The following is a 72,089-nucleotide window of genomic DNA, read 5'->3' as shown; positions in this document are numbered from 1 at the left end:
ACTTAGATTTGAGAAGGGCAGTTTGAGATAAAGCGACCTTCGATAGCTTTCACTATGATTGAGGAGGTTAATATTAGATTTGAGAAACGAACGATTCAAGATGAAGCAGTCTTTGATAGCTTTCGCTAAGATTATGGAAGTTATCACTAAGATTTGAGAAGATAGCACGAGATGGGCGGTCTTCGATAGCATTCGCTAAGATTGTGGAGGTTGTCATCAAGATTCGAGAAGATAGCACGAGATGGCGGTCTTCGACGGCATTTGCAAATATTGTGGAAGTTGTCACCAAGATTTGAGAAGATAGCACGAGATGGGCGGTCTTTGACGACATTCGCTGAGATTGTGGAGGTTGTCACCGAGAAGAGCGGTTCGTTATGAGGCGGTCTTCGACGACTTTTGCTATGATTGGGAAGGTTGTCACTATGGTTCAAGAAAAAGGCTCGAGATGCAGCAACAATGATTGATAGCATTCCCTAGCTTGTGGAAATATGTCACAAAAACAGCAACAAACCAGTTACCTACATAGACGTGTGCTCGACGGTGCAAGATACGCGTTTCTTAATTCTCTTATCTGTTTTAACTAATGCTAGTTTGCAAGTATTGATGTTACAAGAATGATTTAGGATCGCAAAACGTTCTGAATCATTCTCCGTCCCTATCGCTACTTTGACTTTTGTTTTCGAAACTCGTGTTTCTCCAAACTCATTCAAAGTGGGGGCTTCTGTATACACCCATTTGTGTCTCCCCTAAACCAAACCCGGTGATGAGTACCTTTCACGTCGAATCATAATCGAATGAAGTGAAAGTGTGGAAAGTCTAGTGTTGCGGTTAGTTTTTATTTTCTTTTCTTTCTCTCTGTTTTTTAAAACCTATTTTAAGAAAACAACCAATCTAGTTTGGTTTGGTCCATGGAAAGGGTCCAATAATAGTGTAGTTGGTTCGGGTTCGAAAAGAGCTTTCCAACGATATATTATAAGCCCAATTTCGATGAATAATGAGGAAGTTATGGCCAAATTACTAAACTGGGCCCGGTTTGATATTTATATGCGGCCCAATGATCTAGGGGAGGGCCTAATATGATTTATCATTCCTAATGAGATTAGGATTGATTAAGTCTTCTAGATTCTTCTAGAAGGTTCTTCTGAATCCTAATTTAATTAGCATTGATAAATTGACTTTAATTGACTTTTAAGAGTTTTAATCAGAATAAAAGAAGTGTTTTTAAGGAAAATACAATTTTACCCTCTCGTAAGGTTAAATTTTATCAAAATAAGAAAACACGTGGAAAATTATTTCTAGCGCCATACGACAGCTCTGTCGCCTAGCGACAGGTGCGTGTTTGGCGCTACGGTTGTGTTTTATTCTATTCGAAACTCTAATTTTATTTTTTTTATCATATCCGGCTGATTTTCTCTATAAATAGCCTCCTAAAACCTCCGTTTTCAATCATCAATTCTTGTGAATTCTCTCTAATTCTCTCTATCACCAACTCTCATCAAGAATCTCTTGATTTTTCTCTCTCTCTCTCTTATTCTAAACTAGCCTTTTGCACACAAAATTCCGCATTCACAAGATCTAGGCACACCTAGCCAAGTTCAATGTTGTCTTCGCCCTAGACGTAAAAGGTTTGATTTCTGAGGGTTTGATCCTAAATCCCTATTTCAATTATTTAATTTAATTGTTTAATTTTAATATTTCCCTTTGAAGTTACTAACGCGTGTATTTTGTTATTAGAAAGAGATACGAGGCATCCAAGTAAGTGCTTTAATTGCCTTATTGATCTTTTGATGTAGAAATCATGCTTAGATTGTTATTTTGATTCCTAGTATCATGTTAGGATGTTTTTTCTAGTATCATGTTTAAAGTAACAACTAAAAATTCCTAATATCAAGTATAATTTCTGTGATGCTTCCTATTTTCTTTCCTAATAGCATGTTAGTATCATGTTAGGGCTAAAGCTTTGATCTTTATATGCTTAGTGACATGCTATGTAACACCCCGTCTAAAACAGAAGGCGAGACGTTAGCGGAAATAACGTCGAGACGGTAATGTCACTCTTAAGGTTACTAAAAAAAATAAAAATAAAGGAAACAACTGAATAAATAAATTATTTAAGTGAAAGAAAACTCAATAAACATAGAAAACTTCAAACGAGGCAGAACAACCTCAAATCCAATTGTCCCAAAAAAGATGGTCTAAAGATAACATAGGGAAGTCCATATAACTGTTAAGAAACAACCTAAACACTTTGCTCTCAGCCCAGACTCAACAGAAGCTACTCTTCACCTGCCAATAACATTTAGGTTTCACAATCAGTGGGGAGTAACTAGCAGTTCTCCCAAAGACAAAGAGATCACATGACAAGAATCAAGACAAGGTAAGAACAAAGAAAAAGGAATATGAAAATAAAGTCACAAGACATTAACTTAAAGAAAATAAAGATATTAGAAAGAAACTATTCAATGAAAAATAGGGTTGCTTAGTAAATTAAACTTGAAACAGAATAAAATAATTGTTAAAGTTCATATAATATTTCAAACAAGCAAGACAGGTTAAATAGTGTAGTAATAATATTTATATCATAGAAAAACAATTTGACTAAAGTAGGATCGAACGCTAGTGGAAGCCCGCAGTCCACTTCCTAAGGTTTGTCAGGCGAACCTCCAGTCAACTCACAGGAGACTGTGTCTAAGAATGGCCAAACTCCCAGTGCCGGATAGAAGCCAAATATGGTCTTACACCTCCGAACCTCCCGGACGACAACAATTAACCCAGGTTATACTACTTGAATCCCGCAGCCAAGTAGTTGGCATGTTCTAACCATTGGAATCCCGCAGTCCAATGGCTCCTAACTTACAGTCAATATAAGATTCGATAAAATAATATAATATAATTTTAAATAAAAAAATTATCAATGATCAGCAGAGATGCCACATATGGTCTTATACTCAAATATTATCAAATCAAACACCGCAATATGCATACGTTAAATAGTGGGTTACCAACCCCATGAGAAGTCTTTTAATCAGAAATATGCACACTATACACATACATATACATGCTGTCCAATTTTTACAAATTGCAAATACATACTTCTAAAAAATCAGAAAAAATATCAAACTTGCACACATTGACACAAGTATTATAAAGTATAATAAGAGACATAACAAGATTTAATCATGATTATATACCCTAAATTAATCCCAACCAACAGCTTACATAAAAGTTCAGACCCCCCAATATTATCAAGCCAAAGTTCACCTACTTAGATTACTAGTCATTGTACCAATTAATAACTTGAAGATACATTACATAATATGATTACATGAACTCCTAGAATGATTTAAAAAGTGATAATCAGAGTACTATACTCACACTATTTTATAAGAATAGCATACAGTAGTTCGCTCCACCTCACTCCACAAAACTGAAGATACAACCTCTCAGAACAACAATTATATTAGCTACAATTATCACCCAACAAAACTAGAAATTCAAGTAATTAATTTGGTCACCATTAACCATGAAAGTCAACTCCACACTAAACATATCCCAATGTAACTTGAAGGTCCAAAAAGTACATGACACCAAAGAGAAATTTCGCAGCAGCAAGTGAACAGAAAAACTTGGTAATTAACTAACATGATCATGAGTTATTACATAAGTTTTAATCCTTGATATTTCGACATACATATACAAAGGTGGGAATATAGCAGTCCCATTAAACACGCATGTCACACAAAAATCAATTGGAAAATAGTTGACAATTCATCTAATTAAAAATCAGTTTCTATAACGATCGTACTAGTTTTCGTCATACGACTTTCTCAATTATTCTAGGCCTAAATCATGAATTCTAAACTAGGTGAAATCTAGTCTAAGGGATAGCACTAGTTACCTTGAAAGTAGAGTGCAAGAACGAGTACAAACGAGCCCAACAAACAAGGATCAAAGCTCCAAAAAGCCCTCCAATGGAAACCCGTTGATTAGTACATTTTTGTGAGATTTTTGTGTGTTTAGATATTAAAAACATACATATACAGTAGCAGCAAATTGAGAGAAGAGGGTTGAGAACGTGGGAGTAAGTAGAGGGGAAAGAGAGGAGTTTAAGAGTTAGGCAAAATTCAAGGGTTGGGAATTATAATCATCATTATGGCTAATTTAAGTGGGAGTTACTAGGATTAATGAGTAGGAAAAACTATTCACTCCCCCACTTAATAGACTTAATAGAATTGGTCAGCATATAGAGCATTAGCATCTGGTCGGTCCTGTTAAACTATTTCGCGCGCACAACTTAAAACTGCTATAGCGATTAATATTTAAAATAATATATACCTTTTACCAATAAAAAAATAATATTAAGACTAATTTAGAGAAATATATATTATTATTTTTTTAAATTAAAGAAAACATTTTATCGAAAAATAATCGGCAGGAGAATTACCCATGCAAAATATCAGCTCAAAAATATGGGGTGTTACATGCTAGGGTTTGTTATTAATCTAGTTAGTATCATGCCTAGGATCTTGCTATTATTATTATGCTTTAACATGATTATTTTTATTATGATTATTGTTATGATTAATGATTATTATTATGTTGCTTGATATATATTACTACCTCCGTTAATTGTTTTGTGCAACTTTGAGTGGGTTCACGGTTGCCAATGCAAAAAATGGAGGGCATTGATTAAGGGATAGTTAGATGGAATTAATTAAATGTGGAGGAGAGAGAATAAATGGTCCCCCCCATGTGCTTTAGTGGGGAAATCTGATTCCCTTGGTAGGAAATCAGATTCCCTCCCTTTTTTATCAAAATTTCAAACATTTTGAAAAATTGGGTGGGTTTAAAATTCCCTCCACCTTTTCAAAAAAAAAAAAAAAACTAGCATTCAATTCTTGACATGAACATAAATAGAGCAGCAATCAGCATTTAAGAGGCTTATAAAAGGAAGCCCCCATTGTCAACCAAGCTTTGATATTTCAAAGCATTAAATACAACCATCATCAATGTTTTAACATAACAACCAAATGTTTATCCCAAAAGTTAGACCCTAAATCCTGAAATTAGCCCCCATTAACCCAAAAAATTACAACCTAGGCTACATTAGTCCTGCACAGAGATATCCACCATCATCAAGAGTGTTGTTGCTCATTCTCTATGTACACAAAAGTGTAGGGCAGCTTCATCTTCACAAAAAACTTCATCTACCACCCCTACAGCATCATCAACAACCTGAAAAAGGAAGGGACCCCAAAAAAGGCAAATTTCGATGAACCCCAGCAGTTTGATATCGATGAATTACTGACAAAGGAACTAATGGCAGAAATTTATTTTGAAGAGGAAGAACAAATTCAAGATGAAGACATAGAGTTCTATGATTCTGATAATGAAAACATGCAACATGAAGAAGAGTCTACAGAAAGGACTCAAGAAACAAATGAGCCAGGTCAGCAAGAGACCATCCATCAACATCTAGATCAACAACAAGGACATAATCATGCAACAACTACAATCAACATAAAACAGCTTACCATGTATCAGAGAAGAGAGATTGTTGATGCAATGTTGGTGAAGATGCAAGATGGAGCTTTGCCAAGAAGATACAAAATGCAACTTTCCACACAATTCAGAGTGCATTAATCAACAATCACCAGAATATTCAAAGACATAAAAAAATAAATGGCAGAAGGGAATATGATTGATGTCAGGACAAAGAAGTATGGCAAGGCAGGTCCAAAGCCAAGGGAATTCACAGATGAATTCCTACAAGCAGTCCCTCTTTATTTAAGGCAGACAAATAGGTCATATGCAGCAGCACTCAACAGTTCACATGTCACTTTGCACTACTTGAAGAAAAAAGGAAGGTTGAGAACACACACAGCAATTTGCAAACAAGCACTTACAACAGATCACAAGATAGCTAGAATGAAGTGGGTTTTAAGTCATATAAACCCTGTTGAAGGAAATCAGGACCCCAGTTTTGAAGACATGAGTTATGCCATTCACATAGATGAGAAATGGTTCTACTTGAACCCTGACAAAAGGAGGTTTTATCTCCTTCCAAGTGAAGAGGATCCATACATTGCACAACAGTCAAGAAGATTCAAGTTAAAGGCAATGTTCATGGCCATTATTGGTAAGCCATTGTATATGGCATAAATGGTGAACTACTACATGATGGAAAGTATGGGATTTTCCCATTCACAGTCCAAGACAGAGCAAAGAAATCAAGCAAGAACAGAGAAGCAGGAACAATGGTGACAAGGGCCCTTCAGAATGTAAACACGGAGGTCATAAGGGACATGTTACTTAACAAAGTAATTCCAGCAATCAAGGATAAATGGCCTGAAAGTCTGCCTAAGAATGTTGTCATACAATGGGACAATGCAAGGCCACATCAAATACCAAGAGATGAAGAGTTTGTTGCAGCAACAACATCCAATGGGTTTAATATTCAATTTGTGTTCCAACCAGCTCAATCTCCTGATCTAAATGTGTTGGATTTAGGTCTTTTCAGGTCTATCCAGTCCTTACAGTATCAATCTTTTCCTAAGAATCTAGATGAGCTAGTTGAGAAGGTGATTGAGTCATACAACACATTCAAGCCAGAAGTCAATAAGTACATATGGGTCACTCTACAGAGATGCATGATCAAAATACTCAAGGCACAAGGTGGGAATAAATACAAAATTCCACACATGAACAAGAAAAAACTTGAAAATCTTGGCATTATGCCAAATCAAGTGTATGTTCAGAAAGAGATAGTGCTAGAGGTTGTAGAGTACTTGAACACAATGTTCAGACCAGCATCAGAAGAGACTCATGCAGCAGCAGAGGATATGGAGGTGGATGCAGATTAGACAAGGGTACACATCAACTCAGGACAACAGCATATACTGCCACACATAACCATCTGAAGTTTTTTTTTAATGTTTTGCAATCTAAATGAATAGGTGGTTAGGTGTATTTTGTGTGTTAGAGTGTCATATACCACTAAGGCAGTGATGTGAAAGTCCAAGTACTCATGTAATAGGATTTTTGTAGCCACATTTTGAATGGAATGAAAATGATTATAATGTGAACTCAAAAAATCCATCAGAAGTTCATAAGTTTGTTGAATATAACAACTCAAACAAGTTTACCTCAACATCACTCACAAAATTGTGATTGATGGAGCAACATACTTGTTCAAATTGAAATTCAATGGAGTCCCTTCATCATATGGATTACACAATAACAATATACTCACAATAATAAAGGGACTCTACACTGAGTACTACAGAGACAACAATGAGGGACTCACATTCAAGGTGTTCTCTTCCACAAAGGTCATTGAGAACATTATATGCAACACACAAGCCAAATTAGTCTCATCATTCATCAACCATATTCCCTTATAGGCCAAAACTAGTTCTAACATGGTGATCACATAAAAAAAACATACATTTAGGGCCATTAACACACATCAGACCCAACATTCTGTCCACAAGCCATCATACACCAACAATCAATCAACAAACAGATACCACAACAAGAATAAAGCCAACAATTGTACCCAAAAATTAGCCAAAAATACTTCAGCGACAATATTCAGTCACCCATCAACACCCACAACCAGATTCAAGGCCAAAAATAACCAGATCCAACAAATTATCCACAACCCATCAACAAACACAAACATCAACATTGAACACCAAAAATCAATCATTAAATTTGGAATTCATCAACCACAATATAACCAGCACACAATCAAACAGATCCATCAATAAATAAGGACTCAAATAAAGTAAAGAATAAATTAGGGTTAGGAATCGTTACGAGAGCAGTCACTCAGAGGGTTGAACCACAGGGTTCATCCGCCTCACATAGTAGTGCACAACAGGGACAGAGGAAGAGGCAACCTCTGGTTTCTTGGAGGGTGGTTCCTCATCAGCCTTCCTTATCAGATGACAAAACGATGTACTCGTTGTTAGGGAGCCCACGCATCCTATGCAACGCCACACGCGCCGCCTTCCTCGAAGTACGAACCTTTGGTAGTGGTCGTTCCCTCTTAGATCTGGGCTTAGTTGGGGCCACAGCACTCCTCTCTCCACTCTCATCCACCAGATCTAGAGGAGCCTCAGAGAAATCGAGTGACTTTCGACGGGACTCACCCTGTCCTTCCTCCCTCTTCTGTCTTTCTTCCTCATTTATGCTTTTAAGGACTTGACTGAGCTCTGTAGGTGTATAAGGTACAGTAGGAACCCGTTTCACTTGACTCATAGAACTGACGATGGAATGGAGATCTAGTCTTAAAGCAGTGGATGAGATTGGAGATCAGATTCTCCTCTCCTTTGTCGTTGGTTGCCATGCAAGCATCCTTCAAAGGATCCAAGTTAACCATTGTTGAGGAGGGAGTTGTGTTTGAGAAAGATCGAAGGAGAGAGGAAGTAGGAAATCGAAGAAAAGAGGAGAGAGGAAGTGCAGATCTGGAGAGAGGAAGTGGGAAATCGAAGAACACAGGAGAGAGAAAACCCCAATTGATGAACTAGGGTTCATCTGGAGAAATCTCCAGAAGAAATAGAGAAGATCAACAATCATCATTAATTGAAGGTGGTTGGGAATGTGAGTAAATGAGAGAGTTGGGGGGAATTGGGGGTAATAAATGGAGGGAGTCATTAGATTTAGGTGATGTGATTAGATTAGGTTAATATGATTATAATAGAGTAAGGGCAAAGATTAAAAAAAAAAGTTAGTTAAGGGTAAAACTGTCATTTCACACATTTTTCCTTACTAAAAATAGGAATAAATCTGAAAGTTGCACATAATACAAAACATCCCAAAATGGCAAAATTGCACATAAAATTTAACGGAGGTAGTATATATTTATTGCTATTGCTTGATCACACCTTTTATGCATGTTTAAAGGGAATTCGTACTTGTAATCACACTTAATAAGATAATTAATAATCTTGTTTAGGGTTAATATGATTATAATTCAAGTGATCGCCAATAATAGATTTATTTGTGCATTAATATTTGTAGGCGTCGCTCGAAGTGCGCCTACGTTAAAAGCATGTTGTGAATAAGATTGACACTCATAGGAAGTGGGAATCGACATACGATTAGGGACAACGAAAGTAGGGAGCCGCCAACAAGTTTTTAAGGAACTTGTAAACCGTTCACGGATCACAAAAGGCAACCACGAATAAGGGACAACAAAGGCAACAACGATTGACCCGTAAAGGTTACACCTCATTCATAATCCATGAGATTACTAACTCCATATGGTTCGGAACCACGAAAGGAGGATCGGGGATGATGGTACGAAGTGAGTCATGGAGTCACATTTGCCCGTATTGGCCTCTACTCGATTCTTATAGTGAAAAGTGATTCCTGCGATCTCAAAGGCATACAAACAAAAATATTCAATTCGCTCCAAACTATTATTATGCTAAATTGGTTGAATATTAATGCAACACATAATTCTAAAATATCGTGATCACTTGATTAAATAGCAAGATTAAAAAGGATCCTAAATCGGTTGTCCAAATTATCTTATTAGGCGTGATTTTCAATTACATATTCCCTTTAAACATGCAATATAGTGATCATAAAAATAATAGAATAAACATTAATATTGGAAGCAATTTAACAATAATTCCAACAATATAAAATCGTTAGAAAAATAATAGAAATAAAAGGAACATAATTCTTACTTTGATTTTGTTTGCTTGCAACTATAAAATAATAAACGAGTTAGTAACTTCAAGGAAATAATAATAAAACAATAATTAAATTAAATTAAATTAAATAGCATTGATTTGGGGCCAAACCCTCAAACAGTTCTACCTTTCACGCCTTGCCTTAAGGACAGAACCATGAGCAAAGTATGGACTCCTAGGAGTGCTTGAAGAAGGAATTTTGAAATAATAAGGGTAGGCTAGTGTTTAGGCTAGAGCATAGAAGAGAGAGAAAAAATAGAGAATTAATTGATGCCCCGTACATCATAAATGAGGGGGTATTTATAGAAAAAAATGTGCTGAGGGAACACACGGAACCCTAAAATGATAATAACCCTAAAAAAGTATACCGCGACACGACACTGTGTACCGTGACACGGAAATTCCCACCGTCAGAAGGGAAAAATTCCCGTGACGCGGTGAACAGTTGTGTGACGCGGGAAATATTTTAGGGTACGGGGAATAAAACGCATGAGGGGTTTACGCGGAACGGACACGGAAACTCCCGTGTCACAGCAGGTTTCCCGTGTCACGGGAAATCCCACCGTCAAACGGGACAGTTTCCCGTGACACGGTAGACTATTGCTGTGACGCGGGAATTTTTTGTCCTTTTTTCCGTCTAAATTCATTTTTAACCCTAATTTCGTTTAGGATTTTAAGTGTCGATTGATAATTTCGGCCCATTTCTGATTTATTATTATTTGGGCTAAAATAAGAAAATAAGTAAATAAAATAAATAAAAGGTTTGGGCCAAAATAAATAACAAAACAATAAAATAAAAAAGGTTTGGGCTGAAATTAAAAAAATCTATGCTTTGACCAAACATCAAGACTGATCCATGGACTATTCAAAAATTGAATTTAATTAAATACGATTTTTTAAGCACTCTCGGGATTAAATACTGAACCCGACCAATAGTGACGGTGAAAGGTTGTTCATCATCGGGTTTGGTTTTGGGGATACATTTTTAGGTGTCTACAGAAGCCCCCACTTTGACTAAGTTTGTAGAAGCGTCAGTTTCAAAAATGATAGTCAAAGTAGCCGATAGGGACGGAGAATGATTTAAGACGTTCTACGATCCTAAACCACTCTGTATACGCCGATACCTGCAGAAAAATGTTAATTCCACTGATAAAAGAGTAAAAGGATAGAATACGTATCTGGCACCAGTGTATCAGTGACAAATGAGTTTGGCAGCTTCCTATGCTTGAAGGAATCCACCGGATGACGTTTGTTAAAACGCTTTCCATGCCTGAGGAAAGCTGACTGATGAATTTGGTAACTTTCTAAGCCTGAAGAAATCTACCAGATGACACTTTCCATGCTTGAGGAAGGCCGACATATGAATTTGGCGGTTTTCTATGCTTGAAGAAATCCACCGGATAATACTTTCCATTCTTGAGGAAAGTCGACAGATGATGAGATTGCAAGTCTCTGTGTATCGAGAACCTTGCGCCGTGAAATGATGGTGGTTCTATTGTCCCCGAACGTGGGCTATAGTTGGTTTGCTTGTCCCCGAACGTGGGATGTAGATGGTCCGCTTGTCCCCGGACGTGGGCTGTAAATAGTCCGCTTGTCCCCGGACGTGGGCTGTAGACGGTCCGCTTGTCCCCGGACGTGGGCTTGTTGTAGATGGTCCGCTTGTCCCCGGACGTGGGCTGTAGATGGTCCGCTTGTCCCCGGACGTGGACTGTAGATGGTCCGCTTGTCCCCGGACGTGGGCTGTAGATGGTCCGCTTGTCCCCGGACGTGGGCTTATTGTAAATGGTCCGCTTGTCCTCGGACGTGGGCTGTAGATGGTCCGCTTGTCCCCGGACGTGGGCTATAGATGGTCTGCTTGTCCCCGGACGTGGGCTGTAGATGGTCAACTTGTCCCCGGACGTGGGCTTATTGTAAATGGTCCGCTTGTCCCCGGACGTGGGCTGTAGATGGTCCGCTTGTCCCCGGACGTGGGCTGTAGATGGTCCGCTTGTCCCCGGACGTGGGCTGTAATTGAGACCTGCAAAATAAAATTTGCCAGGGGACTCGTATAGACTATGATTGACTTGACCAACTGATTTGACCAAGTTTGACTTGACACGACATGACATGAGATGAGTATGACTTGTGATTGTGTGTGTATAGTTTGAGTGTGTGTGTGCAGACACAAGCAACCGAAAATGCAAAAGCAAAAATTTTCCATCATTTTTGTCATGAGACGAGTGGAGGGTACCGACTTTCTCCCGAAAAAGAAAGACGTGAAAAATGAAATTTTATTTTTGAACTTTCCTCGATGAGAAAATTGTGAAAAGTTTTTTAACTTCCCCAAAAGAAAAGACGCGAAAAAAGGAAAGAAGTTTTGAACTTCCTCGTTGAACAAGACAAAATGAATCGCATGGATTGAATTGCTTTTCTTGAAAGTAATGTATGCATGACGCATGTCCTTAGGCCAGGAGGCTAAGGACAATTACATCATGTGACAAGATGAATGAACTTAGGTCATGGAGCTAAGCATCATATATGGTGTAAAGAAACGATCTTGAACGTCACTTAGGTCTGGAAGCTAAGCACGTATACAGATGAAATGATTATTGCATAATGAACGTTGCTTAGGTCAAGGAGCTAAGCACGATATGCTTTGTATGATTAAAAATCATTGATATATCAATGTTTCTCAGCACATTATGCGATGCATGAAACAATGAATATTGCTCAGGTCAGGAAGCTAAGCAAGTATACAATGTTTCTTCTAATGAATGTTGTCTCGAAAGATGATAAAGCATGCGCGGTAGGGAAACAAGATTTCATGATAAAGGGTTCCTAAGGGAAAGATGATATGGATATGTATGTGTGAAAGAAGTGTGTGAAAGTGATACTAAGGTGAGGCTGCAAAGGTTATGGTGATGGAAATATATGCATGAAAAGTCAAAGATGATGACTTTTTAGGCTGGGTAAGCTAATGTGATGTGGATTCAAGCCCCCAAGTCTAACTCTAAATGGGTAGGGATATAGAGATAAGCATTGGATATTCTTTGACTCGATCATGCATAGATATGAATATGAATGTGGCCGCACCTCAATATGAGCACTACAAGAAAAATATTTATTTGCTGCTAATAATTTGCAGCGTTTTGTGCTATTCGCTGCAAATTAAAGTATATTTTCCCTTCTTTATAATTGAAATTATTAATTAGCAGGGCTGAAACATTAAATCCGCTGCAAATTAATCCTTGCCTATACCCCCTAAACCCTTATTCCTTGGTCATTTCATTACTCATTTTCTCACCCTTCACCGCCGCTCTCTTTCCTCTTTCTTCACCAACACGACTTCTTCTTTCTCAGTCACGTCACCGTCATCCTCTCCGACACTATTTCACCGTTATCTTCGCCGCTAATGCTTCACATTCTCTCCACCACTGTCTTCACTCTTCACCGTCACGTTCTCCTTTGATCCTTCTTCAATTTGCCCCTTGGTCTATCTCTTTTACATGGTTCCAATTCAAGTAATCTCTCTTTATCTCTCTATTTAAAGATTCTTTTTTATTTGAACCTGTTTGAAATTAAAATCTATGTTTAATTTGATGAATACAATTGTGCGATTATATTTAGATTTTATTATTGATTGTTCAACATAATTATTAGATTTGGTGTTGTATGTCATTTTATTTGATTTTTAAGCTTTTTGTAGTGATTTTGATCTCAGTGTTGTTTATTATCTTGAATCTGCGCTTTGCCTAACGTCGAAACAAGCAATCTAATGAAAGAAAGACGAGAACAACTTCTACGATTTCCAGCCAATTCATCGCCCTGCCTTAGCATCGATTCCTCCGCCTGTCGTCACCGCTACTGGCACTAACTCTTGGAATTTCCTCGTATCTAAGTCCAATTCTACTCTCATATTATAATTTCTCTATTTATTCTCTTTTTTAATTAATTGATTGAGATTTTTGTTTGTTTGAATTTTCTGGTAATTTTCTTATTTGATTGATGTTGGTTGATTGACATAATTTGTGTTGGTATATGAACTTTGGGATGAATGACGGAAACTATGTGATTTCTTTTGTTGTGGATGTTTTTTGTTCATTGGGGTTGGGAATTAGTGAATGCATATGAAGTTTGCTTTGTATAATCTCTAAGTTCTCTAATTTATGGCTAGGATATATAAAAAAAAATTTCTCCTTCTCGAATTTAATTTCCTTCTCTTATAAAATATTCAGTTCAATTCAACTCAGCTCAATCAGTTCAGTTCAGCTGAGTTCAGTCAATGAGAACAGGCCCTAAGTTTATCTCATTAGCACAAGTAAAAGTCTATATGAACAGATTCTGCCGGCCCTTTCATTAAAATGAAGCATGGTTTTACAGCTAACTTTTTTGATAATGAATGTAATTATAGTATAATACAGCTCAAAATTCAACTGTTTGAGTGAGCATAAGAAAGAATCATTGTAGTTTATTCAGCTTGGGCTATTTTCTTCATAGTATATCTCAATGTTTTATTAGCTGAGTTGATTATAATTACTCACTTGTAATTGTAACATTCAATTTTGACAAATTTTGATTTCTATGTGACAAGAAGGTAGTAGTTTCACAAAATTTTCAAACTTCCACGCCAATCTCGCTCATATTCGTAGAAGTCATCATCATACAAATATAAGCAAAATTTGAAAGATTTGAAACTCAAATTGAAAAATAGTAAAGACTTTTATGTATTCTACAGAACTTTTCCTGCCAAGTACCCTCTTTATTACTCAAGAACAACATAGAGAGGCAACTCAAACCCAGAAAATTCAAAATAAAAACCCAGATGCGAATGAATCCTGAAAAATTAAATTAAAAAACTAGTAAAAAATTCAAACTAACAAAACATTAGAAATTACCATAATAATTCAGAACTAAAGAATCCAGAAAATTAACCCCCCCCCAAAAAAAAAAAAAAAAAAAAAACAAGACAAATCACGAATTCGAAAAATGTATAACAAAAAAATAATCTTATCAAATGCAAATAATATGCAGAGAAAATTGAGCACAGGCAACGATATCCCAGGTTGAATGAAAATTAAAGAGATTTGATGAGAAATGAGGGTATAGCAGAGGAACTGGAATGACATATACAACAAATAGTTTAAGAGAGTACCTGAAATTTGTCAATATTTTTGCAAATTTGAGAGCAGTGGATGAATTGATTAGGTTAGGGTATAGTAGCGCTGCTCAAAACTGGTAGCTCATTCTCGTTTGACTCCATTGTAAATTTGTAACTTATAGCTTTTATACAATAAATCAATTACACACAAAATGACAATAATCAAATAATCAATCAAGAAATCAAATCAATTTTATATGAACCATGAAATAAAAAACCCCAACAACAAAAAATCTAACTCCACAGATTCAAAATCAATTATTCAATTATAATTCAAATAAGCAAAATAGCAATTATCATATATCAATTTAAAAATAAATTGAACTTACAATCTTATAATGTATCGAGTACTCGAGCAGACGGAAGCTCGGACTGCAGTCCTCCGGTCCGGTGTCGTGGCCGGTGGACGCTGCAGTTGCGTATCCGGAGTTGAGTTTGGGAATTTCGGAGAAAAAAATTAGAAAATGGAAGTGAAATGACTTTTTTTTTTTTTTTTTTTTTTTTTTTTTTTTTTGACAGCAGTAGAAAAGGGAAATTAACCCCTAAGATTGAGAAAATTCAAGTTTATGATGTTGATAAACTTAGAACGTTTATCAAATGGCATGGGATGTAATTAAATGCCTTGGGACTTGCAAAATCAGAATAAACAAATATTACTTTTGTTGGTGGTCCAGCTGGCTATTGTAAAGTAACTTGACAGTGTTACTTGTCAATCATTGACGGAGTTTGATAGTCATTATTGCAGTAACTCTTAAACTACTCCTTATTCTTCTTGTATCTTCTCGATCACAGTTTAAGGGAAGGACATCAATGGAGGACGATGATGAAAACCACCCTTTGGGTTAACAATGCCCTTTATTACTCTCTCTTTTCTTAGGTTTTTCATTAATTTCGGCGGCGAAGCCACCAGAAATAGTTGAATATGGCCATGGGAAGGAGGAGATAGAAAGAAATTGGTGGTTCGTTGGCACAATCATGCTGCCCATCTCCGTAAGTAGCAACCATCTCCTAGCACCACAATGAAAATAAGGCAGCAGCTCATTAATTTTTCCTTTTATCATCCCATCTCCTTGAATGCTGTTGTAATCAGGTTGCATCCATTTTAGGATATTTTGATCAGTGGACTTAATTTGCAGATGCCACAGCTTCAGCCAAGCTCCTTGCAGTCCATCTAAAACAGTTTGGAGAATGTCAGCCTCTCTATTCTGCCTGGCCTGCTGTAACTCCCCTTGCTCAAGAGTAGACCCAACCTGTTTCACAACCCAATGCCATTTAAATTCTCTTCCTTTGCTCCTGGTGTGATAGATCCCTAAGGTTGCAGTGTTGCAGACTCCATTCCCCGTCACTAATTCTAAGTTCCTAAGGTGGTGTTTGTCCTGCCTTGTATCAGTCCCCTTTTGTCTTTCAAAACCAGGTGGTTCGAATTGCCTATCATCAGAGTTTTGCAGCATCTTCCTTTCTGTGTCTTCCATCTTCTTGTGTGTGTTGCTCACTCTTCGTTCCATGCTTAAGATAGCAGATCCTGGGCTTGGCATTAAATTCTTAAAAATTTTATTATTCCTTGCTCCCCAAATGCAATCAAGACAAGCTAAGAAAAGTTGATAACTCTCTCCTAAATCTCTACCCTTATCACTCAGAATTCTCATCCAGTTAAAAATCCATTCTGCTAGTGGAATGTTATTTTGATTGCTCACATTAATCCCAAATCTGCAACCCTTCCATACATGACTAGCAAAGTTGCAGTCTCTAAATAAATGTTCCAACGTTTCCAGTTCACAGCTGCTAGGATCCTCATCTATACAGCACAAACTACAATGATGATGCACCCCCAATCCTCTTTTCTTCCTTTCACTGCCCAATGAGAGCGCTCCTTTCAAGATTTTCCATAGAAAAATCTTTTGTTTGGGGCTACCATTCTTTCTCCATAACTGTTTCCAGTTAATGTTGTGCGCCACGTTTATTCCTAGCTTCTTTTCCTGCCTCTGATTGTCCTCAAGGAGAGTTTTATATCCACTTCTAACAGTGTATATTCCACCTCTGTCTTCCTTCCAAACAATCAGATCATCATAGCCTGCATCCATAGCTTTGATTGTGGAAAATTTTTGAACTGATTCATCACTGAACCACTCCTTACAGGCATCTAGATTCCAGTCCCCATTCTCCTTCCTTAGTTTGGCAGCACAGTCATTATTTGAGCAGCCTTGATACCTCCAAATTGGGGGAGCACCATAGACCCAGGGATGGTGAATCTTAGCATAGCGACCACTACCTGGGGACCAAGCACATCCTTTCTCAGCATCTGCAGACCCCATTTGATACCATTCCAACCCCACGAGCCCAAACTTTTCCTACACCATGAGTCTTCAAAAAGAGAATGCCTATCAATGCCATATTTGGCACTAAACTCTGCTGATAAGCGATTCTTTATCATGGATGATACGCCAACCTTGTTTAGCAAGGAGGGCTTGGTTGAAGAAACGAGCATCTAGAAGGCCTAGACCCCCTTTCTCCCTTGTCTGAGTAAGATGAGACCAATTTTTCCAATACACACCCTTACCGTTTTTGTTGCCCAGCCACCAAAACCTTGCTACAATACTATTAATCTTTTTTAAAATTGTGGCAGGACACTTGAAAGCCGAGAGAAAATAGGTTCCTAAATTCGATAGCACTGACTTAATCAAAGTTAATCTGCCAGTTAATCTGCCAGCATGAGAAAGGAACAACGAGTTCCATGCATTCAGTCTCTCTTTCACCTTGTCCACTAAATTGCAGAAAATCTGCTGTTTCGAGGCCCCAAATTCCGAAGGTATTCCCAAGTATATACCAAAACTGTTACCTCTAGTAATACCAAGTATCTCACTGTGCTTCTTTATTTCCTCTTCATTCGAGTTTGGGCTAGCCAAAAAAACCGACTTATCCTTGTTTATCACATGAGGCCTTACAGTAGATGTCTAGCACTTTCTTCAGGTTTAAAACATTATTTTCCTCTCCTTGGAGGAAAAAAGCCGAGTCATCCGCGAAAAAGAGGTGACTAATCTTAGGAGCTCCTCGTGTAATATTAATTCCAGTAATGTTACCTCTTGCTTCTAAATCTCGAATTAGCCCTGGGAGACATTCCATGCATAAAATAAAGAGGTACGGGGACAGGGGGTCCCCTTGCCGAAGCCCGCATTTTGGATTGAACTTTTCCTGGGGTGAACCATTGATGATTACAGAGAAAGACACCGTCCTAACACAACTCATAATGGTTTTGATCGTTGGGTTTATATGAACCCCGCTGCCATCAATGATCGTTGGGGTTAATTTCCCTTTTCTACTGCTGTCACAAAAAAAAAAAAAAAAAAAAAAAAAAAAAGTCATTTCACTTCCATTTTCTAATTTTTTTCTCCGAAATTCCCAAACTCAACTCCGGATACGCAACTGCAGCGTCCACCGGCCACGACACCGGACCGGAGGACTGCAGTCCGAGCTTCCGTCTGCTCGAGTACTCGATACATTATAAGATTGTAAGTTCAATTTATTTTTAAATTGATATATGATAATTGCTATTTTGCTTATTTGAATTATAATTGAATAATTGATTTTGAATCTGTGGAGTTAGATTTTTTGTTGTTGGGGTTTTTTATTTCATGGTTCATATAAAATTGATTTGATTTCTTGATTGATTATTGTCATTTTGTGTGTAATTGATTTATTGTATAAAAGCTATAAGTTACAAATTTACAATGGAGTCAAACGAGAATGAGCTGCGCTACTATACCCTAACCTAATCAATTCATCCACTGCTCTCAAATTTGCAAAAATATTGACAAATTTCAGGTACTCTCTTAAACTATTTGTTGTATATGTCATTCCAGTTCCTCTGCTATACCCTCATTTCTCATCAAATCTCTTTAATTTTCATTCAACCTGGGATATCGTTGCCTGTGCTCAATTTTCTCTGCATATTATTTGCATTTGATAAGATTATTTTTTTGTTATACATTTTTCGAATTCGTGATTTGTCTTGTTTTTTTTTTTTTTTTTTTTTTTTTTGGGGGGGGGGGTTTAATTTTCTGGATTCTTTAGTTCTGAATTATTATGGTAATTTCTAATGTTTTGTTAGTTTGAATTTTTTACTAGTTTTTTAATTTAATTTTTCAGGATTCATTCGCATCTGGGTTTTTATTTTGAATTTTCTGGGTTTGAGTTGCCTCTCTATGTTGTTCTTGAGTAATAAAGAGGGTACTTGGCAGGAAAAGTTCTGTAGAATACATAAAAGTCTTTACTATTTTTCAATTTGAGTTTCAAATCTTTCAAATTTTGCTTATATTTGTATGATGATGACTTCTAGGAATATGAGCGAGATTGGCGTGGAAGTTTGAAAATTTTGTGAAACTACTACCTTCTTGTCACATAGAAATCAAAATTTGTCAAAATTGAATGTTACAATTACAAGTGAGTAATTATAATCAACTCAGCTAATAAAACATTGAGATATACTATGAAGAAAATAGCCCAAGCTGAATAAACTACAATGATTCTTTCTTATGCTCACTCAAACAGTTGAATTTTGAGCTGTATTATACTATAATTACATTCATTATCAAAAAAGTTAGCTGTAAAACCATGCTTCATTTTAATGAAAGGGCCGGCAGAATCTGTTCATATAGACTTTTACTTGTGCTAATGAGATAAACTTAGGGCCTGTTCTCATTGACTGAACTCAGCTGAACTGAACTGATTGAGCTGAGCTGAATTGAACTGAATATTTTATAAGAGAAGGAAATTAGGAGCTGAGCTGAGCTGAACTGAACTGAATTTCAACATAAGAGAACAGGCCCTTAAATGTATATTGTTGGCATGGATGATGCAATAACTCGCAAGTCCCGGACTTTCCAGTATAAGTCACATTTCTCAGGCTAGAATTTACCGTTGAAGGTACAAATGAGAGATAGACGTTGACAATAGTGAAAGCCATTAGAGAGTTTAGGGTTTGGGGAGGTCCACATGTATGTAATCTTACCCTTATGAGTGAAAACCCATTAGAAAGTGTTTATGGGAGACCCTCAAATATATAATTGTTAATTATGAATTAAATTGCCTTTGTTTTGTTTGCCTCATGACTTAAAATGTTAGAATCTTTTTTTTTTTTAAGCTCATGTTGCTCGAATAAGATGGAAGAATCTAAAAATGATGAGAAATTTGAACAAATGTGGTATATATTGTGGAATTAACTATGCACATTCAATTTATTGAAAATTGCTCACAAGTTTGATGAATTGTCATTGAGAATTTTTGGATTGTAATTTTTTACTTTGCTTAGTTCAATTCAATTATCTGCAATTAAATTCTCGTTCCTTGTATAGTGTCACCTTATTTTCACAGTTTGTGACTTGTTGGTTCAATACCTACAGTTTTTTCCGTCCGGCTTTTACTTGCTAATAGAGTAATAGGGTTCTAATTTTAGTTAGCAATCAAAGGGTTTTTAATCCAGTGAATATCTTGGTCTTCTTTTTTATTAAGCATTGTGGAGGCTGTGTTGGGGAGAAGGTGGTGGAAGTGGATGAAAGGGCAGAATAGGTGTTGCTGATGATTGTGCTTGTGGTCATTGAGGTCCATGAGGATAATAGAGTATTATATGCAGCCTTAACATAGTGTAATGTTTTTGTGGATAGGTACTGTACTCACTGTTACGATGATGCTCTTGAAGGACATAAAACCAGCTGCATCAAACAATATAGACACTAGATTCATACTGTTGGATAAAGGCAGGATATCTGCAGAAGGCCAAAACAAGACTTGTTTGGCACTTGTGGCAGATGAGACTGCTGCGGTTCATTTTCAGCTTTGGGGACAGGAATGTGATTTTTTCCAGACAGGCGATATCATCCACCTCTCCAATGGCATATTTTCTTACCAGCGTAAAAATCTATTGCTGAGAGCAGGCAAGAGAGGAAAGATTCAGAAGGCAGGGGAATTTACATTGTCCTATGTTGAAACACCCAATATGAGTGAAATTAATTGGAGTCCTGATCCCAACAATCGAAAGAAGTATATTCAGGGATCTGTGATTTCTAATTACTCCCACATCTTTCCTCCGGTTTCTTAGCTTTTGGATCCTTAAAATGTGCTACATAGTTGCCCATATCAAGCTTGCCTTCTGCGAGACTGACTTTGTTAAGCCTTCCTGCTGCATGAGTGACACATGATGACAAATGTTTGAGAATTCTTTCTTGTCACTCTATCTAACGAGCTGCAGGTTTGTGGTTATCTGCAAACTCTTTCAAGAATAAGAATGAAAATGTGTCAATTATGTCTGGTAAACTGAGCTGCTATAGGTGCATTAATCATGCTGCATATCTGCTATGGACTCTTTCAGTGACTTGATTAGACTCTATAATAACAGATCTTGTTGTCAGTAGGAGTAATTTTTTATTTCTGGCAGTCCCTTCACTGGTTCCGCAATGAAAATACTGGTAACATCACTCTGGTGGACACTACTGTTAGTGTATATACAGAGAAGAGAAAGGGAGAACCTTTTAGCGTGCACTATAAGGAAGCGATTATAGGAACAATAATCACTATTTTAAACACTGGTACGGGTATTAGATGTATAAATATATTGATAAAGTGGTCTTCTCTAATAGCTAATTCAAAGTGTCATGGATGTTATGTTGCTTTGAAAAAGGCACATTAAACTCACTAATTTTAATTAATTATTATTCAAAGTAATAAGTTTTGTCAAATGATATCCATAATGAAATAAGGACGTATATAACACAACATACCCAGTGCTCATATACTGGTATTTTTATATGATACCAAAAGCAGATTCAATATCATACACCAAATGCAAATAATACATTTGTTAAAAATAAATTAATTACAGATAAATATGATTTCATTTTACAATTAATGAACACTCAAATGGAAAGCTTCTCTCAACTGCTTCTGTATCTCTCCTTATGGCCTGCCTTTACACTACAATTCTACAAAAACAAAGTATCTATGGCTTAATGCATATGCTAACAAAAATGGAACTAACTCTTCAACAATACCGAAGCTACATGTACAGAGGATGAGATTTATACTACTCGTATCTAAAAATCTTTAATTTAAATGAGGCTTACAGCACAGCACTGTAAGGTGTATAATGAAGGTTGGTAAAGCATCTGCTTTGGCAATTAGGGACTCTGGGTGCAAAGAGGCACATAATGCTGATGAAATCATACATTCAACATTAAATATAAGCAAGTGAATTGCGGTCATGATCAGGCTGAGGCCGACCTCTAGTAGGAGTTGGTGGTCTTTGAATGTTGAGTTCCTAACCATTCAAGAAGAAATATCAGCACAAAGAAAAGAGGATAGAAGAAGAGAGAACTCAGCATACAGATGGTGTCAAGATTAAAAATCAAAAAACTCCCAAGGTTTTTGTGAACTATACCTGCATCCATGTATCATCCATGGAACGTTCTGGAGAAGTCTCAGGTGATTGCATAGGCGGTGGCAAGGGATGAATCAACTTTGGAACCACTACCAAACCACGGCCAATAACCAATATTGCTCCAGCATTGTTTGCAGTCCCTGAAGCAACTTGCAATTAGGATACAAGCTAAAATAGAACAGGGATAATTATTTCAAAACACAATTAACAATTGTAGTTACCACAATAGTTCGTAGCAGAAAAGAGTGTAATCAGCTGCCCTTGAGCAAATCGTTCAAAACCATCCATCACGCACTCATGGGCCCTAATAATAAGCTGCAGTTTGTTCTTTTTGCAAAACTCTGTGACTCGGTCAGGCTGTATATGAACCAGTTCCAATTCATTTTAGTAACAAATAAGAACAAAACCTTTTCATTGGGAAAAAAATTAACAAAAAAAAAAAAAAAAAAAAAAAAGAGAGAGAGAACAGAAGCACACAAACTTCAGATAGGCTTGGAAGTCAGATATTACACTTCATAACGAAGCAAATTAAGATGGCTGTAAAATAAATCCCCACAAATTTTGATAGCCAAAACTTGTGTGGTCATGCAATCAAGTCTTATATGATTTTTCAGTGATATTTTGTTTAACCAGACATACAGTTAAATGATACTTCCAAACTGCACATCTAGAAGACCAATAGCTTTCCACCCCACTATAAAATTATCTGGGAAAGCCCCATTCAACTTAGCTTATAAGACAAGCAAACTAGGTTGACTTCATCCCATAACTGAACAGAGCAGCAATGCCACCAAAAATTCGTCAGTTCTACTCTAGCTAGGTTCTCCACAAAATAGACATCATTGCATTTCTGCAGAGCAACGTTTTCTCCTTCCCCCCACCAAAACCCACAATACAATCTAGAACCACTCATATATATTTGAAGGACTTAGAAAAAACTAATCATACACCACATAACAGACAACATTTGAATATTTATCAAATATTTTCCCGATGACATATTTCAACATAGCAGCAGTACATAACTAAGTCCGACAATAACTCTTCTTATACATCTTTCTGAAATCAACAGTCACATGTACGGATGTACCCCCCAGCACAAATTGTCACCAATCCACATACAGTAAGGTTTATGATTTAATGTCACAATATGCCATTTTCATAAAAAGTTCCTTGTTATCTTTTCTATTGCCAATCCACAAATTTAGGCTTGTTTCGCATTGTTTTTGGTTTTCAGTTTTCTTTTTTTTTTTAACAAAATTTCAAAAATAGGAAACAAGGAAAAGGTGTTTCCACTTTTCTGTTGTCTGTTTCAAATTATCATGTTTTTAATAAGTTTGAATAATTTTTGATTCATTTTATGACATGTATCATATGATTTTGAAAAACAAAAAAACAGAAAACCACAACAATGCCAAATGGGAAGGTTTATGATTTTATTTCACAAAATGCCATTTTCATAAAAAGTTCCTTATTAGTTCTTAGTATTGAAGGATAGAGACAGTGTGACAACATATCTTGGATGGAAGTACATATATAAACAACGCCTCAGTTCCAAAATGATTTGGGGTTGGCTAACATGAATCAAAAGTATGTATTTACACATCACCATAAAAATACATCAATGCATCTTTCACATACGATGTGACAAACCTAGAAAATGTCTAACATCTTTCACGTACAATCCATCCAGATCAATTATACAATCTACACCATCTCACCCACTATAGCCAAAAAGCCAGCATCATACCTTTTTCTCAACTGGAAATCTGAGAATGTAATTTGAGAGAACATTTACATAAATCTATATACAAATCTTATGTATAAGAATTAATTTCCAAACACACCTCACAATTCCAGTCTCAATTTCTACTAAAAAATTAATTCCAATGACACTTTGTTCAGAGAACAGGTGTTGGGTATTTGGTTAATAGCACATCTGAGAATAGAAAATAAACCAATTTGCTCCAATTACAAGTCAATAGGGATAGAACTATTGCTGTAAGTTGTCAAGACAATTTGCTACTTTCCTAAAGTCCAAGTTATCACCTACATTAGCCATATATGTATTGTGCTCTAAATCAGAACTTGTACTACCACTGATGCAAGAAGGGGTTTGGGACCGCAAAAAGAAAAAAGAGGAGACCAATAAGCCAAACATTATTCTACAAAAAGAAGTAAGTTAAATATCCAACTGATTGTGCTTTCTCCATTAAAGCAACACCCACAGAAAATTAAAGAGAATTTGTTGCAGTGTACCAACACAAAGTAAAAACCTCCTAAACTTGTGCACTACAGATTTATCATTGAAGTAAATGGGAATAATTCTACTGAAGATTTCATTATAAGTAATAAATTATTAAAATTAAAAATTAAAACCAAAAAAACAAATGGCTAGTTGCATGCAAATTACTCCTTGTTCTTCAAGGAATGTGGATACACCACACAAAAGAAAAGGAGTGCTCAAAATGTAATTGAGTAATTAATGTCAAAACTAGAACAGTCAAACATATGAAATGTAGCTGCATAATACATACCCCAAATGTAACTAATCCAGGACCTCTAGCATTTGGTCTCAGACCTTCTATACTATCATTTTCCGTGGGATCAGACCTGCATAAAGGAATGCTGTGAGGCATCGACAGAGGCAGCAGAAAGAAAATATAGGAGATACAGCATCAAATTCAGGTATACCACAGCAAATCCATTAGAACTATAGACCCAGCATCCATTGTTATGGGTCTCTCAAGTTTTTCTATTTGTTCCACTGCTTGAATAGACCTTCCAATGCCACCATGCATACAGATAATTTTCTTCTCAATAAGGGCAGCGAGTGGAAGATAGTTGAATAGCTGATTAAACCGTGTCCATGCCCATATGCCATCATTTTCCCCCTATAATTTGTTAAAATGTTAGAACAGCTAAAAATGGTAGTGCTTTCTCACTCTGAAATGAAGTTAATGTTGCACAATTTCTAGACTTGTTAAAACCTGCCCATATTAGAAAGTGTGTTGTATGCCAAACGATCAATGGTGAAAGGTGCATATCTTAAAATACTAAAAACTACCTAAGCCCTATTTACTAGCTCCGTTTTCAATTTTGGGCTATCCCAATTTACTTGCCCCATTTCCTTTATAGGAGACTATTTCTCTTACACCTTGGGTTGGATCCCAGACTCAATCGTATTAATTGTTGCACATATAGCTATGGGGAAAGTAAACAAGGATGAAGGAAATAACAATGATTATTTAAAAAAAAAAAAAAAAAAAAAATTGTGGATCCATTTTGAAAAACCAAATAATATACTCAAAACTTAATCTTGGGCCTCAGGAGTTATCTTTAAAAATCCATTCTTAAAATTTATTATCAATGGTAAACCCTAGTTATCTTTAAAAATTCATTGGCAACACTAATGATATAATTAATTGATTCCTTAACCATGGTTAGCTTTTAAAATAACCATTTACCAAAAAAAAAAAAAAAAAAAATATTTTACAAAAAATCAAAAAACCCACCCACCACACTCTCCCCTAGCCACGACCACAATTAGCCAACCACCAGCCACCACCGCTCAGACCCTCTGGCACCAGGTAGCCTCGATCCCCCTTTCCCCGGCGCCGGCCACAACCAAAGCCACCGCACCACCTTCTCACAACACACAACCAAAGCCACCGCACCACCTCCGTGACCTCGCATCTCCGACCACCATCAACCTCAATTAATCACAACACCTTCACACCCACAACCCACCTGCTGCACTCGCCCCGCACAACCACCGAACCGCACACACCACTTCTGCCAACACCGCAAGCCGCAATAACCTAGGGTCGAATTTGGGTTTTAACCATCGGAAACCCACCTAAAACCACCAGAAATCGAAACCCGTTTGGGTTTGGTTTCGAAACCCTAAACGGGTTTGGGTATTTCTTGGTGTTTTGGGGTGGTTTTAAGGGATTGCGAACTAGGGAAGAGGGTTGACGGGGAGGTTCACTGGTTTTCGGGGTGGTTTGGGGTGGGGCCGTGGTCGGTAGTGAGGCGGTGAAAGAGAAAGAGAGGAGCAGCAGCAGGTAGGGCCGTAGGGGATCGAGATTGAGAGAAAGAGAGGAGGTGGAGGTGGGGGATTCATGGCCGACGCACCGGCGAAGGTGGATCAGGGCGGCGTCGGCGTTGGTGGAGGGGGAGTGGATGGTGGCGCCGGCGTTGGTGGGGGGGGGGAAGTGGATGGGCGGCGCCGGCTGTGCTGGTGGCTAAGTTGGGTGGGGAAGGGTATTTTTTTTTTTTTTGAAATATATTTTAATAATAATATAATTATTAAAAAAATAAAAAATAAAAATAAAAAACTAACTATAGTTAAGGATTTTTATTAAAATAACACTTATCAAGTAATGAAAAAATTTAGGTTTACCATTGATAATAAATTTTAAGAATGTTTACCACTTAGAAAATTAAAAACTTGGAGTTCACCAAAGAGAATTTCCCAAAAATAAAATATAAAAAAAAGTCAACATTACCATTCTCTCAATGCATTCAAGACGAAACCCAAAGAGTGCGTTAATATCAGCAGCTTCATGATTCCCACGTATCAAGTGAATATTTTCAGGATATTCAATCTTCAAAATAAATTAATTTATTAGTTTGTAGTGCACCACAAGTTTATTAAAATAAACCAAGCTATCAAGAGAAATAGAGCAACTATACCTTCAGAGCAAGAAGTAATGTAATAGTCTCTAAGCTATGTTGCCCACGATCAACGTAGTCACCTAAAAATAGATAGTCAATATACCTGGAACAAAAACATTGACAAATTAATAGCCAACTCATTAACGCAAAACAGCTGCAAAAGCTAATTGACATTTAAGTCAGATTCACAGGACCAGCCCAAGCAGTTGAGACCATTGACAAGCATTCTTTGAAAGTGTGGAAAAAGAAAAAATAGAATATGAACCTATAAGGATATCACATATCTTAGCATTGACTTCAAAGAAGTTGACTAAAGAGCTAATTCTCCCCCAAACTCGTTAGTCGTAATTGTCCATTTATCATCCCCCCACCAAAATAAATAAATAAATAAATAAATTCTCTCATTCTAATATAAGCTAAAAAAAACAACAGTATTAATTAACTATTCCCAATTTGGACCAATTAACTCAAAATGGATTCAGCAATGCATCATATAGTGAAAAGATTAATGCCAAATAAAAGCATACATTGACAGAAGCATAAAAGGCATCTTCCAACCTAAGAATCGCCCCCCCCCCCCCCCCCCCCCCCCCTTTTTTTTCTGAACTTGAAGATTGGCTGGATGCCAGTCTAAAGCAGAACTTTGTGGGTAATTCCCCACCCCACAACACACACACACCAAAAAAAAAAAAAAAAAAAAAAAAAAAAAAAAAACACTAGGATAGGTCCTCTGGGCCAGCAAATAACCAGATAAAAAAAAGAAGGTAGAAAATAATTCCACATGAAACAAATACAACAAGCCCCTTGATCATAGTATACTATTTGGTCTTTGTATAAGGATAAACATTTCAAAACTCAATGATTTCAGTTTCAATAACCTCTACAATTTTTCGTGTTAGATACATTACAAGAAACAAGACAGGAAGGGCTGTTGGTCATGCAAAATTCAGAAACCATTACGTAAAAGCTGTAGAGCTATAAACATGATTGAATTGTCACCAAAAAAAGGAAGAACTGTTTGATTATATCCATATCCCTCAGCTCGGTTTTAGTAGGTAAAACCATGATTAATGTACTATAATCTATAACTTCCAACTAAAAGAAAAGAGCAATAGCTTACGTAATGTCACCAGCGGTTGAAGGAAATCCATATTCATCAAACAATCGCATCAAATCTCCAAACTGTCCATGAAGATCACCAAACACTTTGATCGGAGCTCTCAACTGAAGAACACTTGGCTCATGCATAAATATTTGTTCTGCAGCATGGCAAATCTCACCCACTTCATAAGAATCCAAGAAAAATTTCCTATTTACAGGAGGTTTCCAGTTTCGTGGTCTGAGCAAAGTAGAGATAACCTGACAAAAGTTAAAGAGCAATGAATACGAATGACATATTACACCAAGTCACTCAACCATCATAAATATTGTTTCCTTCGTTTTTTTAAGATGCATCACTTTCAGTTTAGGAAAGTTTCAATTTAGATGAATCAATTTTTTCTTTCTCTTTTAGGTAAGGTTTTGCTTATCAAATTACCCATTTGCCCTTACTAACTTCCAAATTCTTATATTGTTCTCCCATTGCTCCCCACTACCCTAAATAAACTACCCCTACACCCATTTAAAATCTCTCATCAAAAATTGCCTAGGAGCCCGTGAAATCCTAAGTGATGCATCTAAAAGAATCAGAGGAAGCATTAAAGAAAAACCAAAATCTTCTACCTTACAACACAAGGTAGATTTTTTTCATGACTTCCATCAGATACATTTATAGAGGGCGGCGTAGAAATACTAATATTAACTCTGGGATCAGTTAGGCTCGGAGCTCTCTCCGATGTCAGTGGTGGGGAATTATCATCAGACTGCGACACCATATTCTCTGCGACCAGGAAGTCGTCCAGCAATACATCTGCATGAAAATCCATACTATTCAACATCACATATTTGAGTCAAGATTTAAATTCAATGTGCAACCATGTTACCTGTACACGAGTATAGAACATGGGTACAAAATCCAGTGTCCGATTGTAAAAATAAACAAAATATAATGGGGATTATGAAGAGTGCAACCAGATAATATGACACAAAACCTTAAATGACATTTATTACCCTCTACCCCAATACATGCCTTAGTCTCCCTAAACTTATTTAAGTCCCCATTATTCCAACACTCTACTCTCCACACCTAAGACTGCATCTCAATAAATGTGACACCATTCTATTTTGTTTAAAAAGACACTTAACAGCAATCCTACAAAAGCAAAAAAATAAAATAAAATAAATAAATTGCCTTCAATCTCAAATGCACATTATGGCCTTGTAATTTTGCCAATATTCGACTCAATTTTACTCAGCAAATATTATTTTCTTGATCAAAACTATATTCGTTAATGTGTACAACAAGCTGTGCATACCTGAACACTCCATCACAGTAAACTCCTCATCCAATGTCAGCACACCTTGGTCCTCATCTCAGTTGGTTCTAGACTAGGTTTACTTATGCTACACCCAAAACTTTTCAAGATTTTAGCTTGTCTTTGTAGCTCTCAAAACTAGCATTGGTCCTTAATATCCATCAACCAGAATCTGATAGTCATAAGCTCATTCATGATATTTACAAGGCGCTGATTACAAATCCTTAAAGTAGCCCCGTACTTTTTATTCATTAATAGGTAATAAAATTTATAAAAAAAATTAGACAGACACCATGGGGAAACCCATCACCCATATAGAAATAAGACTAAGGAAAAAATAACCTCATGCCCTGGAGCCATCACAACCCAACTAATCAGCAACATTTTTGGAACATCAAGCATCTCTCATGACCCCATAATTTCTACGGACTTTATAATTTCCATGTGCACCTCCAAAAGATACTGTGATAGTGAAATAGGTTTGCCATCACATGACAAAAGGCAAGATATGACAACAGGGAAGATATTTGCTTGTAAATCAAGTGCAGTAACTAAAATTTGTTTACTACACAATCTATTAGAAGTATCTGAGCAGTGTAATCTAGCAATATTTTTTCGTAAATTATTTATCATGGATGCTCTACCCTTGTATCATTTCATTTTGCTTTTTATAAGCTACCAGTTCCTTCCTCTTCATCCATTCATTACCTAGGAAATAATATTCAACTTCAGGTGCCAGTCTACTGTTTGATTCATATACAAGCATGAAAGTTTCTATAGCAAGCAAATAATCTAATAAACCAACAGACATAATATCTCACATCTAATTCAGAAGGACAACATAGTTCTGCACAACTGCTCGAAAATTTCAAACGAAATGACATTCTCATATTCTCTCAAGCAATTCATTCTTAACAAAGAAATTTTAGCACATCAAGAGCCACTTAGAGATAAAGCATCAGCATTTGAGATAAAAAAAATAAAAAAATAAAAAAACACACACACACACACACACACTCTACTACTCTAGCATGCGTATGTACATCAACCTTTTTTGACAAATTCATCCTTACCTCCCCTAAGACCACCATAAATATATATACGAACACCAACAGAAGAAGAAGCATGCCGAAAGCGACGCATCAACTCCAAGGAAGGATCGTATTCTGTTTGTCCTTTGTTGCCCTTTGAAGAAGTCACCAGTCCATTCCTATCCAACCACACTCCAGCAGCAGTGTCCAAAACTGGTATACATTAAACAAACAGACAGTGCCCATTCATTATCACAGTCCATTTCACATGCTCAAAGACTTATCAACACCAGTCCTGGGGTTACCTGCAACAGCTGCTTCACCTTCAATGGCACGTCCTCCCCTTAGAGCACCCCCAGTAACATGCAATCTAGCACCTACAAAGACCTAATAAGCAACAAATTTAGATACAAACTTGTCTAAGTAAAATCTGGAAAACTCAAAAGATAAATAAATATACAGATAAAAAAGAAAAGAAAAAATTCTGCTATGTCACTATTCATATGACCATATGTTGACTTTGTCTATAGTTTTTTACTAACATAATAGTGGAAATAGTCGACGTGTGTCAGTTATTAAAAAAGGGAGGACATCCCCTCTTTCAACCTTTCAACCCGTAATCAAATGTCAAAAATATGAGAGCAGCAGCAGCAACAGAGTACAAGTTAAGCTAGAAAGAAGGAGAGCAGCATCTGAACCTAATAAAAGACAGCAACAGAAAAGAAGAGACACAAAGGTGGATGTAAAAGATGAGCCCATTTTAATTGACTTTTTGAGTTCTAATTCCCAGCAAGAAGTTAAGTTTCCCTTTAAATTCCCCTTATTTTTATATGCTGAGGCTTTCATTGCTACTCATTTCCAGACAGTTAACATTCACTTAGTTTCTTCCCTTCAAAAACAATCGCTCAGGAGGCAGAAAAGCACCTCATGCTACACTTTAGGCAGCCAGATGCATTGAGAAATCATTCGCTCACTAGTCACTGCAACACCATAGGAGCCTTTATAAAAACATGTTGGAAATTATCCTAACATCCCTCATTTAACATTGTTGGGTTATTGTGGTAAAAGTTGAATAGATTCACTAATTACAATAACCCTATTTAAATATCTCCCCTGCTTTTCATTCAAGGAAAAATAGGAAGCTTTGAATTGTTATAACTCATTAACTCCCATCCTTACACTCAATTCCCAAATCCATTATTTCCAAACCCGCAAAACAATGAAACTATATCCCATTCCTACCCTCTAAATCCCATAAACAAAATCTTTGTAAATTAATGAACCAAAAGCTTCCATAAACAGTTATACGGTTAATACCACAAAACTTACCGCAGCATGTTGGTACCTTGGGGAGGGAGAAACACCAGGTGCTAGAGTCCACTCCCACTGACCATTTCTATGCATAAGTAGTCCATATGCATCTGCAAGGGGCTGTATATGCACGATATCAATCAATAACATATAAACTCTTTCTATGTAAACCTATTAGAATCCATTCATAAGAGTCATAGCAAATTGGAAGAACAATCATGTAGCTTTACAAACCAATATGCAAAAAAGATAAGTTGAAAATGAATGTATACGTTCCATAAGCCATGGAATAAATGCTACATGTGACAAAATATGTTTAAGATCAACCAGTGATTATTAAATTTGGGGGTGAACTGACAGAAATTTAACCATTTTGCCTGAAATGCAGAAGTTATGCACAATTTTATACGTATTCATGAAGAAGAAAAAAAGCAGTAAAATAATTCAATGAAATCTACAACTATTTGCACAAGAAGCTCTTTCACAAATCAATCATATAAAGGCTGTTCTTTGCCCCATTATTGTCATCCTTGAATCTAATCAGTATACCTTACAATAAGGCAATGGGTTCATTTAAGGATGTATGACAGGTTCTCAAAAGCCAGAACTGCTCCAGGCAGTAAAGGGTCACCACATCTGCTGCACCAGGTACAGGCATATGCAAAGCATTCGTGTATGGCTTAATTTTCTGCAAAAATGCTAGTAATTGTTTCAGACCTTTCAGTTTTTATTTACTAATTTATTTTGGTGAAATGCTGTTATGATTTATGAAAGTGGCCAGGGAAATGAGGAGTACCCTATTAAGAAAGTTTGAATGAAGCTAGGAACAATGGGTACACATTATTGTTCACATAGTTCACACTATTGGGTTAAAGCCTCAACAAGCTTTTTTTATCCAAGTATGTACTAAAATATGTATAGAAGATGCACAACTTACATACACTTTTTCTTCTACCACTAAGAAGAATACACACGCATCATTAAGGAAAAATTCCATATTGAACCCATTTGTCTCAGCTTCCACATCTTCCACAAGAAACAAAACAAATATGGTATGCATAAGGAGAAAAACTAGACCTACAAGAGCTTTCTGAGGCATTGTAAGAACTACAAAGACATATTATAATAATATGGGGCACTCAAAAACTTCTACAGATCAAGGCATGGAAAGAGAGCATAAATCAATCAATCAAAGCTTTAATCCCATAAGAGAGAGCATAAAGACGGGGAAATAGAGAAATACGCTGTGCACAAAGAGTTTAGAAATATCAGAACAGACAATCCTATGCAAAAATAAGGAAGCAGTCCGCAGTAAAACTTCCCACAAACAGAAGCAACATACCGCGCCAGTTGAGTCTCTTCCGCCACATAGCAAAAACATGCCGTCTGATCGAGCACTTGCAGTGGCATACCTACACATTGTGCAACCATATTTTCGAATATAATTAGTAAGGTTTAAGCTGTATTGTGATGTATATGAAGTATCAAATAAGTCAATTTCAAAACATCTGGACAACCAACTATTAATGGATCCCTGGCAAATTGACAAGTCATTGATGACTGAGCATAACAAACAAGCTTTCATGTGATACATTAAAAATCATCTTCTCTATCAGTTTATCACCCTCCCTCCAAATTTTTCATTGCTATTATATCTACAAAATTGATATGAATGGGGTTATCTATCCTATAAGTGTTAGAGAGAGAATGTTTGTTATTACATCTAAAGAATTGTTATGACGTGAACCCCAGCTCCTTATTCCATTTTCCCTCTTATTAGACAAACTCAACTAGTTTGTATTTAGGCATCTCTTAGCTGATTTCTTAATTATACTTTATACAGTCTTGTGCACCGATTTCCCAGATCATCTTAGCTCCATAAATTATTAGTACTAACTCCTACTTTTTTTTTTTTTTTTTTTTTTTTTTTTTTGTGGGTTTTAGCCTTCTTTTATATATATTTTTATATATATATATATATGATTCTCGTCTTTGGCCTTCTTTTCTGTTCACAAGAGAGGAATTTTGGAGATTATCCATTTATAGCTCAGTGTATATATTTTTTTTGCAGGCTCTTCCATTGGACTATAGATCATATCTAAGTTTGACACTGGTTGAGTATTTATGCTTCCATGAAACCTCTTCTGCAATTCAGATGAGTTTTTTGACATGACTTCTATTGTGGTGGTTTTAATTAGCCTGATTTGTTGGGTGGTAGCAGCCATGGATGCATCTTTGCAGGAGGAAGATCATATTTTGTGAAAGGTTAATTTTGTTTTTTACTTTTCTCCATTTTACTCCTTTTGTTTTAATGGCTTACTACTTTACAAAATACAAACTTTACTTTCAAGGTGCTCCCAGATTAGTTTACACACTTTCCCTTAGAGGGTTTCAACCCATACTTTTTGTTAAGTATATCTTTAGAAAATTTTGGCCTGCTTTCATTATCGTATATTTCATTTTGGTATTCTTTCTCCCTTATTCCATAGGAATTATGCCTCATTTTGAGGCTCATCCATGATAGTCATCTTAAAGCTAGAAGTCAGAGCAATGTTCACCCAACTCTTCAATACTAAATTTCAATTGCCCCTTTGAATATTTATATATATAAAAAAAAAAAAAAAAAAAAAAAAAAAAAAAAAAAAAAAAAAAAACCAATTATCACATTCACCACACAAAATTAACATATTACTATATGAGTTCTTTAAATTTAAAAGAAAATTGTAGCCAAAAATTAAGCAGCGAGAGAAAGCAAAAGACAACCCTACCGCTTCAAAATAAAATTAATGACGTACTTACAAAAGTAGAATGGTGAGATCTTTTGTTTCCAGATAAATCATAGTTTCAAGTAAGGCACATGTGCTAGGCTTAACACTTAGCTATCCAGTACTCAATACCATGATGCTTGGCCCAAATGGCTGCTAAGGATGGAAAAACAGCTTCTCTAACCAAAATACTTTTACTTAAAATTTCAAATAAATAAAATAATAAATAAATAAAATAAAATTTCACAATGATTTCCAGGGTGAAAGGCCTACTATTTCACGCAATGCTTTCCGGCATAATATCATATCTAGTTACCTACTAATGAAACCAACTTGAGCTAAAACTAGCTTATGTTAAATTGAATTAAGGGTTCACAAGTCAACTTTATGGGAAAATCTAATGATCCTCACTAGTAATTGCTTCATTCAAAAAGCACTATATATGTGATTTAAGTATAGATCATTAGTTCGTGAGAAAATGCTTTTAGAGGTTTTCAGATTTCTGATGGAAACAAGAGACCATGGTGATCATAATTGATAATTCACCAACTTTGCTGATGTTGTTGACCTTTATCATCTATTGAGTATCAGTCAATAAAAGCCATAGTAGTGATCTAAGTGGCTTTAATGGTTAGCAAATGTATTCTTCACTTTTGCACTCAATTAGAGCAATATTATCAAATAGAATATTTGAGGGTAGTCTCCACTTGTCATATACTAGGTTCTGACTTCTGAGAAACATTTGGTATTAAATTTGTAGAAGACTTGCTTCAATAAAGTCAAAATATTCTGGGCATGAGTAGTTTGTATTTTACCCTACTTCAGTAGTTGGTACAAGGGTAATTGACTGGCATACCTATATCTCATAGTGTTGTATAGATACTATGCACTTTACTATAATTGGATCCACCAGTCACAGTGATAGCTGGAGGGAGGGGGGTAGGAAAAATATAAAACAAAAAAAAGTCACCTAAAAAGAATAAATTTATTCAAGGCAGTAATAAAAGCAAGTTTCCACAAGCTAAAAGCATAGCCCTTTTACCTTTCAAACACCACCCAAGACAATGGGGGTATCCCTACCTTATAAAAAGTAGAAACTTATTCTTATGAATAGTGTAATGCCAATTATACCCTTTAAAATGTGCATTTACATATATACCCTCATTAATATGTACAAGTTTTTTAATGAATAGTGTTTGGACAATTATACCCTCTGAAATATTTAATTATGTACTTATTTGCTTTCATGCATTAATGTTAGTTGTCTTGGATATTTATACTCATAAACATAGTTGTGTACATATTTTTTTTGTCACTAATTTTGCCAATAACTAAATTTGTGATTTTAAGACCAAGCCGAAAGAGTAACTAGATATGACTAGCTATGCGCGCGCATCGCGCGCGTTAGCTGCCCTAGTATATATCAAAAGTCCACAAAATAAAGACGGAATGTCAATCAAATAAATTTTTTTAACCATCACAGCTGTAAAAATAAATTTAAACCAACTACTTGATTACATGCCCAGTTGCTCACATTAACAACTAACAAGCCTTTAAAGTTTAAAGTTAACTATTAGAAGCAGATATAAATTTACACTAAAACTAGCAAACAGAATAAACTCACATTCTAGCAGATGGTCTATCACCTTCAGGGTTAAGCCTCTGCCAAACATATGGCTTTTGAGCAGTATCCAAAACCCAAGCATCTGACAGAACCCTTTTCCCTGAAAGAGAAAAGTATATTTTACTATCTATATATTATTGGCATAAGAGCGCCAATAAACAGCGTTCTAATAACTACAAATAGCAAGATAAGCAATGTAGCCCACAAGGAATAAGCATAGTCAGCAAATTGGCAACCACGTAGTTATATAAATGCAGTAACAGAAGTAGTTTTTCAGTTCAGACGAGGCCTTATCTGACATATTATAACTATCGAGTGGCAAACTATCCATTAATACCAGCATTGACACAAAGCAAGAACTAGCACATTTCATGTAGAAAAAAAAAAACCCAAAGAGGAGAAAATGGAAGTGAAGATAAAGACGGATTAAGGAGAAAGCCCAAAGAGGTTAGTTATTCCCATGAAGATAGAATTCCCACGCCAATTCATGTCTCCCAATTCCCATTCCAATTCATCTCTTCTAATTCAGCCTTCTTTCTCTAATTCTCCAATTTCTCATCTTCTTCCTTAAATTTGACATTAATTTTCTTTCTTTATCAAATTTAATAAACCAATTCCATTATTTCTCCTATTTCCATGGAACTTTGTTAATTACATTTGGAAATTCAAAAGGTTTTCCCCATATTCAAACTGAGCAATGGGTATGAACACCAATTTTTCTTTCTAAATTTCTCCCACATCATCCAATTCTAATTTGTTTATCAAAACATTAAAAAAAAATAATAATAAAATTACATCAATTTAGATAAACTACAAAATTACCTAAATCTTTAGGTTTTATTATTCACGATTTATTGTCATCATTGATTCGTCTTGCAGTTGCCGAGCACTCTCGATTTCAATTCACCTCTACAACTCACCAACTTCCAATATTGCGGATCAAAGTAAAAGTAAGTCTTTCCTTAAAAATAAAAAATAAATAAATAAATAAATAAAAAATGAGCAAAGTTTGATTACCTTGATTGTCTCATGATTCTAATTGATTTATTATAAGGTTAATTAAATTAAGTGAGAAACGAAGAAAGATGGCACTTGAGAGTGGATAAGGTTTTTATTTATTTCAAAGTTACTACCATTATACTTCCCCATTCATCGCGACCCTAACCTCCGGCGACTACTGACTCCACCCTTCCCTTCCTACACTCGGAGCTCCCCTCACCCTAAGGTACCATCAATATCCTTTTTCTCCATATTAATTTTTTTTCTAGGGTTTATCGGCTTGACATTTGCACTCCTCTTACAATGTCTGGGCTTCGTTAATTTACAATTAAGGATAAGAAGCAAAATTTTATGTTAAAGATAGCAATCATACACTCAGATTTTGGTATTAGTAATTTTTCAATTTTTATAATCAATTGTTTGTTGTTATTAAATTTTAATTTCTATACAAGTATGTCATTTTAATTTATCTACTACTAAATTTTTTGAATGATCATATTTTTGTGATTTTGTATATGATTTGAAGTTGGGTGAGTGAAATTATAATGGAATGAAGTCTAATTTATGTTGTATTTATGAAAAATTGCCAAATTGAGTGAAAAAGTGAGTAGTTTTATGAATTAGATCTTCAAAGATTAAGACACTTGAGCATTGGCAATCTGACTTGCATTTTTCTAGCTGCAGTTGCTGTTACATTAGTCTTATAATCATATTCATAGGTCAAAGGAACATTGTGTAATGGAATTTGATGAATGACTTCAAATAACAATATCATGTTTTTGAAATTTGGACCTTGTATTTGCATATTATGTGTAGAGAGATTAAAGAGGTTGTGATGAAATCCGAACGAGGTACAAGCAATGAAGACAATTTAATATTTTATCATTGCAAATCCCTATCTCTAATGAGAAGGATGAAGTTAAACTAACCTCCCCTGCTACACCTGTTTGATTGTTGGTCTTTTCGTCTTTTCGAATATCTAACTTGACTAATACATGGAGTAATATGTCCATTTAATGTGTAAGTTTTGCTAACCTTCTTTGCTTATTATAATCACGTCAGTAATTTTCTGTCATGGTTTTGTTATGCTCACTGCCTATATTTCCTTATTTAGGCTATATACACTCAATTTTATAAACAAAAATGCATATGTGCCATGCTTTTGGGATTAAAAAACAAATCTCATTGATTTTTATAAGTTATAAGTTGACCTTTGTCTTGTTTAAATCTTTATGTTATATTGTTGTGTGTCTAAGTCATCTCTATATTTCTATTTTTTATTTGTTTATCTTTGTCTTATGCCTTCCTTTGTTGTGTTTATATATATCTGATCAGCTCATATTTTGTCTACTAGTTAGGTAAGCTTGCTAAGTTATAAGTGGAATTAGATTTTTAGTAATTTACTCATCTAGATAATCATCAATTTAAAGAGGTTTGTAAAAAAAAGATTAGAATTTTCTCATTACTCTCTCGTATTGAAATTTAGGCATCTAGAACATTAGAATGAGTCATAATAATACTCCGTATAATATAAGAGCTTATTTATTTGGTAAAATTAAAGTCCTAAAAACCTTAATAGTATAGCATGTCTAAAGCATTAATGTTTTCATCTCTAATTGAAAATCCAACGTCCATGTTGAATCAAACCTCCCACTACTAAGCATTTATTTTTCAAGGTTAGCATAGAGGATAGAAAGATGATATAGCTTAGTGAAAGAGCTTGTTTCTACTCTATGTATATCCATTTCTGTCAAATTAAAATCATTAAGATAAATATAATTAATATAACAAAGTTAGTTAAAGAGCATGTTCTCACTCTACTATGCATTAAGTTATTAAATTGTTTGTCTACGACTCAACAAGTATGATAATTGCTAAATTTGTCAACAATAGTTTCATATTTGCTAACTGAATTTTAAACTAATAATGAAAGCTCATTTGATGTCCCAATTTAAAGTATTTATAGGGAACTGAGTCTCTAGTGTCTCCTTGTTCTTACTAACCAAATATTGCTTTGATGTTGAACATACATTGCATAATAACTGGGTTATGCAGTTTCTTCCTTCCTTTGTGTTGCTGCTTAAACTACTCTTACATTAGGCCACATATCATACTGCATTGAATTAAGCATAGTTTAGATGCAATTGTGGAGCTGCAAAGCTGGTGGAAATACATTTTGGAGTACGAAAGGAGAAAGAAGCAGCAGTTATTCATCATCATATCCATGGATTTATCTGTCGCCAAATAGCAAATAGCAATTAAAGAGAGATAGGATGCCATTACCGTTCAAGTAAGATTAAATCCTTCACGGGTCATCTGTTGCTCTACGAAGAAGCTTTTAACTACTTATAATAGTTTAACGAGTTTAGTTTATATATTTTGGGGGAAATTAGAGTATTTTTAGATATTTTTGTATAGTATTTCTGAAGGTTACATTTGAATTATTATTAATGAATGTTTGTAAAAGTTTTTATCAACTTTTGTTTAATAATATAATTTCATGAACATTATATGATTATGGAGTAAATATTTAGAGTATATAGCATTGCAAATACAAGTACAGAAAACAATACTGTATAGGTACCCTACATAAACAAATACCGTAGGGTATCAAATTTAGGTATTTTTTTTTAAAAAAAATAAAGAGATAAGAGACCTGGTATCTCTTTTAACAGGTGTCTTAGATGTACTTAAGAAACCTGTTGGAAAAGATAACATGTCTCTTAGACTTCATCAATTTAAAAACTATTATGGCCAAAGAGACCTGTTATCTCACTTATGAGGTCTCTTAAAAAATGCAAAGAAACCTGATCTGTAGAACAGGTCTCTTTGGCAAAGAGACCTGTGAGCTAGAGACCTCATCTAATAAGGTCTCTTAGGCCTATTATAACAGGTCTCTTTGGGCATTTTTGTAGTAGTGCGACATGCAATATCACGACGTCTAAATGCGTTTGTTAGGAGACATTCATCTCGTTCAGCACCTCTTCAGCCCGAGCAGCAATACGGGTCTACTAGTGGTTAGTCGGGAGACCCACAGTCTGGTAGTAGTCGGCCCTTGTACTCTGCAAGTGGAGCACCCATATCTGACGAGGAAGACGAATGCTCGGCTAGTCATGCTGATGGCCGTGATGAAGAACCGGACCCTCGGGATTACCATACGGTATATAGGGGTCAGTTTGGGAGATTTGTTGGTAGTGGATCGAGTCAGCCTACTACCAGCTCTGCAGAGGCATGGTTAGTGCAGGAACCGATGCCGAGTGGTCCTGAGGATGGGATTGTTATCCCTAGTTTTGGCGGTCATGTGGCATGGTATATCTGGATCGAGCAGGAGCGTAGTGTTTTGCGCTGTTTGAGTAGGACAAAGTTATGTTCTGACTTGTTCACTTGGCGAGGTCATCAATCTGTGGAGGACCTCGGGGCGATTTATGCTAGTTGGTTGTCTCACTTGCCCGACCTGATGTTTAAAAGACTTGATTAGCCGTTGATTTCTGCTTTTGTTGAGAGATGACAGCCATATACGAACACCTTTCATATGCCATTTGTGGAGATTACGATCTTGTTGCACGACGTGTACAACATACTTGGGTTACGTGTCGAAGGCAATATGGTCACCACTACTCCTAGCACAGACATGTTACGGGACGCGTGCTCGATCACCGTGGATATGACTCCAGATGATTTGTCTGAGATTTGCGGCACAAAGACCATTTGGCAGGGTAGTGGGGTGTTGATTGATAAGATTTTTGAGTCGACATTGGCGGTTGACCGGGAGTTTAGTGATCAGCTTAATGGATACTTGTGGTTAGTGCTTGGAGGTACACTGTTTGTAGACAAGAGTGGTAACCGTACGCATCCTTCCTTCCTCCACGAGCTATGTTATATGGATGTCCCTATTAACGAATATGCTTGGGGAACAGCTGCACTGGCTTACTTGTATCGGCAACTGGGCACGGCAACATCTCCATCCTGAAGTCATTCCGGCAATTGTAAATGTGTCGGATGTTTGGATGATCATCAGGAAATTGCTCGGCAATAGTGGACATGATGTTACGGGGCGCAACCTTGGACTTTGTCATGTCCCGCACAACCTGTTTTGCACCCGGACTCAATCCGCTCACTTTACGGTGACCCTCTTGGTACACAATCATTGGGTGGTTATGTGTCCCGGTGTGATCATTTTTCGCAATGATCTTCCAACTGTCGGTGCTAACTTCATAAAATATCTTGATGTAGAATGGACAACCATTAGCTTTGGTTTTGGTGTCCTTCCATATCGCGTTCTTCAAATCTCTCGGCTTGCTCCTTCGTGACCGATCACGTCGCAAATACCGATACTAGGTGTTTTGGGTGTTTTTGTCCCTCGGGAGAGTTACGACACGAAGACTGATCCGGGGTGAGCTGTACCTGCAAAACAAACGGAGACACCAGACGCCTTAGCTTTTATGCTTAAAAAAATGTAAAATTGATAAACAAAACTATATATATATATATATATATATATATATATATATATATATATATATATATATATATATATATATATAGATATATATATAAACTTAGATATTTTTATTAATAAATGCTTGTAATATTAGAATTTCATCAAAATTAAATAAAAAAATTACAATGTACAGAACAGCAACAGCTTGGAAACAGAACAGCAACAGCTCGAAAACAGAACATTAGCAGCTCGAAAAACAGAACAGTAGCAGCACATACATAAGCAGAATAGCAGCTCACATAAGCAGAACTGCAGAAGCAGTAGTAGAGCATTAGCAGCACATATGCAATACAGCAACAACATATATGTAGAACAACAGCAGCACAAAAGCGAAACAGCAGCGCACAAAGACGGAATAGCAGCAACAGGCAACAGCAGCAGCGGCGGCAGTAGCATCAAGCAAGCATCAAAACCTTAGGACATATACTTGCTATGAGGAAGTCGGGTTATAAGGAAACATCTTAATATTACAGCTTATAAGTTGGAAGAATAGACAATAATATTACAGCTTATAACATTCCTTTCCTGTAATCATTCTGAAATTGCCTCACCTTCCAATGTTACTTTGGGTTCAATTGTAGCAAATCAGACATATAAACTAACTTTGTTACCAGCCTTGCAATGAAAGTGTGGAGCGTAACCCAGCTCTTTGCTCGAGCACATCATGTACTTCACAGAAGAAAAAGAAAGCCTTCATTGCACCTGTAGCAGCCTATGTCGCTCTCTTTGTCTTACTTTCAGCTGGCCATGGTTCTCTTTCATTTTTGGTCTACAAAAGAAGAAAGAAGCAAAGTATGAAACTTTATATATTCTAATGTTGATCTTTCTTTCATTATTTAGTTAGCCACAACATTGTGCCTAAGAAGGTAATAGTTGAATCATTACATGCAAAATCATCAATAATAGAAGCTAAAAAACCTTTAGCTATAATCAACATACATGAGTCTAGTAGTTAGTCAAGGGAAGGGTGGAATAGCACAATTTACTTATTCAGAGATAAACAAACCTGACAAAAGGGTTCTTGAGAGAACTAGGAATAGGTGGATTTGCAGGAAATTACTATGGTTCGTTGCTTGAAAGATGGGGTGGATCTTTCTCTAAAGATGCTCTCTCCTTCAATTAATGCTTCCGAACAATATAATACTGAGGTTAATTATGATCAAACTGCACTGCTAAAGCTATTTTTGTCTTGAAACATATAAATTGACGATGAATTTTTCAATTTGAGTGACAAGTTGAGCAGTACCAGGCTATATCATCATCACAATCTATAACAGAACCAGTTTTTAGCTATTGTCTCTACCAAATTCTTCTGGGACTCAGAGTCATACTTGCTTGCCTGTTTGGGATGTTCATAACAGGTCTTATATGGTCGTATTCAGTATATTTTATTCAAGTTGTATCACAAATGGGGTGCTTAGAGGACCAATAATTTAACATGTCGATTAGCTACAAATTTACTTTGCAAATGTGTTCCATGATGTAAAAATGAACAAAATCATAAACTGCACCTTATCAGAGTAACTACAAACAAAACACAGTTCCCATCATACATGATCAATTCTATTTTTACATATTGGTTTCAATATAAGTTGAAAAAGGAAAAATGATAGTAGACAGAGACGGGAACAAAGAAGCAGCACCTGAGACATGACTGTAGATTCAAGTACCTGAGCACATAAAGAGCACTTGAGCACCTGATTGCACATAAAACAAAGTCTAGATTAATTGCTTACGACGCTTAGTAGAAAGAGTATTCCTATAAAAAAAAAGTCTAGTTTGAAGTTTTGAACCGCTTGCCATCTACTTTTTTCTACTAGTGAAACCTGCCTGCAAAACATCATATTCCTATAAAAAAAAAAAAAAAGTGGTAAAAAAACAACCAGCTTAAACTGACAATATATATTCTCACATATTCCATATAACAAAGATACACGCTAGGCAATACTCACAGCCTATCTAATCTGACATGGCATAGAGAGTCGAGAGTGAAAGTCACAAGTTCTCTATATCAATCTCATACGTGTTGGATTTATAAATATTAGCAATTGGCAAAGCACAACCAAAATTTCTTCCCAAATGGAACTCATTAGTAACCCTCACAAAATAAAAGTCCACGTGTAAGCATTATTTATGTCAGCACATGTATGGCATAACAATTGTCAAATTAGAATGCTAGCATTTAACTTATTTTTCATTAATAAAATTAGAATGCTAGCATTTAACTTATTTTCCTTAATACAATGACCATAATCCCAATCTCATCAGACAATTACTTGTTCACAAACTTTGCACAAGGATAGTACGAAGTAACATTCATTTCACATCTCAAGCAAAATTCTTTTTGCTCCCTTGATCAATCCCATTTTGTCAAATACTCATATCACGAGTAACAAATACCCCCGATAACAATCACCTTCATGTGTTGATTAGTAATGATTAATAAATGATCTAATGTAAATGTTTTTATAGTTAACTTTCATGCAAAACAGTGAACTAAAACAACTAAGCTACCAATTTTTAAATTTTTTTTCCATTTTACTATAGTATAATAAGAGGTTGATTTATCAAAACCATGATAAAAAAAAGGGAGCGCTGAGCATAAATACATATACATTAGACTTATTATTAATCTTTACTAATCAACACATGAAGTATAAATTAGAAAATATGTCTCAGCAGATTAATTGAAAAACAATTAAATAGCCCATAAAAAAAATAACACAAAACAAAATACCTCTTATTGATTTTATGAATCACTAAGCAACACTTAGTTACACAGTAGCACCACCAGTCCAACCTTACCCCTTCTCTGCGTCCCCAATCAAGGTAACATTTTCATAGTAGTGTATTCCACAGATTACATGAATTTCCAAACAGCTTATTAAAAATACTTTGTATAATAATAATCTGATCAAGAGCATAATCTGACCAAGAAATAACCATCATTCCCCCAATTATAATTAGCATTGCCTTAGATTTCTGTATTTCTTCTGCCCACAATTACTTGGGTTCTCGACAAGCTTATGATGAATCATTCAGAAAAGAAAATAATTAAATTAAAATTGGTCAGAGTAGTCAATAAACATCAAATTACAAGGTAAATCAAAATCTGCAGTAATCGAAATTTTTGGAAGAAAAAACAAAAATCCCAAACTCATCTAGATACTTCAACCAATTTATATAAAATCTGTAGTAATCAAAATTTTCAAAAATTAGAAAAAAACAAAATTCCCAAACTTATCTAAATACTTCAATCAATTTAGATCCATGCCAAATTCAGTATGAAAATAATGAAATTAAACCTATTAATAGGCAAATTCAACATCAGATTAACAAATCATCAATAAGATTAGAGAGAGGGAATTGAAACCCTAACTTAAGCTAGCTCTAATTCTTGTTAAAAATGGAAGGGAGAGGGAACTAAACTAACCCTAACTTTATGTGGAAGCCGTCGAGGATGAAGGTCAGTAGGTGGCAATTGTCGTCTCTTCAACTTGGAGCACGGGCTGTTGTGTATGTCTTCGAGTTGGAGCACAGGTTGCAACGGATGGAGTCTATGGTGGATGTGGGCTATAGTGAAGCACCGGGAGCGAGAAGGTGGTGGCGGTGGAAGCCGAGGAAAGGAGGTGCAGCATAAAGAGACGGTGAAAGCTTGAGGGATGGAGAAATAATACAAGGGAGAAAAAAGTTGTGACTTGTGAGGCTATGACTCTATGAGGGTCAATTTTGATACAGTAAAAATAATTGACAAGGAAAAAAAGAATACGGAATATCAAATTAAGTGTTTTTCTTCCAAAAAAAAATAAAAATTAAGTGTTACAACCAAGTGATACCTAATATTAAAGTGTTACAATAAAGTGTTATCTAATATTAAAGTGTTACAAAAAATGTTACCCAATACCACAATGTTACAAAAGTGTTACTTAAAAATCAAATAATCATGAAAATTTTAAAGTGTTACCAATGGCTGTTACTTAAGCTCAATTTTGTAGTAGTGGAACTGGCGTCAGAAAAAGAGTCTGTCGCCGAGGATTTGACTCTGTGTCGCCAGGCGACAGAACCTAATTGCGGCGACGGCCTTTGTTCGCTGGCGCCAAGTTCTTCCAATACCGAGCCAGAAATATGTGTTCTAATTTTGACCAGTTTTTAGCACTATTTGCTCGATCCTACTTCCTGATTGAGTTTTTCTCACTTTTTTGAAACCCATATGTGTTCTACATATGGACATAACCCTCTGGGAATTCATGCTCCATCTACCTGATTGAACGCTCTGTGCAACAAAGGGTACATTTGAGAATGTTGAATTCACCAAACCATGGAAGCGAGATTTTAACTCGCGGTGTCCCATCCACTCGTGTCAACCCTTCAAAAGGTAAGGCTTCCGCGCGGTGCATCCGGACAAGTAACCATGGACCCTCTTTGACTAACCCACATCCCGAACTTTAGAAAACTAGAGCCATGGTTAGGTTGCAAACTCATTGCATCATATTGTGCCTACTTGACTAATTGTGCATTATTTGTTGTGCATATGCTATGTGTTTTTCCTAACCGTTTGTTTGACTTGTGTTTAAGACTAAATAAACTGATTAATGATTTAAAGGAATTTGCCTAATTAATTAATTAATTAATTAATTTGAGTAATTAAAGTCTAATAATTTAATCGAAATTGACTAAGTACGACTTTAGGCATGTCTTGTAGAGTAATAATACCGAAAGCAGTCCCAGATTAGCGCTCCAGCAATAGCGCCACGATTTGGACTGCAGCGCCACACTTTTTTGTGCAACGCCTAGCGACAGCTCTGTCTTCTGGCGCTGCACTGCAAAGTGCGGCAACAGTCCTGTTGCTTTGGCGACAGTTCGGTATTTTGCTCGAGTCGTCACTATGAGTCTAATTAAATAGTTTGCTAATCAATTCGATTATTTTGTTAATGACAGTACCTTTGTTAAGTCCCTTATCGAGTCTAGTCGCATAGTCTAGCCCCATGGTCTTACACAAGAGCCTTAACATGTCACCTACACTCACTACACTTACTAGTCTTAGAACACACTATGAGTATATGTTACCATGACCATGTCTTAGGTTCATGCATGAGTTGGTTTTCTCCGTCATTTGAGTTAGGGGTACATTCTATTCCTAATTTTTTTCATATCTCCCAATCTACATGAGTTCTCCATATCACAACCTTCATTCCATCCTACCTTCTTCCATCCTTGCATGTTGAATAGAGTTTGAATCAAATAATTAACAAATGAATATCCCTAATTTCCCTTTCCATAGCACTTGGTCAAGAAGAGAAGGGCGATTATATATTAATCAAGGACAACACATTTATTCAATTTGAACTTTTTGATAAACCGGTTAGTCAGAAAAGAAAAGCTAAGAAGATAATGGCAAGTCAAGAAGAAGTCAATGAACTTAGGAATCAATTGACTGACGTAACTGAGGTGTTAAAGGCTTTAACCCTCAAAGTCAATGATCATGTGAAGCAACAACAAATAGATCTCATGCAAGAGACCTTGAGCAAGATATCCAAAGACTATAAATTCCAGGGCATCAGCTCGCAAGATGTCTTGGTGGACAAGGAGCTTCTTCCGCAGAAGTTCAATGCCACTGACATCCCTAAATTCAAGGCAATAGATAATCCTTATCTTCACTTAAGAACCTTTAAAACTATAATGAACATTAAGGGGATTGATAGGAAGGTCTTTCATTCCTTGTTTTCTTTATCTCTTGAAACCGTTTGTCAACGATGGTTCTTTTCTCTTGATAAAGAGAAAACATCTACTTGGGATGCTATTGTAAAAGCTTTCATTGATAGATATAAATGTAATATTCAAGTCGAAACCGATTATAGACAACTTGAGATGCTAAGACAGAAAGAGAATGAATGCTTTACTTCCTTCTTCAATAAGTGGAGGGAAACTTCCGCTAAAATGATTGAGGTATGACAGGGTGAAGTCGTATCCCCTAATCAAAAGTAATTCCTAAAACCACTAACTAAAATAGATAGGGAAGTAAGGTCGAATCCAAAGGGAAACGAGTCTTTTTATTCCTAACTAATTAATATAATCTAGACTATAGAGTAACAAATTATTATTACCGAAGGGAAACAAAACTACTAAGAGTAAAAGTGGGAAAGAATAAAAGTAGAAGGAGAAACAATGAATAAAAGGCCTAGGGCATAAATTCACCAATAAATAATATTCCAGGGTAAAACATAATAATCAATCATCAATGCATACATTAATCAGATCATAAAGGGCTTTCGCTACGTATTACAATCACACAATTAATTTACCGGCATTAAATCTCATCTCTCGAATCTCGACTTAACCATTTATAAATTAACCTGCCTATTGAAACTAGACCTAAACATCAATTCTCATCTGTCGAATCTCGAATCAATATTGTCAAACTCATGTATAAAAGATCAGGCCTAATCTAGTCACGGAGCATTTAATCAATCAATAGGAAATTAATTAAGCATTGACAATCAGCAACAATAAATTACCCCTTCATATTATTTATGGATCCCCACAAACCCTAGAAAGAAAACTACTCACACATAATTAAATATAAACTAAACAAAGCAATTAAACAATACATGATCAAGGAAAGAGATTAAATAAAGGATGGAATTAAACCAAGAGTTGTAGAGAGAGAAACAAAAGAGAAAGAAATACTAAGAGTTTAATTAAGAGGAGAGAGAGAGAGAGAGAAAAGTTAGAGAGAGAAAGAAAAAAGAAAAACTAAATCAAAAACTAAAACTAAATTAATAAAAACTAAAACTAAAACTAAAACTAAACTAATGAAAACTTAAAACTAAACTAAAAAACTTCCCCCCTAACCTACGTACTACTACTCCTTTTATAAGGAGCCCACAAAATTCAAGAATCCTAGGTAAACAAGGCTTAATGTCAGCCTTTTAACCGCCTCACTAACTAAAGCTATTGGGCTTCTTGCAACATGGCCCAATCGGCTAGCAGCAACAACAACCACTTGCCCGACCGGGCCATGATCTGCCTGATCGGGTCCGGATAATTGGCAGCGAACTAGGCTCCTTCCTTGGGCGTTCTTGCTTACTCTTGGACCTTTGTAGTTTGTCTTATGATTTGTGGCCTCATTATTTAGTCCGTAGTAGTAGCTTGTAAAACTTGGACTTCTTTACTAATCGAGCCCTTATTCACCGAACTAAATTTTGTTAACTCGGTCTTGGGCTTAAAATATCCAGTCATAAAATGCGATCCAACTCCAATATCTTTGTAGTGGCTCAATAAGCTCGGGAATTATCATAATTCTGCAAATTCCTACAAAATAATATCAACTCTACAAAAACACTAGAAAACGTATATTAGTAATAAAAACAGCTCCGTAGAGCTCAAATAAGCACAAATATGACCGTGGGACGGGGAATAAAAATATATATAAAATAGACTTATCAAACTCCCCCAAGCTAAACCTTTGCTTTGTCCCTAAGCAAAGCAATGAATAAATAAATCAATACTTCACCCTCAAAATAATTAAAATCAATAAATATAATTCAAGGTAAATTAGACAAATAAGTATCAAAGTCAATCAATCAAATTCGTCTAACTACCAATCTTCCCTAACAATTGTCAAACAGAGCAAACCACAAGAGCATATAGAATTCAAGACTAGTGCTCACACACTGAACTCTCATTTATGTGGCGAGTAAAAGATGTACTCGATCGCTCTCCATCCCAACCCCTTTTATGTGAACAATGCCCTCCGAACTCACACTCTCGTGTGTTTAAAAGACATACACTCAACGTAGTAGTCGACTCGAAATATGTCAAATCATTCTTTGCACTGATAAATAACTACTTTCACATTAACACAACTCTATGCACAAAGGTCGAAAGGTCTTTAAAGCTTGTAATGTGAGGCTAGGGTAAAGAGTAGGAAATATTTGGGAAAATGTGAGAGTAAAGCTATGCTTAAGGGAGCCAAATCCTAATAAAACCAAGGTAAAAAATAAATAATGACCAACAAATCTCCAACATACTCAACTCCACAAAAAATTCACCAAATACAACTCCAATCATAACAATAATATTTTTCAACTCTTACAATAAATCACTCATAAAAATATAATTATTATATAGAACTTGAGTGAATAAACAAACTTTGAACTCGTTCATTTTTTTTTTCTTTCAAACTTGATACTTTTTTTACATCTTTTGAAGCAACCTTTACATAGAACATTTGAACATTGAAATATTTTTTTTTTTCTTTTGCTCTTTTTTTTTTTCTTCGTATCTTACATTGGAAATTTTTTTCAACTTTTGGATACTTTTTTCAATTTTTTTTCCAATCACAAAATCAAAAGAACAATCACTCTTCTTTTATTCCCACATTGTGCAAATCATATTCACACCACAACTCCCTCACCTCACCAACTAATAGCTCCCCCAAGCCAAGCTTGGGACTAGTAACCAATGGGGCTCATATAGGCTTGTAACGTGGCTAAATAAACAATAAAAGGGCACAAGCAACAACATGAGTAGCAAGAAGGGAACAAATGTATCTAAATCATCTGAAGGCCACCTAAAAGAACAAATGCCTTCGTCCTCCACAATGTGCATAATAATGAGTCATATAAACATTACTCAAAGTTGCAAACCTATACTCAAATTCCTTGACATACCAGGAACTATCACACATTCCTAACCAAATCAACTAGTCAAGCACCATATTCACAAATAGTTGGCAAATTTGACGCATGTTAAAGTTTCAAGGCAATTAAACATCAAATCATGATCAGCTATTCCTCAATATTTATCATCAATAACCAAGAATCAAAACAATTTCGAAAAATCTCAAAAAAAAAAAGGGCACATGGAAGCATGATTCATAATTCATCGAAATAAAACTAACCTAAGAAAGAAATAAAATCTATACTAAGAAAAATAAAAATAAAAAGAGAATGAAGAGAGAGAGTGAAAGATGTACCATACGAACACGAGAACCTCCCCCCAAGCTAAATTTGACAATGTCCTCATTATCTTAAAGGGAAGCTAGTAGTCAAGGTGACTACTATTCATTATCACCACATAAATGTCACCAAAGCCTCAAGGATTGCAATGCATCTCTTTGGAACAAAATTGGGCAAGAAAGAAACAAAGTGTTAGTGGGAAAAAGTTTAAATTTGAGTCAGGTGCACTATTCTGATCATAACTTTTTATATATAAATGATTATACAGTTATTCCAATTGAATTGGAAACTAGACTTGAAGATCTTTCCAACGAAAGGTCACACGCAAAAATTGGATAAGAAACGCAAAAGTTATGGCCTGTCGAAGTTGACAAAGTTTGCTGACGCGTACGCGCGCCCGATCGGGCGAGCTCTGCCCGATCGAATACGAGTGCAATTCCAGCGTGAATGAAGCCTTCTCTAGCTCAAAATCTGCACAAAAACAAACTCCAACAAGCATTAGTTACACTCTCCTTACCTCTCTAAAAGAAAAAAAATAAATAAATAAAATAAAACACACACATAAAAATAAGAGAAAAAAAAATAAACTAAAAAGCAAAAAAAAAGTACGGGTTGCCTCCCGCAAAGCGCTAGTTTATCAAGATCCCGCTCGACCATACTCCTTCTCTCAATCGGAAGAATTCAACGCCTTGAGTAACTTATCAAACGCTCCTGCAAACATTTCATTAAACACTATATAGGGCTTAATTGCAAGCACATTAATCCCTACAAAGAAAAGGTTAGGAGCGCATAAAGAGAACTCAAGGTAGAAAGGAAAAATCAAAAGAGAGAGATGAAAATACACCACAACCTTCTACTTCCTCCGTTAAAAATTCAGAATTAATAGAACGAACATGGAGGTAGTCATTGTCTTTATCATCCAATATTGACTTGAAAATTCCACCCTTACGAATAACCTCATCATCAACAAAGGAATTTTCAACCACCGTTTCTACAACTAATGATTTTTCAATCACCGATTCATCAACCAATGATTTTTCAACCACAAATTCTATAACCGATGGTTCTTCATCCTCAATAACATTCATATTATTATAGTGTCCATAGACTTTTTCATCAAGAGCCTTCCAATAACTTTCATTAGCAACTAATCGTTTCCGAATATGATAATATTTATATGGAAAGACTCTAAAATCATCCGGAGCACGCACAAAAAACTCACTATAAAGGCATTAAGGATTTTCATGACAAAGACGTTGACAACTACATTAGTTAGGTGCTGCATAAAAATTATATAATTCTTGTAGTGGCGTAAGCATGGATATTTTCAACTCATAAAAAAAATAAAATTAAAAATTAAAAAAAATAATAATAAATTAAAAATAATCTAGACTCTAATAATAATTAGAAATAAAAATAAAACCGTTTCCCCGGCAACGGCGCCAAATTTTGACAGGGTAAAGTCGTATCCCCTAATCAAAAGTAATTCCTAAAACCACTAACTAAAATAGATAGGGAAGTAGGGTCGAATCCACAGGGAAACGAGTCTTTTTATTCCTAACTAATTAATATAATCTAGATTATAGAGTAACAAACTATTATTATCGAAGGGAAACTAAACTACTAAGAGTAAAAGTGGGAAAGAATAAAAGTAGGAGGAGAAACAATGAATAAAAGGCCTAGGGCATAGGTTCACCTATAAATAATATTCCAGGGTAAAACATAATAATCAACCATCAATGCATACATTAATCAGGTCATAAAGGGCTTTCGCTACGTATTACAATCACACAATTAGTTTACCGGTATTAAATCTCATCTCTTGAATCTCGACTTAATCATTTATAAATAACCTGCCTATTGAAACTAGACCTAAACATCAATTCTCATCTGTCGAATCTCGAATCAATATTGTCAAACTCATGTATAAAAGATCAGGTCTAATCTAGTCAAAGAGCATTAAATCAATCAATAGGAAATTAATTAAGCATTGACAATCAACAACAATAAATTACCCCTTCATATTATTTATGGATCCCCACAAACCCTAGAAAGAAAACTACTCGCACATAATTAAATATAAACTAAACAAAGCAATTAAACAAGACATGGTCAAGGAAAGAGATTAAATAAAGGATGGAATTAAACCAAGGGTTGTAGAGAGAGAAACAAAAGAGAAAGAAATACTAAGAGTTTAATTAAGAGGAGAGAGAGAGAGAAAATTTAGAGAGAGAAAGAAAAAAGAAAAACTAAATTAAAAACTAAAACTGAATTAATAAAAACTAAAACTGAAACTAAAACTAAACTAATGAAAACTCAAAACTAAACTAAAAGACTTCCCCCGTAACCTACGTACTACTACTCCTTTTATAAGGAGCCCACAAAGTTCAAGAATCCTAGGTAAACAAGGCTTAATGTCAGCCTTTTAACCGCCTCACTAACTAAAGCTATTGGGCTTCTTGCAACATGGCCCAATCGGCTAGCAGCAACAACAACCACTTGCCCGACCGGGCCATGATCTGCCTGATCGGGCCCGGATAATTGGCAGCGAACTAGGCTCCTTCCTTGGGCGTTCTTGCTTACTCTTGGACCTTTGTAGTTTGTCTTATGATTTGTGGCCTCATTATTTAGTCCGTAGTAGTAGCTTGTAAAACTTGGACTTCTTTACTAATCGAGCCCTTATTCATCGAACTAAATTTTGTTAACTCGGTCTTGGGCTTAAAATATCCAGTCATAAAATGCGATCCAACTCCAATATCTTTGTAGTGGCTCAATAAGCTCAGGAATTATCATAATTCTGCAAATTCCTACAAAATAATACCAACTCTACAAAAACACTAGAAAACGTATATTAGTAATAAAAACAGCTCCGTAGAGCTCAAATAAGCACAAATATGACCGTGGGACGGGGAATAAAAATATATATAAAATAGACTTATCAAGGTACCTTCCGAAAAAGAATCTGTGAGGATGTTTATCAAGAATCTCCAAGAGAAGTATTCAAAGCATTTGAATTATCAACATAATTTGAATACTTTCAAAGTCGTCTATGACATAGGCATCGAGATTGAAGATGACCTCGCAAAGCAAAAAGCTACTAACAATAATAACCACGGTAGCTGGAAAGGAAAGAATAATGACAATCCTTCTTCCTCCGAAAACGCCCACTCTAGTAACAATGTTAGTACCTTTGATCTTAGTGAAGTTTTAGCCATGGATAACCAAGGATCTAAGAAGACACTAAGGAAAGACTTCACTCCCATTGGGATGAGCTACGATATTGTCTTTGATCGACTCCATGCCAAGGGACTCATTACTCCCATTGGACATATTCAAGATCCCGCACCTGAAAAGAGATTGCCTAGTTGGAATCCAGATGCACATTGCAAATATCATCAAGGTAGGGGTCATACTACTGAGAGATGTTGGAAGCTAAAGGAGGGTGTCCAACATTTGATCGATAATGACAAGCTTCCCATGCCTCCAGCTAGCAAGAAGAGCGAGTGATGATAAAGCAAACGACACAAGACAAGAGGCGAGCTTCAACGACAAGATTTTATGACCTCTTTTTTCTATTTCTTTTTCATTATTCTTTTCCCTAATAAGTCTAGCATAGGCACCTTTTTATTTTCCTTAGATTTTTAGTTTTTTCTTTCTATTCCTATAATAAAATGAGCATTTATTTTCCTGCATATGATCATTTCATTACATCGTTTTGCTATATCATACCTTTCACCCTTCAAACATACAATCATTTCTTGTCAAACCACTTTGAGCCTCGTCTAACGACAGACCTTTCATTTTTCAACCCACATCTACTTAACCTTGGGATGGGACAGTGTTCAACTTATGCAACTTTTAAAATCTTGAATGATTTCAAAAGATTAAAATTGATAAAAAAAATAAGCAAAAAATAAAAGTGTACAAAAAGGGCAAGTGTTCCAATGTCTTTGACATGAACATATCTTTGATATGAACACGTCTCAGATTGCGTCTCTTATCGAGTGCTCAGTACCGTGCCTGAGAAACATGAATGCCGAGTGATAGACCGCATGATCGGGATTGCCCACACTTATAAAAAAAATAAAATAAATGCTAAATCAAAAGAGAGAGCTAAAAAAGAATAGAAAGCCTCAAGTATAAAAAAATATAAAGATTCAAAAGCAAGGTTGCACACTTTGAGGGTTTATCTAGGGTCTTGAGCCTTTATCCCTTTCTTCTATAACCTTTAGCTTAACCACGTTACAACCCTTATAAAGACCTTTTTGAGGTATACACACACTTGTGCGAGGTTCGGCTAGAGCTACGTTCGGCCTGATTCCTAACGGATACGTAGGCAACCTCACATCGAGGTGCGACCGTAATAAAAATGCATTCACATTCACACATCATGATCATATCAAGGGGTCTCCTATGCTCATCCCTATCTACTTAGAGCTAGACTTGGGGGCTTGATCCCTACATCATTAGCTTACCTAGCCTAAGAGTCACCGCCATTTGACTCTTTTCAATATATTTTTCCACACACTTAGCCCTTGCGGCCTAACTTTAGTGTCACTATCACACACATCACAGATGCATGACCAAATATACTTCCCTTAGGAACCCTTTGTCATGAAATCTTAACACAACACTGAAGCATGCCTCGTCATATCGACATCAATCATCATTACATCATAAAGTATGAAGTACTTAGCCTCCGCGCCTAAGTCACCTAAATACTTTCATTATCAAGTTAACTAGGATAGTCTAAGATATTATAAATCCTTGTACTGTGAGAGACAACATTAACAGATTAAGCTCATTCAACATGCACCTTCAAAAACTTCGCTTCTTTCTCTTTTCTCGTCTTTCTTTTTCGGGAGAAAGTCTGTACCCTCCACAAAAATGACGGGAATTTTTTTTGTATTTTGCACAATCACATTACAATGCACACACGAGTCATGCACACATTGAGTCATGTCGTGTTATCATATTGAGTCAACACTATGCACACACGAGTCACATGAAGTGAGTCATCATTGAGTCAAGTTTATACCTTGAGTCATGTCAAGTCGATGAGTCAAGCAACACTAAGCCTTAGGCCAACCCTAAGATAATTTAAGAGATGAGCAAAGTCCTATAGTCAAAATATAAATGCAGGTGCGTCCCAGCAAGCAAGAGCATTCCCGGATTTTTTCGAAAAAAACCGCGAATATGACACATGAGATTCTTCCAAGATGAGAGGAGTTTGAGCAAAATTACACCGATTGGTAAATTAGAGATGAAAAGATTTAATTTACAAAATATTTGAGCGGATTTGGGTGAAAGGAAACGACCAAGTTCAAAGTTCGAAGCAAAACCGAGCAACGAACAACAGCAGCATAGGAAAAATAGGGAAGACCCGACTCCAGCGCCAGATGACAAGGTTGTCGCCTGACGACGGAAGAAAAATGTGGCGCCAGAGTCTTCCAGCGGGTGCCAGTACGATGACACAATGTGTGGCCCCTATATTGGATTATGCGGACCTCATACAGCAATTTTGGGTTCCTTGGTATGCCAGTTAGCCCCTATAAGAAATTTGACATGATTTAGTAATCGGCTCAGTTACAATCACATTAAGTGATCGACCTGATAAAAGATTGTCTCACTTAGATTAATGTGCCTAAACATTGGCTCATAGCAAAAGCACCAACATAATGGTTCATAAAGTGATAGAAGCACCGACATACATGTTCACAATTCAAAAGCACTGACATAATGGTTCACAAAGAATTCCTAGGATAGAAGATTTCCACAAATCAATTTGAAGACTTTAAGAATCTTAGATATGGGTTCTTAAGAAAGATTTTCCAAAGATGGAAAGGTTGATTTGAAGATTTAAGATGACAAATCTTTCAACAGTGGGGGCTTTAAGATAAGTCTCTCACTTAGATTTGAGAAGGGCAGTTTGAGATAAAGCGACCTTCGATAGCTTTCACTATGATTGAGGAGGTTAATATTAGATTTGAGAAACGAACGATTCAAGATGAAGCAGTCTTTGATAGCTTTCGCTAAGATTATGGAAGTTATCACTAAGATTTGAGAAGATAGCACGAGATGGGCGGTCTTCGATAGCATTCGCTAAGATTGTGGAGGTTGTCATCAAGATTCGAGAAGATAGCACGAGATGGCGGTCTTCGACGGCATTTGCAAATATTGTGGAAGTTGTCACCAAGATTTGAGAAGATAGCACGAGATGGGCGGTCTTTGACGACATTCGCTGAGATTGTGGAGGTTGTCACCGAGAAGAGCGGTTCGTTATGAGGCGGTCTTCGACGACTTTTGCTATGATTGGGAAGGTTGTCACTATGGTTCAAGAAAAAGGCTCGAGATGCAGCAACAATGATTGATAGCATTCCCTAGCTTGTGGAAATATGTCACAAAAACAGCAACAAACCAGTTACCTACATAGACGTGTGCTCGACGGTGCAAGATACGCGTTTCTTAACTCTCTTATCTGTTTTAACTAATGCTAGTTTGCAAGTATTGATGTTACAAGAATGATTTAGGATCGCAAAACGTTCTGAATCATTCTCCGTCCCTATCGCTACTTTGACTTTTGTTTTCGAAACTCGTGTTTCTCCAAACTCATTCAAAGTGGGGGCTTCTGTATACACCCATTTGTGTCTCCCCTAAACCAAACCCGGTGATGAGTACCTTTCACGTCAAATCATAATCGAATGAAGTGAAAGTGTGGAAAGTCTAGTGTTGCGGTTAGTTTTTATTTTCTTTTCTTTCTCTCTGTTTTTGAAAACCTATTTTAAGAAAACAACCAATCTAGTTTGGTTTGGTCCATGGAAAGGGTCCAATAATAGTGTAGTTGGTTCGGGTTCGAAAAGAGCTTTCCAACGATATATTATAAGCCCAATTTCGATGAATAATGAGGAAGTTATGGCCAAATTACTAAACTGGGCCCGGTTTGATATTTATATGCGGCCCAATGATCTAGGGGAGGGCCTAATATGATTTATCATTCCTAATGAGATTAGGATTGATTAAGTCTTCTAGATTCTTCTAGAAGGTTCTTCTGAATCCTAATTTAATTAGCATTGATAAATTGACTTTAATTGACTTTTAAGAGTTTTAATCAGAATAAAAGAAGTGTTTTTAAGGAAAATACAATTTTACCCTCTCGTAAGGTTAAATTTTATCAAAATAAGAAAACACGTGGAAAATTATTTCTAGCGCCATACGACAGCTCTGTCGCCTAGCGACAGGTGCGTGTTTGGCGCTACGGTTGTGTTTTATTCTATTCGAAACTCTAATTTTATTTTTTTTATCATATCCGGCTGATTTTCTCTATAAATAGCCTCCTAAAACCTCCGTTTTCAATCATCAATTCTTGTGAATTCTCTCTAATTCTCTCTATCACCAACTCTCATCAAGAATCTCTTGATTTTTCTCTCTCTCTCTCTTATTCTAAACTAGCCTTTTGCACACAAAATTCCGCATTCACAAGATCTAGGCACACCTAGCCAAGTTCAATGTTGTCTTCGCCCTAGACGTAAAAGGTTTGATTTCTGAGGGTTTGATCCTAAATCCCTATTTCAATTATTTAATGTAATTGTTTAATTTTAATATTTCCCTTTGAAGTTACTAACGCGTGTATTTTGTTATTAGAAAGAGATACGAGGCATCCAAGTAAGTGCTTTAATTGCCTTATTGATCTTTTGATGTAGAAATCATGCTTAGATTGTTATTTTGATTCCTAGTATCATGTTAGGATGTTTTTTCTAGTATCATGTTTAAAGTAACAACTAAAAATTCCTAATATCAAGTATAATTTCTGTGATGCTTCCTATTTTCTTTCCTAATAGCATGTTAGTATCATGTTAGGGCTAAAGCTTTGATCTTTATATGCTTAGTGACATGCTATGTAACACCCCGTCTAAAACAGAAGGCGAGACGTTAGCGGAAATAACGTCGAGACGGTAATGTCACTCTTAAGGTTACTAAAAAAAATAAAAATAAAGGAAACAACTGAATAAATAAATTATTTAAGTGAAAGAAAACTCAATAAACATAGAAAACTTCAAACGAGGCAGAACAACCTCAAATCCAATTGTCCCAAAAAAGATGGTCTAAAGATAACATAGGGAAGTCCATATAACTGTTAAGAAACAACCTAAACACTTTGCTCTCAGCCCAGACTCAACAGAAGCTACTCTTCACCTGCCAATAACATTTAGGTTCCACAATCAGTGGGGAGTAACTAGCAGTTCTCCCAAAGACAAAGAGATCACATGACAAGAATCAAGACAAGGTAAGAACAAAGAAAAAGGAATATGAAAATAAAGTCACAAGACATTAACTTAAAGAAAATAAAGATATTAGAAAGAAACTATTCAATGAAAAATAGGGTTGCTTAGTAAATTAAACTTGAAACAGAATAAAATAATTGTTAAAGTTCATATAATACTTCAAACAAGCAAGACAGGTTAAATAGTGTAGTAATAATATTTATATCATAGAAAAACAATTTGACTAAAGTAGGATCGAACGCTAGTGGAAGCCCGCAGTCCACTTCCTAAGGTTTGTCAGGCGAACCTCCAGTCAACTCACAGGAGACTGTGTCTAAGAATGGCCAAACTCCCAGTGCCGGATAGAAGCCAAATATGGTCTTACACCTCCGAACCTCCCGGACGACAACAATTAACCCAGGTTATACTACTTGAATCCCGCAGCCAAGTAGTTGGCATGTTCTAACCATTGGAATCCCGCAGTCCAATGGCTCCTAACTTACAGTCAATATAAGATTCGATAAAATAATATAATATAATTTTAAATAAAAAAATTATCAATGATCAGCAGAGATGCCACATATGGTCTTATACTCAAATATTATCAAATCAAACACCGCAATATGCATACGTTAAATAGTGGGTTACCAACCCCATGAGAAGTCTTTTAATCAGAAATATGCACACTATACACATACATATACATGCTGTCCAATTTTTACAAATTGCAAATACATACTTCTAAAAAATCAGAAAAAATATCAAACTTGCACACATTGACACAAGTATTATAAAGTATAATAAGAGACATAACAAGATTTAATCATGATTATATACCCTAAATTAATCCCAACCAACAGCTTACATAAAAGTTCAGACCCCCCAATATTATCAAGCCAAAGTTCACCTACTTAGATTACTAGTCATTGTACCAATTAATAACTTGAAGATACATTACATAATATGATTACATGAACTCCTAGAATGATTTAAAAAGTGATAATCAGAGTACTATACTCACACTATTTTATAAGAATAGCATACAGTAGTTCGCTCCACCTCACTCCACAAAACTGAAGATACAACCTCTCAGAACAACAATTATATTAGCTACAATTATCACCCAACAAAACTAGAAATTCAAGTAATTAATTTGGTCACCATTAACCATGAAAGTCAACTCCACACTAAACATATCCCAATGTAACTTGAAGGTCCAAAAAGTACATGACACCAAAGAGAAATTTCGCAGCAGCAAGTGAACAGAAAAACTTGGTAATTAACTAACATGATCATGAGTTATTACATAAGTTTTAATCCTTGATATTTCGACATACATATACAAAGGTGGGAATATAGCAGTCAGTGGCGGATCTAGCCTTGGTCCTGCTAGGTCACGTGACCTAGCAGGAAAAAAAAAAAAACATTTTTTTTTTTTTTTTTTAAATGGCACCTATTGGAAAATAGGATATAAGCATTATTTTTGGTTATAAGTTAGCAATACAATCTTGTAGCTTAGTGGTTGGAGGGATTGGGATAAAGCCCAATTAGCAAGGCCTTAGCCACACAAGTCTTGAGTTCGAGCCCTATTACTTGTAATTTTTGTATTCCTTTTATCTTTTTGTTTTTTTGTTTTTGTTTTTGTTTTTTTTTTTTTTTTTTTTGGAATTCCTTTTATCTTTTTGTGAGCCCTATTACTTGTAATTTTTGTATTCCTTTTATCTTTTTGTTTTTTTGTTTTTGTTTTTTTATTTTTTTTTTTTTTTTTGGAATTCCTTTTATCTTTTTTTTTTTTTGCTTTTTTTTTTTTTCCTTCCTATGTTATGGTTATGTGATTTATTGATTTTCATGTGATTATTTCAATTTTTTCCTTCTTTTTTCATTTAATTCATTGTAGTAGCATTAGCTAGAAATAGAATATTTTTTTTTTTTGGTTTTCCTTTTGAAATGATGATGAACTTATGATATTTGATTATCATGTGATTAATTTGATTATCCTTCAATGTTGTTATGTTTTGTGTTGTTGAGACATTACATTAAGTGGTTTTTCTAATTTGTGTTGTATATATTATGTTTGTATAATTAAATTGGGTATTGTGACTTAATTGGCTATAATATTCTAAAACCACTTGGGTAGAATAGATAAGTTGCAAAAAGATTGAATTAATCTATTTTTGACAATATTGGATTTTGTAATTAAATTGAAATTGTGACTTAATTTTCATAAAAAAACATATGATATAACAAGTTTCTTTAGTCCCAAGCATCCTCCTCCACAAACTCATCGTCTATCACAAAATTCATCCACCTCCGATATGCGGTCGATGAGTGATGATCGATATAGGTGACAGTGACCCAGCACCTTAAAAATCCTGGATCCGCCACTGATAGCAGTCCCATTAAACACGCATGTCACACAAAAATCAATTGGAAAATAGTTGACAATTCATCTAATTAAAAATCAGTTTCTATAACGATCGTACTAGTTTTCGTCATACGACTTTCTCAATTATTCTAGGCCTAAATCATGAATTCTAAACTAGGTGAAATCTAGTCTAAGGGATATCACTAGTTACCTTGAAAGTAGAGTGCAAGAACGAGTACAAACGAGCCCAACAAACAAGGATCAAAGCTCCAAAAAGCCCTCCAATGGAAACCCGTTGATTAGTACATTTTTGTGAGATTTTTGTGTGTTTAGATATTAAAAACATACATATACAGTAGCAGCAAATTGAGAGAAGAGGGTTGAGAACGTGGGAGTAAGTAGAGGGGAAAGAGAGGAGTTTAAGAGTTAGGCAAAATTCAAGGGTTGGGAATTATAATCATCATTATGGCTAATTTAAGTGGGAGTTACTAGGATTAATGAGTAGGAAAAACTATTCACTCCCCCACTTAATAGACTTAATAGAATTGGTCAGCATATAGAGCATTAGCATCTGGTCGGTCCTGTTAAACTATTTCGCGCGCACAACTTAAAACTGCTATAGCGATTAATATTTAAAATAATATATACCTTTTACCAATAAAAAAATAATATTAAGACTAATTTAGAGAAATATATATTATTATTTTTTTAAATTAAAGAAAACATTTTATCGAAAAATAATCGGCAGGAGAATTACCCATGCAAAATATCAGCTCAAAAATATGGGGTGTTACATGCTAGGGTTTGTTATTAATCTAGTTAGTATCATGCCTAGGATCTTGCTATTATTATTATGCTTTAACATGATTATTTTTATTATGATTATTGTTATGATTAATGATTATTATTATGTTGCTTGATATATATTACTACCTCCGTTAATTGTTTTGTGCAACTTTGAGTGGGTTCACGGTTGCCAATGCAAAAAATGGAGGGCATTGATTAAGGGATAGTTAGATGGAATTAATTAAATGTGGAGGAGAGAGAATAAATGGTCCCCCCCATGTGCTTTAGTGGGGAAATCTGATTCCCTTGGTAGGAAATCAGATTCCCTCCCTTTTTTATCAAAATTTCAAACATTTTGAAAAATTGGGTGGGTTTAAAATTCCCTCCACCTTTTCAAAAAAAAAAAAAAAACTAGCATTCAATTCTTGACATGAACATAAATAGAGCAGCAATCAGCATTTAAGAGGCTTATAAAAGGAAGCCCCCATTGTCAACCAAGCTTTGATATTTCAAAGCATTAAATACAACCATCATCAATGTTTTAACATAACAACCAAATGTTTATCCCAAAAGTTAGACCCTAAATCCTGAAATTAGCCCCCATTAACCCAAAAAATTACAACCTAGGCTACATTAGTCCTGCACAGAGATATCCACCATCATCAAGAGTGTTGTTGCTCATTCTCTATGTACACAAAAGTGTAGGGCAGCTTCATCTTCACAAAAAACTTCATCTGCCACCCCTACAGCATCATCAACAACCTGAAAAAGGAAGGGACCCCAAAAAAGGCAAATTTCGATGAACCCCAGCAGTTTGATATCGATGAATTACTGACAAAGGAACTAATGGCAGAAATTTATTTTGAAGAGGAAGAACAAATTCAAGATGAAGACATAGAGTTCTATGATTCTGATAATGAAAACATGCAACATGAAGAAGAGTCTACAGAAAGGACTCAAGAAACAAATGAGCCAGGTCAGCAAGAGACCATCCATCAACATCTAGATCAACAACAAGGACATAATCATGCAACAACTACAATCAACATAAAACAGCTTACCATGTATCAGAGAAGAGAGATTGTTGATGCAATGTTGGTGAAGATGCAAGATGGAGCTTTGCCAAGAAGATACAAAATGCAACTTTCCACACAATTCAGAGTGCATTAATCAACAATCACCAGAATATTCAAAGACATAAAAAAATAAATGGCAGAAGGGAATATGATTGATGTCAGGACAAAGAAGTATGGCAAGGCAGGTCCAAAGCCAAGGGAATTCACAGATGAATTCCTACAAGCAGTCCCTCTTTATTTAAGGCAGACAAATAGGTCATATGCAGCAGCACTCAACAGTTCACATGTCACTTTGCACTACTTGAAGAAAAAAGGAAGGTTGAGAACACACACAGCAATTTGCAAACAAGCACTTACAACAGATCACAAGATAGCTAGAATGAAGTGGGTTTTAAGTCATATAAACCCTGTTGAAGGAAATCAGGACCCCAGTTTTGAAGACATGAGTTATGCCATTCACATAGATGAGAAATGGTTCTACTTGAACCCTGACAAAAGGAGGTTTTATCTCCTTCCAAGTGAAGAGGATCCATACATTGCACAACAGTCAAGAAGATTCAAGTTAAAGGCAATGTTCATGGCCATTATTGGTAAGCCATTGTATATGGCATAAATGGTGAACTACTACATGATGGAAAGTATGGGATTTTCCCATTCACAGTCCAAGACAGAGCAAAGAAATCAAGCAAGAACAGAGAAGCAGGAACAATGGTGACAAGGGCCCTTCAGAATGTAAACACGGAGGTCATAAGGGACATGTTACTTAACAAAGTAATTCCAGCAATCAAGGATAAATGGCCTGAAAGTCTGCCTAAGAATGTTGTCATACAATGGGACAATGCAAGGCCACATCAAATACCAAGAGATGAAGAGTTTGTTGCAGCAACAACATCCAATGGGTTTAATATTCAATTTGTGTTCCAACCAGCTCAATCTCCTGATCTAAATGTGTTGGATTTAGGTCTTTTCAGGTCTATCCAGTCCTTACAGTATCAATCTTTTCCTAAGAATCTAGATGAGCTAGTTGAGAAGGTGATTGAGTCATACAACACATTCAAGCCAGAAGTCAATAAGTACATATGGGTCACTCTACAGAGATGCATGATCAAAATACTCAAGGCACAAGGTGGGAATAAATACAAAATTCCACACATGAACAAGAAAAAACTTGAAAATCTTGGCATTATGCCAAATCAAGTGTATGTTCAGAAAGAGATAGTGCTAGAGGTTGTAGAGTACTTGAACACAATGTTCAGACCAGCATCAGAAGAGACTCATGCAGCAGCAGAGGATATGGAGGTGGATGCAGATTAGACAAGGGTACACATCAACTCAGGACAACAGCATATACTGCCACACATAACCATCTGAAGTTTTTTTTTAATGTTTTGCAATCTAAATGAATAGGTGGTTAGGTGTATTTTGTGTGTTAGAGTGTCATATACCACTAAGGCAGTGATGTGAAAGTCTAAGTACTCATGTAATAGGATTTTTGTAGCCACATTTTGAATGGAATGAAAATGATTATAATGTGAACTCAAAAAATCCATCAGAAGTTCATAAGTTTGTTGAATATAACAACTCAAACAAGTTTACCTCAACATCACTCACAAAATTGTGATTGATGGAGCAACATACTTGTTCAAATTGAAATTCAATGGAGTCCCTTCATCATATGGATTACACAATAACAATATACTCACAATAATAAAGGGACTCTACACTGAGTACTACAGAGACAACAATGAGGGACTCACATTCAAGGTGTTCTCTTCCACAAAGGTCATTGAGAACATTATATGCAACACACAAGCCAAATTAGCCTCATCATTCATCAACCATATTCCCTTATAGGCCAAAACTAGTTCTAACATGGTGATCACATAAAAAAAAACATACATTTAGGGCCATTAACACACATCAGACCCAACATTCTGTCCACAAGCCATCATACACCAACAATCAATCAACAAACAGATACCACAACAAGAATAAAGCCAACAATTGTACCCAAAAATTAGCCAAAAATACTTCAGCGACAATATTCAGTCACCCATCAACACCCACAACCAGATTCAAGGCCAAAAATAACCAGATCCAACAAATTATCCACAACCCATCAACAAACACAAACATCAACATTGAACACCAAAAATCAATCATTAAATTTGGAATTCATCAACCACAATATAACCAGCACACAATCAAACAGATCCATCAATAAATAAGGACTCAAATAAAGTAAAGAATAAATTAGGGTTAGGAATCGTTACGAGAGCAGTCACTCAGAGGGTTGAACCATAGGGTTCATCCGCCTCACATAGTAGTGCACAACAGGGACAGAGGAAGAGGCAACCTCTGGTTTCTTGGAGGGTGGTTCCTCATCAGCCTTCCTTATCAGATGACAAAACGATGTACTCGTTGTCAGGGAGCCCACGCATCCTATGCAACGCCACACGCGCCGCCTTCCTCGAAGTACGAACCTTTGGTAGTGGTCGTTCCCTCTTAGATCTGGGCTTAGTTGGGGCCACAGCACTCCCCTCTCCACTCTCATCCACCAGATCTAGAGGAGCCTCAGAGAAATCGAGTGACTTTCGACGGGACTCACCCTGTCCTTCCTCCCTCTTCTGTCTTTCTTCCTCATTTATGCTTTTAAGGACTTGACTGAGCTCTGTAGGTGTATAAGGTACAGTAGGAACCCGTTTCACTTGACTCATAGAACTGACGATGGAATGGAGATCTAGTCTTAAAGCAGTGGATGAGATTGGAGATCAGATTCTCCTCTCCTTTGTCGTTGGTTGCCATGCAAGCATCCTTCAAAGGATCCAAGTTAACCATTGTTGAGGAGGGAGTTGTGTTTGAGAAAGATCGAAGGAGAGAGGAAGTAGGAAATCGAAGAAAAGAGGAGAGAGGAAGTGCAGATCTGGAGAGAGGAAGTGGGAAATCGAAGAACACAGGAGAGAGAAAACCCCAATTGATGAACTAGGGTTCATCTGGAGAAATCTCCAGAAGAAATAGAGAAGATCAACAATCATCATTAATTGAAGGTGGTTGGGAATGTGAGTAAATGAGAGAGTTGGGGGGAATTGGGGGTAATAAATGGAGGGAGTCATTAGATTTAGGTGATGTGATTAGATTAGGTTAATATGATTATAATAGAGTAAGGGCAAAGATTAAAAAAAAAAAAGTTAGTTAAGGGTAAAACTGTCATTTCACACATTTTTCCTTACTAAAAATAGGAATAAATCTGAAAGTTGCACATAATACAAAACATCCCAAAATGGAAAAATTGCACATAAAATTTAACGGAGGTAGTATATATTTATTGCTATTGCTTGATCACACCTTTTATGCATGTTTAAAGGGAATTCGTACTTGTAATCACGCTTAATAAGATAATTAATAATCTTGTTTAGGGTTAATATGATTATAATTCAAGTGATCGCCAATAATAGATTTATTTGTGCATTAATATTTGTAGGCGTCGCTCGAAGTGCGCCTACGTTAAAAGCATGTTGTGAATAAGATTGACACTCATAGGAAGTGGGAATCGACATACGATTAGGGACAACGAAAGTAGGGAGCCGCCAACAAGTTTTTAAGGAACTTGTAAACCGTTCACGGATCACAAAAGGCAACCACGAATAAGGGACAACAAAGGCAACAACGATTGACCCGTAAAGGTTACACCCCATTCATAATCCATGAGATTACTAACTCCATATGGTTCGGAACCACGAAAGGAGGATCGGGGATGATGGTACGAAGTGAGTCATGGAGTCACATTTGCCCGTATTGGCCTCTACTCGATTCTTATAGTGAAAAGTGATTCCTGCGATCTCAAAGGCATACAAACAAAAATATTCAATTCGCTCCAAACTATTATTATGCTAAATTGGTTGAATATTAATGCAACACATAATTCTAAAATATCGTGATCACTTGATTAAATAGCAAGATTAAAAAGGATCCTAAATCGGTTGTCCAAATTATCTTATTAGGCGTGATTTTCAATTACATATTCCCTTTAAACATGCAATATAGTGATCATAAAAATAATAGAATAAACATTAATATTGGAAGCAATTTAATAATAATTCCAACAATATAAAATCGTTAGAAAAATAATAGAAATAAAAGGAACATAATTCTTACTTTGATTTTGTTTGCTTGCAACTATAAAATAATAAACGAGTTAGTAACTTCAAGGAAATAATAATAAAACAATAATTAAATTAAATTAAATTAAATAGCATTGATTTGGGGCCAAACCCTCAAACAGTTCTACCTTTCACGCCTTGCCTTAAGGACAGAACCACGAGCAAAGTATGGACTCCTAGGAGTGCTTGAAGAAGGAATTTTGAAATAATAAGGGTAGGCTAGTGTTTAGGCTAGAGCATAGAAGAGAGAGAAAAAATAGAGAATTAATTGATGCCCCGTACATCATAAATGAGGGGGTATTTATAGAAAAAAATGTGCTGAGGGAACACACGGAACCCTAAAATGATAATAACCCTAAAAAAGTATACCGCGACACGGCACTGTGTACCGTGACACGGAAATTCCCACCGTCAGAAGGGAAAAATTCCCGTGACGCGGTGAACAGTTGTGTGACGCGGGAAATATTTTAGGGTACGGGGAATAAAACGCATGAGGGGTTTACGCGGAACGGACACGGAAACTCCCGTGTCACAGCAGGTTTCCCGTGTCACGGGAAATCCCACCGTCAAACGGGACAGTTTCCCGTGACACGGTAGACTATTGCTGTGACGCGGGAATTTTTTGTCCTTTTTTCCGTCTAAATTCATTTTTAACCCTAATTTCGTTTAGGATTTTAAGTGCCGATTGATAATTTCGGCCCATTTCTGATTTATTATTATTTGGGCTAAAATAAGAAAATAAGTAAATAAAATAAATAAAAGGTTTGGGCCAAAATAAATAACAAAACAATAAAATAAAAAAGGTTTGGGCTGAAATTAAAAAAATCTATGCTTTGACCAAACATCAAGACTGATCCATGGACTATTCAAAAATTGAATTTAATTAAATACGATTTTTTAAGCACTTTCGGGATTAAATACTGAACCCGACCAATAGTGACGGTGAAAGGTTGTTCATCATCGGGTTTGGTTTTGGGGATACATTTTTAGGTGTCTACAGAAGCCCCCACTTTGACTAAGTTTGTAGAAGCGTCAGTTTCAAAAATGATAGTCAAAGTAGCCGATAGGGACGGAGAATGATTTAAGACGTTCTACGATCCTAAACCACTCTGTATACGCCGATACCTGCAGAAAAATGTTAATTCCACTGATAAAAGAGTAAAAGGATAGAATACGTATCTGGCACCAGTGTATCAGTGACAAATGAGTTTGGCAGCTTCCTATGCTTGAAGGAATCCACCGGATGACGTTTGTTAAAACGCTTTCCATGCCTGAGGAAAGCTGACTGATGAATTTGGTAACTTTCTAAGCCTGAAGAAATCTACCAGATGACACTTTCCATGCTTGAGGAAGGCCGACATATGAATTTGGCGGTTTTCTATGCTTGAAGAAATCCACCGGATAATACTTTCCATTCTTGAGGAAAGTCGACAGATGATGAGATTGCAAGTCTCTGTGTATCGAGAACCTTGCGCCGTGAAATGATGGTGGTTCTATTGTCCCCGAACGTGGGCTATAGTTGGTTTGCTTGTCCCCGAACGTGGGATGTAGATGGTCCGCTTGTCCCCGGACGTGGGCTGTAAATAGTCCGCTTGTCCCCGGACGTGGGCTGTAGACGGTCCGCTTGTCCCCGGACGTGGGCTTGTTGTAGATGGTCCGCTTGTCCCCGGACGTGGGCTGTAGATGGTCCGCTTGTCCCCGGACGTGGGCTGTAGATGGTCCGCTTGTCCCCGGACGTGGACTGTAGATGGTCCGCTTGTCCCCGGACGTGGGCTGTAGATGGTCCGCTTGTCCCCGGACGTGGGCTTATTGTAAATGGTCCGCTTGTCCTCGGACGTGGGCTGTAGATGGTCCGCTTGTCCCCGGACGTGGGCTATAGATGGTCTGCTTGTCCCCGGACGTGGGCTGTAGATGGTCAACTTGTCCCCGGACGTGGGCTTATTGTAAATGGTCCGCTTGTCCCCGGACGTGGGCTGTAGATGGTCCGCTTGTCCCCGGACGTGGGCTGTAAATGGTCTGCTTGTCCCCGGACGTGGGCTGTAATTGAGACCTGCAAAATAAAATTTGCCAAGGGACTCGTATAGACTATGATTGACTTGACCAACTGATTTGACCAAGTTTGACTTGACACGACATGACATGAGATGAGTATGACTTGTGATTGTGTGTGTATAGTTTGAGTGTGTGTGTGCAGACACAAGCAACCGAAAATGCAAAAGCAAAAATTTTCCATCATTTTTGTCATGAGACGAGTGGAGGGTACCGACTTTCTCCCGAAAAAGAAAGACGTGAAAAATGAAATTTTATTTTTGAACTTTCCTCGATGAGAAAATTGTGAAAAGTTTTTTAACTTCCCCAAAAGAAAAGACGCGAAAAAAGGAAAGAAGTTTTGAACTTCCTCGTTGAACAAGACAAAATGAATCGCATGGATTGAATTGCTTTTCTTGAAAGTAATGTATGCATGACGCATGTCCTTAGGCCAGGAGGCTAAGGACAATTACATCATGTGACAAGATGAATGAACTTAGGTCATGGAGCTAAGCATCATATATGGTGTAAAGAAACGATCTTGAACGTCACTTAGGTCTGGAAGCTAAGCACGTATACAGATGAAATGATTATTGCATAATGAACGTTGCTTAGGTCAAGGAGCTAAGCACGATATGCTTTGTATGATTAAAAATCATTGATATATCAATGTTTCTCAGCACATTATGCGATGCATGAAACAATGAATATTGCTCAGGTCAGGAAGCTAAGCAAGTATACAATGTTTCTTCTAATGAATGTTGTCTCGAAAGATGATAAAGCATGCGCGGTAGGGAAACAAGATTTCATGATAAAGGGTTCCTAAGGGAAAGATGATATGGATATGTATGTGTGAAAGAAGTGTGTGAAAGTGATACTAAGGTGAGGCTGCAAAGGTTATGGTGATGGAAATATATGCATGAAAAGTCAAAGATGATGACTTTTTAGGCTGGGTAAGCTAATGTGATGTGGATTCAAGCCCCCAAGTCTAACTCTAAATGGGTAGGGATATAGAGATAAGCATTGGATATTCTTTGACTCGATCATGCATAGATATGAATATGAATGTGGCCGCACCTCAATATGAGCACTACAAGAAAAATATTTATTTGCTGCTAATAATTTGCAGCGTTTTGTGCTATTCGCTGCAAATTAAAGTATATTTTCCCTTCTTTATAATTGAAATTATTAATTAGCAGGGCTGAAACATTAAATCCGCTGCAAATTAATCCTTGCCTATACCCCCTAAACCCTTATTCCTTGGTCATTTCATTACTCATTTTCTCACCCTTCACCGCCGCTCTCTTTCCTCTTTCTTCACCAACACGACTTCTTCTTTCTCAGTCACGTCACCGTCATCCTCTCCGACACTATTTCACCGTTATCTTCGCCGCTAATGCTTCACATTCTCTCCACCACTGTCTTCACTCTTCACCGTCACGTTCTCCTTTGATCCTTCTTCAATTTGCCCCTTGGTCTATCTCTTTTACATGGTTCCAATTCAAGTAATCTCTCTTTATCTCTCTATTTAAAGATTCTTTTTTATTTGAACCTGTTTGAAATTAAAATCTATGTTTAATTTGATGAATACAATTGTGCGATTATATTTAGATTTTATTATTGATTGTTCAACATAATTATTAGATTTGGTGTTGTATGTCATTTTATTTGATTTTTAAGCTTTTTGTAGTGATTTTGATCTCAGTGTTGTTTATTATCTTGAATCTGCGCTTTGCCTAACGTCGAAACAAGCAATCTAATGAAAGAAAGACGAGAACAACTTCTACGATTTCCAGCCAATTCATCGCCCTGCCTTAGCATCGATTCCTCCGCCTGTCGTCACCGCTACTGGCACTAACTCTTGGAATTTCCTCGTATCTAAGTCCAATTCTACTCTCATATTATAATTTCTCTATTTATTCTCTTTTTTAATTAATTGATTGAGATTTTTGTTTGTTTGAATTTTCTGGTAATTTTCTTATTTGATTGATGTTGGTTGATTGACATAATTTGTGTTGGTATATGAACTTTGGGATGAATGACGGAAACTATGTGATTTCTTTTGTTGTGGATGTTTTTTGTTCATTGGGGTTGGGAATTAGTGAATGCATATGAAGTTTGCTTTGTATAATCTCTAAGTTCTCTAATTTATGGCTAGGATATATAAAAAAAAAATTTCTCCTTCTCCAATTTGGGTGATTAACTGCAATTGCCTTTTGTGTTATAAGATAAATCAACTATTAAATTTTGTGGGGATATTTTATTTAAGAAATTAAGCTTCTAGCAATTTGTAAATTTATGAATACAATGAGTTTGGCCAAAAATTATTAAGGAACAAAGTGTGGAATGATGAATCTACCATACAGAAAAATTGCATAACTTGGTTGTAAAAGATGGGTTACGAAGGGATTGATTTATTATGTGCCTTATTACTATGCTTTAGAGATTTTTAATTTCTTCTTTGCTATGATATTTGCCATCATATGAAGCAAAAAGATTGTATCATTTCAAGTGGTGACTTGTAGACTAGTGCATGTATAAATTTTACTAATTTGAGTTATTTTTTTCTAATATTTGGTGTATAATATAATATAATTCATGGATTTGTCTTTTAAGTATCAAAGGCCAATTGAACAACTTCAGAAAAACATCTACAGATAGTGCCATGTGCATTTCAGCTTTGTGTTCTTGATTATGTTCCTTGGCTAATGGCTTTTGCCTCTCCCTCGTAAAATCAATAGTTTGCTAATTATATGCCATGTCCTGTTTGTGGTGATGCTCCGTAAACGCTGATGCACACTTTGTTCCTTTGCCCTTCTGCTAAGGCAATCTGGTATGCCTCCCCTTTACGTCTGACT

At 36.1% G+C, this 72,089-nt stretch overlaps 3 protein-coding genes and 1 long non-coding RNA gene across 5 annotated transcripts; 3 read left to right on the top strand and 1 right to left on the bottom strand.

Annotated features, from left to right (window-relative positions):
* Nucleotides 1–5,682: 5,682 nt before the first annotated feature.
* LOC145625183 (uncharacterized) lies at nucleotides 5,683–6,863 on the top strand. Its single transcript, XM_081678259.1, has 2 exons — nucleotides 5,683–6,139; nucleotides 6,211–6,863. The coding sequence occupies exons 1-2, from the start codon at nucleotides 5,683–5,685 to the stop codon at nucleotides 6,861–6,863; spliced, it is 1,110 nt and encodes a 369-aa protein (XP_081534385.1).
* Nucleotides 6,864–12,796: 5,933 nt separating this feature from the next.
* Nucleotides 12,797–20,528, top strand: LOC145624021 (uncharacterized). Of its 2 annotated transcripts, none has more exons than XR_014110358.1 (3): nucleotides 12,797–13,207; nucleotides 13,408–13,576; nucleotides 20,502–20,528. It is a non-coding gene; the product is annotated as an uncharacterized LOC145624021 (long non-coding RNA). The 2 variants fall into 2 exon arrangements; XR_014110359.1 differs by having other exon boundaries at nucleotides 13,408–13,584; nucleotides 20,502–20,520.
* A 1,073-nt stretch (nucleotides 20,529–21,601) lies between these two features.
* LOC145625182 (serine/threonine-protein phosphatase BSL1-like) lies at nucleotides 21,602–45,309 on the bottom strand. The gene is made up of 18 exons (XM_081678258.1): nucleotides 45,029–45,309; nucleotides 43,239–43,292; nucleotides 41,720–42,364; nucleotides 39,098–41,498; nucleotides 36,096–36,195; nucleotides 33,049–33,118; nucleotides 31,725–31,826; nucleotides 30,701–30,782; nucleotides 30,438–30,608; nucleotides 28,678–28,859; nucleotides 28,071–28,309; nucleotides 26,969–27,053; nucleotides 26,782–26,880; nucleotides 24,965–25,164; nucleotides 24,808–24,883; nucleotides 22,492–22,627; nucleotides 22,271–22,410; nucleotides 21,602–22,150 (listed from the first exon to the last, which is right to left on the bottom strand). The coding sequence occupies exons 4-18, from the start codon at nucleotides 39,129–39,131 to the stop codon at nucleotides 22,067–22,069; spliced, it is 1,800 nt and encodes a 599-aa protein (XP_081534384.1). The 5' UTR covers nucleotides 39,132–41,498; nucleotides 41,720–42,364; nucleotides 43,239–43,292; nucleotides 45,029–45,309; the 3' UTR covers nucleotides 21,602–22,066.
* Nucleotides 45,310–63,176: 17,867 nt separating this feature from the next.
* LOC145625181 (uncharacterized) lies at nucleotides 63,177–64,357 on the top strand. Its single transcript, XM_081678257.1, has 2 exons — nucleotides 63,177–63,633; nucleotides 63,705–64,357. Exons 1-2 carry the CDS (start codon nucleotides 63,177–63,179, stop codon nucleotides 64,355–64,357), a joined length of 1,110 nt encoding a protein of 369 aa, XP_081534383.1.
* Nucleotides 64,358–72,089: the final 7,732 nt, after the last annotated feature.

Source organism: Chenopodium album, chromosome 3 (assembly GCF_948465745.1).
Source record: "Chenopodium album chromosome 3, dcCheAlbu1.1, whole genome shotgun sequence".
NCBI classification, from domain to species: Eukaryota; Viridiplantae; Streptophyta; class Magnoliopsida; order Caryophyllales; family Amaranthaceae; genus Chenopodium; species Chenopodium album.
Note: the sequence above shows the minus strand (reverse complement) of the source record. Positions and strands in the feature narration are given on the sequence as shown.

Excerpts from the sequence above, each read along its gene's own strand:
- LOC145625183 (XM_081678259.1), top strand. The coding sequence starts at position 5,683 with ATGGCAGAAGGGAATATGATTGATGTCAGGACAAAGAAGTATGGCAAG. Across the intron at positions 6,140-6,210 it reads AATGTTCATGGCCATTATTG|TCCAAGACAGAGCAAAGAAA; the intron begins GTAAGCCATTGT and ends TCCCATTCACAG.
- LOC145625182 (XM_081678258.1), bottom strand. The coding sequence starts at position 39,131 with ATGCAATGTATGTTCAACATCAAAGCAATATTTG. Across the intron at positions 28,860-30,437 it reads TTATGGTGGTCTTAGGGGAG|ATGTATTGCTGGACGACTTC; the intron begins GTAAGGATGAAT and ends ATTTTCATGCAG. Across the intron at positions 22,411-22,491 it reads TTCTGCTACGAACTATTGTG|GGACTGCAAACAATGCTGGA; the intron begins GTAACTACAATT and ends AAGTTGCTTCAG.
- LOC145625181 (XM_081678257.1), top strand. The coding sequence starts at position 63,177 with ATGGCAGAAGGGAATATGATTGATGTCAGGACAAAGAAGTATGGCAAG. Across the intron at positions 63,634-63,704 it reads AATGTTCATGGCCATTATTG|TCCAAGACAGAGCAAAGAAA; the intron begins GTAAGCCATTGT and ends TCCCATTCACAG.